We start from the raw sequence: 72,089 nt of genomic DNA on the forward strand, positions 1-72,089 counted from the left end.
GCTATGGCTAGGAAGCCTGTGAATGGCTAGCCGAAGCAACAGAAGCTGCAGGATGATTGCCCACATATTCTGGTATGTAGGGAGAGTGGCACGAAGCAGTGTTCAAGACCTGCTTCGGCTGATTCTGCCGAGCTTCGGCTTCTGCGATCTCCTTTTGCTTCTGAATGGTGAGTTGGCACATTCTTATAGTATGGCCCTTGTCCTCACCATAGAATAAGCAATAGATCTTCTTGGGTTGATCCCCATATCTTCCTCCGAAGCCCCTGGCGCCTCTGCCCCTTGGAGCTGGTGGCCTGAAAGAGCTTTGCTATTGCCCCGAAGATTGTGAGGTGTGTATTGTGACCTCTGAGGCTGGCTTCCTTTGTCGTCGTTCTGACTGGAGTTGTGGATCGACCTGACATGCCTCGGGTGGATTCTTCCTCCAAAGCCCCTGGTCATCTCAGAGAATCTGTAAGCTTCCTCCCTTCTTTGGCGGAAGTCGTTGTCAGCCCGGATGTACTCATCCATCTTCTGAAGCAGCTTCTCTAGAGTCTGTTGGGGCTTTCTAGCAAAGTATTGAGCCGTAGGTCCTGGCCGAAGACCCTTGATCATGGCCTCAATGACAATTTCATTAGGCACTTTGGGCGCTTGTGTCCTCAGTCGCAAGAACCTTCGAACATACGCCTGGAGGTATTCCTCATGGTCTTGCGTGCACTGGAATAGGGCTTGAGCTATGAATGGCTTCGTTTGAAAGCCTTGGAAACTGGTAACCAGCATGTCCTTGAGCTTCTGCCATGACATGATTGTCCCTGGTCGAAGAGAAGAATACCATGTCTAGGCTACGTTCCGGACTGCCATGACGAAAGACTTCGCCATGACTGCGGTATTGCCCCCGTACGAAGATATAGTTGCTTCGTAGCTCATCAGAAACTGCTTTGGATCTGAGTGCCCATCATACATGGGGAGCTGAGGTAGCTTGTATGATGGGGGCCATGGGGTAGCTTGCAGTTTTGCTGCCAAGGGAGAAGCATCATCAAAAGTAAAGGTATCATGACTAAAATCATCATACCATCCATCTTCGTTGAATATGCCCTCTTGACGAAGCTCCCTGTGTTGGGGCCTTCGGTCTTGGTCATCTTGAGCAAGTTGATGCACTTCCTCAGTAGCTTCATTGATCTTCCTTTGAAGATCGGCCAGTCGAGCCATCTTCTCCTTTTTCTTTTGCACTTGTTGATGAATGATTTCCATGTACCTGATCTCTTGGTCCAACTCCTCCTCCTGGAGTGTTGGACTGGTAGCCTTTCTCTTCTAGCTTCGAGCCTCTCGGAGAGAGAGAGTCTCCTAGTTTGTGTCTAGTGGCTGCAGTGCAGCAGCCCCTAGCGCTGTTATCTTCTTCGGCGGCATGACGAAGGTCAGTGCTTTGCCGAAGGTTGTGGAAGTGAGTACACCGGAGGCGGGCACCAATGTTGGGGACTTGTTCTCAAATGCTATGAGTTAAGAACAAGGCAACACAAATGTTAATAGTTAAAGGTCCTTCGTCCTTCGAAGCATTATTTCCCTTAGGACATAATGATCTTCGGACGAAGGTCATGAAGGACATACCTTCATCATCACAACATGTGTTAATGAAAGAAGAAGCATATGAAATATGAGAGATAACATAAATAATCATATGACATTATTAATATATTTTCTTTATATTAACATGGTTAAACAGAAACAATATTGAATTACATTTGTACCTTCAGCTTGACAGAAGGTAAAAAGTCCAAGTGTGACGCACAAATGTATACAAGTCAGTGTGAATAGTACGAGGGTACTGTTCATCTATTTATAGGCACAGGGCACAACCTGTGTAAATTTACATTCATGCCCTTCATATTTACTATTGACTTATGGACAACCCAATGGGGACTAGATAGCCTTTTCCCCTTTAAGTCGGTTCCTTTTTCCGCCATTGAGCCGAAGCTCCCTTGCGCGTAGCTTCGGAGCAACACCAGCCTTCGTCACGACCATGCTTTTCACATTGTATATGCTTTTAACCCGAGTCTGAAGGTACCTGCTCATACGTTACACTTGGAAAACATTGTTAAATCATGTTTTTGAAGACCTTCGGAAGACGAAGGCCCCCAACAAATAGATTTATTTTTCTCATCAACAACTTGACCATGAGCCTCTTCTTATGACTTCTTAAATATGTCATGAGTGAATATTTTACCCAATACTCCAATAGGAGAGGTCTTCAAATTGGATCTTACAAGCATAGTAACAATTGTGTCATATAGACTTAGAAGTGACATAAGAAACTTGTGAGAGAAATCTTCATCCGACACATTGAATTCAAGACCCTTGAGCTCATTGACTATTGTTTTTAACCGATTGAACATCTTGGACACACTTATATCTTTCTTTGTCACAAATTGATCAAACTTTCCCTTGTACACATAGAGTTTAGCACTCTTGACCATAGTGGAGCCCTCATGAATTTCTATAAGCTTGTTTCAAATTTCATGTTCGGTCTTGAGATTCTTGTTGCGATTGAACTCATTGATATCCAATGCATCATACAAGACATTCATGGCTTGATCATTGATAATAATGTTTTCTTCATCACTAGGAGTGGGTTTATCTTCATATAAAAGGAGTGGGTTCATCTTACTTGAGCACAACAAATCCATCTCATACTATTCTCCAAAACTTTCCTCCCATGGCTAAGATGAACCATCATTCTTATTTTTCAAGAATCATAATTGTTCCCATCAAAGTGTGGTGGCTTCTCCATATGAACATTGCTTCTACTAGCCATTTGCCTAACTCCAGGATGGTTAAATTCATATTAAAAGAGGAGTCCTTTTCTTTGATACCACTTGTAGGATCAAGGACACCCGCTAGAGAGGGTGTGAATAGATAATTTTCACTAAAATTAAATACACTAGGTAAATTTATATAGAAGCATAAGAGAATTAAATCTTCTTGCCTATGTTGAGCTAAACTAGGTTTGCAACCTAGGGTGAATAAGCAATCAAAGTAATAGCACTAATGAAAATTTGCTCAAAGTAAATACAAATAATAAACTTTGAAACCCTAAATCAATGCACCAGAGATTAGAATGTTTATTGTGGTCTTGGCGACTTGCTAGTCACCCCTAATCCATGTTGATGTGGATTAAAGGCACTCAACGACTCATCTATTAAATCTCCGCTTGATCTTTGAGCTAGACGATCAATGAACCTCTCAAACCTTGATTTCACTAGAGCTTTTCACCGCTCTAGTGAGGCAAGCACAAAGCCTCTCACAATCACAACCACAGATCCTTCACAATCTTAATTGAAGAGCTTGATGGGGAACCTCCACCAAGCCATCTAGCATGTGGCAACCTCCAAGATTAATAAGCCGATGACTCTTGCTTGATGAACTCCTCGTGTCTCAAAGCTCAACAACTTGATGCAATGCACTAGGTGGCTCTTAATCTCACTATAATGCAATCCCAAGCAATGTGTGTGAGTGAGAGAGGAAGGAAGACTTATGTATGCTCATAAGTAATCCCAATGGCCAAGAGAGATGCTTAAGCCTTGGACACCTTATATTTATACCTCCCTTCACACATACTAGCCATTATGAGAGAAACCTATGAATTAAAGGAATTCACAAATGATCCGCAGTACATATCCTGGATGGTCCGCACTTAAAAACCAATGACTAGTTTTTGCAATAAATGCACTATTAGAGCTGTCAGAAAAGTGACTCGTGGTGGTTTGCCCTTCAAGGACTGGACGGTCCATAGTACACAAAATGATGTAGATATCAAATCTGCAAACCTGGCTTTGATCAAGTAGTTAGTACCACATATAGTCCGCACCCTTGGGCTCGATGGTCTACAATTCACAAATAGATCCCATATCAAAACATAACACAATCTGTCAAACCATAGGCCATCTACCTGTGTATGGTCTGACAACTAGGAACGGACGACCCACCACCTGGACATGGACAGCTCGAGACATAGACTTGGACTATCCACAAACCAAGGTACCACAAACACACAATTCTTCTTCAAAATTCAAAAGAAGTACTATGTGTGAACACAAGGTTGACTTGTCCCTTATGGATCGGGTTGATGATGAGTGATTGTCAACATGTAGCGTCTTGGATCGAGGACTGACCAAGACGTCAGATTATGCTTGTGCAACCATGTCTGTCAGCTTGTGGTGTGCAGTTGTGGAGCATAGGGACGGTGGTCAATGGTTGAGGTGAAGGTCATGCGAGCTCGTGTTGATGGACCGGGAGTGGTGAAGGGCGAGTGTTGGGTCTTGGCTGATAGATCAAATGTTGGGAGGAGGCCGAACACAACCTCAATTGTAGAGCGAAGACCATGTTGAGTGGAGGCCGAGCTTGCCCCCATTTCTAAAATTGACAAGCCCTGCACTATCAATTATCTTTGCAGGATCACTAGTGTTGTGACTCTGACCGAAGAGGCCTCCAGTCGTGCGGGTCCCACATTGAGGGGACGCACGAGGCGACGACTGGATGACCAAGACTTTGCTACGCCCCAAAAGCAAGGTCCTCATCACCCCTCGTGACCCTCTAGAAGTAGAGCCCTCGTTCGCCTCTGTTCGACCTAGTTGGGCGAAGGGTAGCTGGAGACTTCGCTACGCTCCAGAAGCAGCTACCTTGTACAGCCGAGTGGGCCAGGAGGAAGTTGGCGCGAAGGCTTTTGAGGACACCGATGACAACCACACGCCGTTTGGCTCGAGACGGTCCACCGATGGACGCACTTGGAGGCCCACCCAGGATAACGCGCAGTTGTGTAATATAGTTTGTGCCGTCTGCTGTAAGAGTGATGTTGTAATTACTCTGTTACATGGAATATCCCTCGGACATAGTTGGTAGACAAGGATAGGTTCGTACTTTGGACCACCTACCCGCTGGACGGGACTATAAATACCCCCGTCCTATAGTAGGCTGGCGCATGCATAACGAGAAGCTACTGTTCCTACCATTTGTCTTGTCGTGCACATGTGATCTCACTTGCTTTTCGAGTGTTTGGGTCCACCTGACAACGTGTCCGCATGTGTCAGTGCCCAACACTAGAGCAACCGGGTGACCAGCTGTGGTGGCTGACACCTAGGACACACACTAGTGCGAGGACATGGTTGAGGACTGGCAGGACACGTGTCCATGACATGGGGAACGCGTACGTAGTGTGATACTCACGGTGGTTTTGGTGGTTGAGCCTCAAAACCACCCAGCGCTACGGATGATGGTTTTCGATTGGGTTTAGCCTCAAAACCTGGTGGTGGCAGTTTTGGTGGAAACTGGAGGCGGCACATGGTGTGATCACGGAGGGTGCATCAAAGCGAAGCAACTCCATATGAAGGGCGTGGCCGTTAGATGAAAATTTTAGGACTTGGTCCATTTCCCCCCCGGTGGAGTGGATAGGCTCTATGTAAATAGAGGTAGTTTAGGAAATGGATATAACCCTCTATAAAATAGAGGGGAGGGCTGGTTAGTTCAGTATCTTTTGGCTGCCATTTGTTTAGAGCACTTGTTTAGAACTCCTAGTTTTTCCTCTCTATGTAGTCACTAGTTAGTCGAGAGATTCACAGTGCTTTGAACCTTTGCGATTGTGTTCTGTAATCTGTAGCGATTAATCTGAGGAAGAGTGGCTGATTCCGCCCACAACTTTTGGTTGGCTTCAATCTCAATTTGTATCCCTTGATGAATTTTTGAGTCACTTTTCTCTTGTCTTCTTCCTTCATCCCATTTTGTGATCTTGTGAAGAACCATCAAGTTTTTGTGAGAGGATTTGGTTTGGGGATTTATTGGTGGGGATTTACACTTTTCTTGTCGCTGCATACACCCAGTTGTTGCAGTTTTTGGTCGTGGTTTGAGAAGAACTCAGTTTGAACTCGAAATAGAAAACCCCATCAAAACCCCAACCGAAATGGGATTTTCGATCTGCGCTTTGTTTTCTGTGTTGCTAGAGGTGATCTTTCACCAGTAGTCATATTTCTCCCTACGCAAACTTTCTACAAAGTTTGAGGTTTTTCTGGACATTTTTTGTTTCCCAGCTCTGCCTCTCTAGTGCCTGGCACTGTCGCAGCCTGACACTGCCGCTCTGTGGGTCGACACTGCCGCGCCCTCTGTTTGCGTTCTGACTCTGATTTTTGGCAGACAGTTGGGGTGTTCTGTTTCCAGGTTTTTGGTGTATTCAAACCGCATTGGTTTGAATTACACAGTGATTTGGTGCTTTGTGAGTCCCTAGAGGTTTTGGGTTAAATTTGGAAAAATCAAGTCACCGTGCTGATCTCGTAGGTCGATAATTTTTAGTGGCTCCCATTCACCCCTCTGTTCGCCTCACCGGTCCTTCACTATGACGGTTCGACACCTGGGCACTGATGGCTTATTGTAGACATGCAATCTACCAGGGACTTAGCAACTTCTAGTGGAAAATTTGGTCCTATTACGGATGCTCCGCCCGAAGACCCGATCAGTAAGCAATACAAAAATATTGCACAACACAGAAACCTTAAGTTTATGTCCACTACACAAGTTAGACCTGCGGACAGTCCACAATGATAGTCCATGTACTTAAATTCAGCCCAGTTTCAAAAATAACTTTTGAATAAGATTTTATTTCACAAACTGAACCGTTGTTAGCCCTCATGCAAATGACCAACTATATGAGCAATGAGCCACTAAATGATCGTGAAGAAATGTCATTGACCTCTTTTAATAGTATGATTATCTATCCTACTAATCTGATCAATTTGCATCTCTAATCAACTTTTGACTGATAAAATGAAAATCCTATCATATACCTTTGCCTTGAGCTATCCAACAATTTCTCCAAAGTCATGCAAGACTTAATTGTAGCTCACACTTCATGGACCAAACTACATTCTTGTTTTCTCAAAAAAAGTTAGTCCACACATGTTTTTTGTTAGGGACCTACATGCTCACGCTCTAGCCGACCAAAAAGAATGTATTGTTTTCCTCCAATCGATCTAGGCTATTGTTGGTCACTTGTTCTCAAATGCTGCTAATCAAGAACAAGGCAACACAATCGTTAAGCATTAAAGACCTTCGTCCTTCGAAGCATTATCTCTTCTCAGATATAATGATCTTCGGATGAAGGTCATGAAGAACGTGTCTTCCTCATTTCATAGATGAATAGGAAACATGAAGACAACAAATATAATTCAATGGTTCATTTATATTTGTATTCCATAAAACATACATGAATATTAACAAGATTAATATTGCATTGATACCTTCGGCTTGCTCGAAGGTACGGATGCGAGAGAGTGATTATGATCCAGCGTGAACAGTACGGTGCTACTGTTCATCTATTTATAGGCACTGGATGCAGCCCAGATGAAATTACATTCATGTCCCCGACATTCATTTATTATCATAACACAAAACATTGAGGACTGAATAGCCTTTGTTCCTTTTCAGTCACCATCATACTTGGTCTTCGTCATCACATCAAAACCGAAGCTCTTCGACTATAGCTTCATCATCCATTCTTATCACCTTCGGGCCACATCTTCGCTGAAGCCCCCTATAATAATCCATGTCATACTGAAAACATATGGTCAGTCACGTTTTTGAGGACATTCGGAGGAAGAAGGCCCCTAATAGCTCTCTAACTTCCATCACCCCATCACCGACTGCTAGGCTCTCCTCAGTGACTTCAATTTTGGTCAGATGTCCATTTGATAAAAACAACGGGAGGGTCAATCTCTGGCTCCGCAACCTTTTTAATGGCACATTAGAATTGATTGGCATCCTCACGATCCCTCTGCTTGATCAAAAATTCTCTTGGACCAATGGGAGAAAAAACCCAATTCTGGAACTCCCCGATCATGTGTTCTTCAACTTGGCCATGAGTATGACCATCAACTCCCATCTTTCTAGTTGTGCTCGCCCTACCTCCGATCACATACCCATCATTTTATCCCTTACGACTAGAGCACCAAAGCCAATGACCTTCCGCTTTGTGAATGCTTGGCTCAAACACAACAACTTCTTGCCCACAATCCTACCAGCCTAGAACATATCGTCTTGTGGTACCTAGTACCTACACGGATGGCATGCTTGCTTCAAGGAGGGGCTTAGCACCCAAGGAGAGCCTGCATTGGCTCTAGATGTTGATGACTTATATAGTGGGTGCCTAAATATCAACCCGAAACCTTTGCTACTCCTGTTTACAGGTACATAGGCATGGAACATGATCAAAGGCATGGGAAAAAATAGTGCATCAGGGCCAGACAGGTTCAGAGCTCACTTCTACACTGCTATCTAGCAACATGTGGCTAGCACTGTGATGTCTGTTGTCACTGACTTCCAAAATATAGTTGTCGACCTTGAAAAGATCAAATGCTCACACATCATCCTCCTCCCAAAGAAAAAATGCTACTACACCAATAGACCCCCATCCCATCTCTTTACAAATCTACAGTGTCAAAATCATCGGTAAAATGTTGCAACTCGCCTATAGAAGCATATAAGCATCAACATCAATCCAAACCTAACTAGTTTTATCCATGGCAGATCAATATATGAAAACTTCATCAATGCTCTAGATTTGGCGCTAACTTGACACAAGTAAAGGGTCACAACGCTGGTAATCAAACTGGATTTGGTCAAAGCATTGAACACTGTTAATTGGAAGGTCATGTCCTTAACCATGGAAATTAGAGGTTTCCCATGCAATGGAGCTCATGGATTGATCATCTGCTCTCCACATTATGATCTTCCATCCTCCTCCATGGTTGCCCTTGCCCATGGTTCTCCTAGAAGAAAGGGCTACCACAGGATGACCCAATCTCAACATACCTCTTACTTCTTATCTAAAAGTCGTCTAGAGGGGGGTGAATAGGCAGAATCTGAAATTTACAACTTAAAACACACACTACAAGCTGGGGTTAGCGTTAAAACTTAAATCAAGTCCGGGAGAGAGGGAAAAACAAATCAAATGGAAATCAAGCGAATGAACACGGTGATTTGTTTTACTGAGGTTCGGTTCCAAAGAACCTAGTCCCCGTTGAGGAGGTCACAAAGATCAGGTCTTTTCCAACCCTTTCCCTCTCTCAAACAGTCACTTAGACCGAGTGAGCCTTCTTCCTTAATCTCATGGATCACTTAGACCCCGCAAGGACCACCACACAATTGGTGTCTCTTGCGTTGCTTACAAAGCACTTGAGAGTAAGAATTGAAGAAAAAGAAGGCCAAGCCAAGCAAACAAGAGCAACAAAGGAACACAAGAGATCCTCTCACAAGTCCTAATGCACTAGAGTTGAAGTGGGGACTTTGAGTGGATCGATCGCTTTGATTGTGTCTTGGAGTGGAGTCTATTGCTCTTGTATTGAATGCAATGTTCAGAATGCTTGTTTTTTGGAGTTGTGGTGGTTGGGGGGTATTTATAGCCCTCAACCACCAAGTGTTCGGTGGGGAAGGCTGCTGTCGATGGGCGCACCAGACAGTCTGGTGCGCCACCTGACAGGCACTGTAGACTGTCCTGTACGCCACCACGTCACCCAACCATTAGGGTTCGGGAGCAGTCGACCGTTGGCGCCGTTGTCTCCTTGTGGCACCGAATAGTCCGGTGCCACACCGGACAGGTCCTGTTCATTGTCTGGTGCGCCTTTGACTCTGCGGCTCTGATTCTGCGCACTGTTCCTCTGTCATCCGCTTTTGTAGTCGACCGTTGAGGCAAATAGACATTGCTCCGCTAGCACACCGGACAGTCCGGTGAATTATAGCGAAGTGCGGCTCAGTTTTCCTGAGAGTGGCTGGTTCATTCTCGTATAGACATGGTGCACCGGACACTGTCTGGTGGCACACCAGACAGTCCAGTGCGCCAGTCCACAGCACACTCAAGTCTCTTTTGCTCCTTTGAATTTGATCCTTAACTTGAACTTTTTTATTGGTTTGTGTTGAACCTTTTTGCACCTGTAGAACATGTATTCTCGAGCAAACTAGTTAGTCCATATATTTGTGTTGGGCATTCAACCACCAAAATTAATTGTGAGAAAAGGTTAACCCTATTTCCCTTTCAATCTCCCCCTTTTTGGTGATTGATGCCAACACAAACCAAAGCAAATATATAAAGTGCAGAAATGAACTAGTTTGCATAAGGTAAGTGCAAAGGTTACTTGGAATTAAACCAATTGATAATCTTACTAGATATGAATGGATTGCTTCTTTTATTTAATATTTTGGACCATTTTTGCACCACATGTTTTGTTTTTGCAAATCTTTTCAAAGTCTTTTCAAAATTCTTTTGCAAATAGTCAAAGGCATATAAATAAGATTGCAATAAGCATTTTCAAGATTTGAAATTCGTCCCCCTGTTTCAAATGCTTTTCCTTTGACTAAGCAAAACTCCCCCTGAATGAAATTCTCCTCTTAGTTTTCAAGAGGGTTTTAATAGATACCAATTTTGAAAATATACCAATTGAAGAAATTGTTATTACAAGATACCAATTGAAAAACAAACCTTTGTGAATACCAACTAAATCTTTCATTTAGAAAATTTTGAAATGGTGGTGGTGCGGTCCTTTTGCTTTGAGCTTAATATTTTCTCCCCCTTTGCATTAATCGCCAAAAACGGAGAACGTTGGAGCCTTCGTAGTTTCTCTCCCATTGGTACAAGTAAATAAGAGTGACAGATTATACCAATTTGGAGTGAGCGGAGTAGCGACGAAGGATAAATGATATCGTTAGAGTGGAGTGGAAGCCTTGTCTTCATCACATACTCCATTTCCCTTTCAATCTACGACTTAGTATGGAAATACACTTGAAAACACATTAGTCGTAGCCTTGGTACATAAGAAATATGCATTTGTACCAAATGAAATAGATATGATTAAAGGTATATAACTGAGCTATGTGTGCAATGTTTCAATCAAAATTCCGAGAATCAAGAATATTTAGCTCATTCCTAAGTTTGCTAAAGGTTTTCTCATTTAATGGCTTGGTAAAGATATCGGCTAATTGTTCTTTGGTGCTAACATAAGCAATTTCGATATCCCCCCTTTGTTGGTGATCTCTCAGAAAGTGATACCGAATATCTATGTGCTTAGTGCGGTTGTGTTCAACGGGATTATCCGCCATGCGGATTGCACTCTCATTATCACATAGGAGAGGGACTTTGCTCAATTTGTAGCCATAGTCCCTGAGGGTTTGCCTCATCCAAAGTAATTGCACACAACAATGTCCTGCGGCAATGTACTCGGCTTCGGCGGTGGAAAGAGCTATGGAGTTTTGTTTCTTTGAAGCCCAAGACACCAGGGATCTCCCCAGAAACTGACAAGTTCCTGATGTGCTCTTCCTATCAATTTTACACCCTGCCCAATTGGCATCGGAATATCCTATTAAATCAAAGGTGGGTCCCTTGGAGTACCCAAGTCCAAATTTAGGAGTGTAAACTAAATACCTCATGATTCTCTTCACGGCCCTAAGGTGAACTTCCTTATGATCGACTTCGAACCTTGCACACATGCATACAGAAAGCATAATATCCGGTCGAGATGCACATAAGTAGAGTAAAGATCCTATCATCGACTGGTATACCTTTTGATCTACGGATTTACCTCCCATGTCGAGGTCGAGATGCCCATTGGTTCCCATGGGTGTCATGATGGGTTTGCCATCCTTCATCCGAAACTTCTTAAGTATGTCTTCAATGTACTTCGTTTGGCTGATGAAGGTGCCATCTTGGAGTTGCTTGATTTGAAATCCTAGGAAATACTTCAACTCCCCCATCATGGACATCTCGAATTTATGTATCATGATCCTACTAAACTCTTCACAAGTTCATTTGTTAGTAGACCCAAATATGATATCATCAACATAAATTTGGCATACAAACAAATCTTTTGAAACAGTTTTGGTAAAGAGTGTAGGATCGGCCTTTCCGACTTTGAAGCCATTAGTGATAAGAAAAATCTCGCAGGCATTCATACCATGCTCTTGGGGCTTGCTTGAGCCCATAAAGCGCCTTTGAGAGTTTATACACATGGTTATGGTACTCACTATCTTCAAAGCCAGGAGGTTGCTCAACATAGACGTCTTCCTTGATAGGTCCATTGAGGAAGGCACTTTTTACGTCCATTTGATAAAGCTTAAAGCCATGGTAAGTAGCATAGGCAAGTAATATACGAATTGGCTCAAGACTAGCTACGGGTGCATAAGTTTCATCGAAATCCAAACCTTCGACTTGTGAATAACCCTTGGTCACAAGTCGGGCTTTGTTTCTTGTCACCACACCATGCTCATCTTTCTTGTTGCGGAATACCCACTTGGTACCTACAACATTTTGATTAGGACGTGGAACTAAATGTCATACCTCATTTCTCGTGAAGTTGTTGAGCTCCTCTTGCATTGCCAGCACCCAATCCGGATCTCTTAGTGCATCCTCTATCATGTAAGGCTCAATAGAGGACACAAAGGAGTAATGTTCACAAAAATGTGCAACTCGGGATCTAGTGGTTACCCCCTTATTAATATCGCCAAGGATGGAGTTGATGGGGTGATCTCGTTGAATTGCTTGGTGGACTCTTGGGTGTGGCGGTCTTTGACCCTGAATTTCTTGCTCATCTTCCTTGTTTTATCATTATCATCTCCCCCTTGATCATTGTCTTCCTCTTGAGGTGGCTCATCCTCCTGATCTTCATCATCTTGAGCCCGTTCCTCATCTTGAGTTGGTGGAGATGCCTGGTTGGAAGATGACGGTTGATCTTGTGCTTGTGTGGGCTCTTTGGATTCTTTAGGGCACACATCCCCAATGGACATGTTCCTTAGCACGACGCATGGAGCCTCTTCATCATCTAGCTCATTAAGATCAACTTGCTCCACTTGGGAGCCATTAGTCTCATCAAACACAATGTCACAAGAAACCTCAACTAATCTAGTGGATTTGTTGAAGACTCTATATGCCCTTGTGTTTGAGTCATAACCAAGTAAAAAGCCTTCTACAGCCTTAGGAGCAAATTTAGATTTTCTACCTCTTTTAATAAGAATAAAGCATTTACTCCCAAAGACTCTAAAATATGAAACATTGGGCTTTTTACCGGTAAGGAGTTCGTATGATGTCTTCTTGAGGATTCGGTGAAGATATAACCGGTTGATGGAGTAACAGGCGGTGTTAATCGCCTCAGCCCAAAACCGGTCTGGTGTCTTGTACTCATCAAGCATGGTCCTTGCCATGTCTAGTAGAGTTCCATTCTCCCTCTCCACTACACCATTTTGTTGAGGTGTGTAGGGAGAAGAGAACTCATGCTTGATGCCTCATCCTCAAGAAAACCTTCAATTTGAGAATTTTTGAACTCCGTCCCATTATCGCTTCTTATCTTTTAGATCCTCAGTCCGAACTCATTTTGATCCCGTCTCAAGAATCCTTTTAAGGTCTCTTGGGTTTGTGATTTTCCTACAAAAAGAACATCCAAGTGAAGCGAGAATAATCATCCACAATAACTAGACAGTACTTACTCCCGCCGATGCTTATGTAAGCTATCAGGCCGAATAAATCCATGTGGAGTAGCTCAAGTGGCCTATTAGTCGTCATGATGTTCTTGTGTGGATGATGGGCCCCAACCTACTTTCCTGCTTGGCATGCGCTACAAACTCTGTCTTTCTCAAAATGAACATTTGTTAGTCCTAAAATATGTTCTCCCTTTAGAAGTTTGTGAAGATTCTTCATCCCAACATGGGCTAGTCGGCAATGCCAGAGCCAACCCATATTAGTCTTAGCAATTAAGCAAGTGTCAAGTTTAGCTTTGTTAAAATCAACTAAGTATAGCTGACCCTCTAATACTCCCTTAAATGGTACTGAATCATCACTCCTTCTAAAGACAGTAACACCTATATCTGTAAATAGACAGTTGTAGCCCATTTTGCATAATTGAGAAACGGAAAACAAATTGTAATCTAAAGAATCTATAAGAAAAACATTTGAAATGGAATGGTCAAGGGATATAGCAATTTTACCCAAATCTTTGACCAATCCTTGATTTCCATCCCCAAATGTGATAGCTCTTTGGGGATCTTCGTTTTTCTCATAGGAGGAGAACATTCTTTTCTCCCCTGTCATGTGGTTTGTGCATCCGCTATCAATTATCCAACTTGAACCCCAGATGCATAAACCTACAAAACAATTTAGGCCTTGTTCTTAGGTACCCAAACAATCTTGGGTCCTTTCACGTTAGAAACAAGTACCTTGGGTACCCAAACACAAGTCTTGGAGCTCTTGTGTTTGCCCCCAACATATTTGGCAACTACTTTGCCTGATTTGTTAGTGAGCACATAGGAAGCATCAAAAGTTTTAAATGAAATGTTATGTTCATTTGATGCAGCAGGAATTTTCTTTCTAGGCAATTTAACATGAGTGGTATGCCTAGAGCTAGAAGCCTCATTTTTATACATAAATGCATGATGTGAAACAGTATGAGGTTTCCTAGCACAAATGTTCCTAATTTTGTGCTCAGGATAATTAGCAGGATATAAAATGTAACCCTCATTATCCTGAATCATGGGAGCTTTGCCCTTAACAAAGTTAGACAATCTTTTAGGGGCATTAAGCTTGACATTGCTTCCATGTTGGATACCAATGCCATCCTTAATGCCAGGGCGTCTCCCATTATAGAGCATACTTCTAGCAAATTTAATTTTTTCATTCTCTAGTTCATGCTCGGCAATTTTAGCATCTAGTTTAGTTATATGATCATTTTATTGTTTTATCATAGCAAGGTGATCCTTAATAGCTTCAACATCTACATCTTTACATCTAGTGCAAATAGAAACATGATTAACAGTAGATGTAGAGGGTTTGCAAACATCTAATTCTTCTATCTTAGCGTGTAATATGGCATTCTCATTTCTAAGACACGAAATAGAATCATTGCAAGCATTTAACTTTTCAACCTTAGCAATTAAACTAGCATTCTTAGTTCTAAGGTTTGAAATAGAGTCATGACAAATGCTAAGCTCTTTGGTTAGGTTTTCACATTTCTCTACTTCCTGAGTATAAGCATTTTTCAATTTAAAATGTTTCTTGTTTTCTTTAATAAGGAATTCCTCTTGGCTATCCAAGAGTTCATCCTTCTCATGAATGGCTCCTATCAATTCATTTAATTTTTCCTTTTGTTCCATGTTGAGGTTGGCAAAAAGAGCAAGTAAATCATCTTCATCTTCACTAGAGCTACCCTCATCACTAGATGTAGTATATTTGGGGGTGGCTCTAGAGTGTACCTTCTTTTTCTTGATGTCCTTAGCCATGAAACACTTGTGGCCAACGTTGGGGAAGAGGAGGCCCTTGTTGATGATGATGTTGGCGGCCTCCTCGTCCAAGGAGGGGTCGGTGGAGCTCTCGTCGGAGTCCCATTCCCGATACACGTGGGCATTGCCACCCTTCTTCTTGTAGTACCTCTTCTTTTCCTTCTTCCCTTTCTTGTCTTCGCCCCTGTCACTATCACTAGACATTGAACATTTAGTGATAAAATAATCGGGCTTACCACATTTGTAGCACACCCTCTTGGAGCGGGGTTTGTAATCCTCCCCCCTTCTTTGCTTGAGGATTTGGTGGAAGCTCTTGATGATGAGCGCCATATCCTCGTTGTCGAGCTTGGAGGTGTCGATTGGAAACCTACTTGGTGTAGACTCCCTCTTCTCTTCTTCCGTCGCCTTGAATGCGACGGGTTGCACCTCGGGTGTTGAGGTGGCGCCTTACTCCAAGTTGACGATGTGTTTGGAGTCTTTGATCATTAGCTCAAAGCTCACAAACTTACCTATTACTTCCTCAGGAGACATCTGTTTATATCTAGGGTCTCCACAGATTAGTTGTACTTGAGTGGGATTACGAAAAACAAGTGATCTTAGAATAACCTTGACCATTTCATGGTCATCCCACTTGGTGCTCCCGAGGTTGCGCACTTGGTTCACCAAGGTCTTGAGCCAGTTGTACATTGCTTATGGCTCCTCTCCCTTGTTGAGGACGAATCGACCGAGTTCTCCCTCGATCGTTTCGCGCTTGGTGATCTTGGTCACCTCGTCCCCTTCGTGTGCCGTCTTGAGGACGTCCCAAATTTCTTTGGTACTCTTTAACCCTTGCACCTTATTATACTCCTCTCGACATAAGGAGGCGAGGAGTATAGTTGTGGCTTGGGAGTTAAAGTGCCTAATTTGGGAGACCTCATCCGAGTCGTAGTCGTCGTCCCCCACCTTTGGTACCTGCGCTCCAAACTCAACAATATCCCAATGCTTGCGTGGAGTGAGGTTAGGTGATGCCTCATTTTATCCCTCCACATACAATCATCTTCACCATCAAAATATGGTGGTTTGCCTAAGGGAATGGAAAGTAGAGGAGCGCGCTTCGAAATGCGAGGATAGTGAAGGGGCATCTTACTATATTTCTTGCGCTCATGGCGCTTAGAAGTAGTGGACGACGAGTCAGAGCCGGATGTGGAGGGCGACGATGAGTCGGTCTCGTAGTAGACCAATTTCTTCATTTTCTTCTTCTTGTCGCCTCTTCGATGGGATTTGATGGAGGAGGAGGATTCCTCCTTGTGCTTGTTGCCGGACTCCCTTGAGAGAGTCCTCCCCGAGCTTGCGGGCTTGTCGCCGATCACGATCTCCCTCTTGGCGTGATCTACCGACATCACTTCGAGTTGTTAGACTCTAATGAAGCACCAGGCTCTGATACCAATTGAAAGTCGCCTAGAGGGGGTGAATAGGCGGAATCTGAAATTTACAACTTAAAACACACACTACAAGCCGGGGGTTAGCGTTAGAACTTAAATCAAGTCCGGGAGAGAGGGAAAAACAAATCAAATGGAAATCAAGCGAATGAACACTATGATTTGTTTTACCGAGATTCGGTTCCAAAGAACCTAGTCCCCGTTGAGGAGGTCACAAAGACTGAGTCTTTTCCAACCCTTTCCCTCTCTCAAACGGTCACTTAGACCGAGTGAGCCTTCTTCCTTAATCTCACGGGTCACTTAGACCCCGCAAGGACCACCACACAATTGGTGTCTCTTGCCTTGCTTACAAAGCACTTGAGAGTAAGAATTGAAAAGAAAAAGAAGGCCAAGCCAATCAAACAAGAGCAATAAAGGAACACAAGAGATCCTCTCACAAGTCCTAATGCACTAGAGTTGAATTGGGGACTTTGAGTGGATCGATCGCTTTGATTGTGTCTTGGAGTGGAGTCAATTTCTCTTGTATTGAATGCAATGTTCAGAATGCTTGTTTTTTGGAGTTGTGGTGGTTGGGGGTATTTATAGCCCTCAACCACCAAGTGTCCGTTGGGGAAGGTTGCTATCGATGGGCGCACCGAACAGTTCGGTGCGCCACCGGACAGGCACTGTAGACTTTCCGGTGCGCCGCCACGTCACCCAACCGTTAGGGTTCGAGAACAGTCAACCATTGGCATCGTTGTCTTCTTGTGGCACTGGACAGTCCGGTGCCACACCGGACAGGTCCTATTCATTGTCTGGTGAGCCTTTGACTCTGCAGCTCTGACTCTGTGCGCACTGTTCCTCTATCATCCACTTTTGCAGTCGACCGTTGAGGCAAATAGCCGTTGCTCCGGTGGCACACCGAACAGTCCGGTGAATTATAGCAGAGCGCGGCTCAGTTTTCCCGAGAGTGGCTGGTTCATCCTCGTACGGACATGGGGCACCGGACCGGACAGTCCGGTGCGCCAGTCCATAACACACTCAAGTCTCTTTTGCTCCTTAACTTGAAATTTTATTGGTTTGTGTTGAACCTTTTTGCACCTATAGAACATGTATTCTAGAGCAAACTAGTTAGTCCATATATTTGTGTTGGGCATTCAACCACCAAAATTAATTGTGGGAAAATGTTAAACCTATTTCCCTTTCATTATCACACCGGGTTTCAGAAGTTAAACTGAATCGAACCATGTATATGTCAGGATTAGAACTCACGTACACAACGATTTCATAAATGATCCATCATCGCACAATGCTCGAATACATAATAACATAAAGAGTATTTAACTTAATACAAACTGATGTAGAAGACATCCACATAGTCATTGACTTCACATATATCAAAGTGCTTAAACGGAACATATCTAAGATAAAGACCTTCCATAGGCAACTAACTGGGGGATTATGCTAATCTAGCTCTAGAACTCATCGAAGTCCCGAAACTCCTGGAAATCCGCGTCGATAACTTCTTCTCCTAAGCAATGGTCGCGGTAGGGACAACCTTGTGTTTTGTGTGAAAGCATGGGTCAGTACACATCAATGTACTCAGCAAATGCCCTGTTTGGCTGAGGTGGACTAGCTTTATGTGAAGCTAGGCTGATAGCAATTGCTTTTACTTCATCAAGTTTTATCACTTACATAAGCCAAGTTTTATCATAAATATCAAATTATAAACCCATGAGATATCTCCTCACAAACGAAAATATCAGAATCTGCAATCATGTCCATCATATTTGAAGCCATCATCATAATTGTAACCAAAGTATCTATAATCAAAGGAGCTCCCAAAGCCACTCTTAACCGTGAGCACGGACTAATATACCAAATTCTAATCCTCTACATAGGTCGCACACTTTACCCTTGAGTCGTGATTCCTTTTCTGCCCAGGGTTCTCGACTCCCCATTGATCACTTCCTAGGTGGTCTGACAGGGGTATCACTACGTAGCCTTTACAAAGATTTCTCAAAGGTATAGCTGCCCATTAGGTTTCACCGATCATATTAAACACACTACCTCTCCTAAGGGGTGACTAACAAAAGCAAACGAAAGAACCCTAGTACCTAGCCTTAGTAGAGCAAGCACTATGCTTCGACCCCTATTGACAGCTCAACAGCGAAGCAAACTACACCTCAAGTTCCATACCACCCTCATGGTTGCACTATTTTCCTAAGTGGTCATCTAATAAACTAGTTTTAAGGAGAGGTACTCGGTACAAAGCCCGAGCCCCACTTGAAATCACAAATCCATGAACAAAATATTGGAAACACTGTATCATAAATATATATCATCATGTTCATTGATTAAGGAGAGCACTAGCATAAAAACTACCCATCACAGTTCAACCCAAAAAGATAACAATGATAGGGTAAATAGAAAGCTAGTCAATCCTTAGGTTTAATTATGTTGTGCAGGAATGTAAGTTCTCATGTGAATAGGACATACATAGTTCAGAGGACAACCTTCACCAAAGTGCTGCTTAGGGTCTTCTTCTACATCTCTTCTGGAACCCACAAATGCATTCAATACATTTGGGGAAATAAAAGAATAATACTGCATGCATATGCAATAAAACAACTCATATCTAGCAAAAGTTGTGACCTTAACTATTATAATAAATAGCTTTAACTACTATAATCAAACTACACTTAACAATTTATTTCCCATATGAGATTTGATGAAAATATCACTGTTAATACATATAAAATATATTTATGAGCCTAATGCAACTTTAACCACAAAATTTAGAGTTTATATGCAAAAGATATGAAATTTCTAAGTTTCTAGGCTTGAAACATATTTAAATATTGATTTCTAGGCCTAATTCAGAAGTCTCGGGACCTATCCGTAAGATTCCAGGGGCTTGGGTGAAATTTGGTGGATGGTGGGTTAATTCCCAAAAAGCTAAGGGTCTCTTTAACAATTTCGCCTGAGAGAAGTGGTATATGGAGCTCTCAACTATCGGATCGGGCTTAGACGCTCACGATTAGAAGGGGCGAGGGCACACACGTGCGCGACAGCACGAGCGGCTAGCAGGCGGGGCCTAGGGGCAGTGGTGTGGGTGTGGGCGCGATGTGGTGCCTCAACTGATTGGCGAGGCCCACAGGTCAGTGGTGCGATGCGGAGGTAGACGCGAGTCCTAGAGAGGCTGCGGGTGGGACGCAGTGCGATGGGGGCCCACTGGACAGTGACCCAAGGGGATAGGGGGTTTAAAGCATGGGACGGTGGTCCGCGTTGTTGGGATCGCCTTGAACCTCCCACCGTGCGCATGGCCGAGGCAATGGCCCTCGACAGTGACGTGCCATGTGTGGATGGCGGGTGTTTTCACTGGTGGCTCGTCGAAGAAAAGTGGCACGGCGGCCCGATTGTGGCTATGCAACAGAAGAAAAAAAAGAGGAAGGGGAGGGAGGTTCTCACCATAGGCAGAGCTCAACCGAGGAGGTGTTGTGGGCGATGGTTCTCCGAGCGTGACGATCGGTGTGGTAGGACGGGGGGTGCAGCACGGTGACACGGACGTGGTGTCATGGCACAGGCACAACGCAATGACACGGACTCGGCACAATGTAGAGCCACGAGCGAAGCTCCAGCGTGGGTAGTCCTCCGAGCATGACGCAACGTGGGCGTGAGAGAGCGGGGGCGTGAATGTCACACCCGGTTTCAAAAGGTAAACCGAATGCGAACCATGTATGTGCCAGGATCAGAACTTATGTACATAGCAATTACATAAATAACTCATCATATCATAATTCTTTGAATTATCATAAAGAGTAAGTAATATTATTAGATACATGAGTCATAAACATCTTTTATATCAAAGTGCACATAATAGAAACATAGCCAACGTAAATAAACCCACCACATGCAGCTGAATGGGGCAGATCACTAGCCTAATCCTCGAACTCGTCGAAGTCATAGAACTTTTGGAGATCTTTCTAGATGCCTTCTTCTTCTTTACCTGAGCATAGGTTGCACCAAAGGCAACCTGGTGTTTGTATGAAAGCAAGGGTGAGTACACATCAACGTACTCAGCAAATATCCCGTTTCGCTGAGGTGGACTAATTTTATGTGAGGTTAGGCTCAAGTGTTTGCTTTTAATACATGAAGTTTTATCATTAATATAAGCCAAGTTTTAACATTAATCCCAAGTTATTAGCCCATGGTATATCTTCTCATGGAGGAAATATCAGTACCTATATTCACGTTCATCCATCATAATATTTATAATTGTTGTATCTCTAATCAAAGAGGATCCCAATGCCTCTCTTAACCATGACTATGAATGATATATCAGTTTCTAACCCTCTACATAGGTTGCACACTTTACCCATGAGATGTGATCCCTTTCTGCTCAGGGTTCTAGCCTCCCCATTGATCACTTCTGGGGTGATCTGGTAGAGTTTTACTACGTAGCCTTTATGAAGATTACCTAAAGGTACAGGAGCCCGTTAGGTTTCTCCGAGTTTGATAAACATAGTACCTCTCCCCATAGGTGGTGACTAACAAAAGTGAAATGAAAGAACCTTGGCACCCAGCCTCGGCAGAGCAAGCACTGTGCCTCGAACCCCATTGACGGCACAACGACAAAGAAACTACACCTCCAGTTCCTCTAATTAATTATCTAAGAGCTTCCCATTCCATCCTTATGGTTGCACCGTTTTCTTGGGTGGTCTTCCAATGAACCGGTTCTTACGGAGAAGTACTTGGGAAACAATATGCGCCTCTTTTAGTGTCACAAGCTCATAATCTTACCCAGAATGTAAAGCATCATATCATAGTTGTATCTCATCATAGTTGTCAAATTTAATTATTCTAAAAATTTAACTGTATTTTTAAGGACGAATTAACTAATAAATCCACTATGGCATAACCTTTTTTTGGATATAGTATATCTTACTAGATGAGTGCTCGTGTGTTACAACGTAAACATATATCACAATAACTTATAATAGTATAACCCACATTTGTACATAACATATCATGATATATGTTCTCGTTGTAACGTACACGCACTCACCTAGTTATTATACATATGAAAGTACGTGTAGGGTCTACAACAAAACATATTTTTCTCAAAGAACTAAAAATAGGATACACATTATGGGTTAGCAATAACATTTGGTATATCTAATCATAGGTTCAGCAAAATATCTTCTACATCTCTATCCACAAATTTACATGTAGCCATGTAGGTATCCATTTCTATACATTTGCAAGCAGACTCTTATTGTATTGCATCCTTTAGAACTCCCACCAAAGATGCACATCATCATTGTGAAACTTTCACGCCTTATTTTCCAGCCATAGATGCCAATGGCGACAACACAAACCCCCACCATCGTGTTCCCTGAGCCCTATCAAGCATTTCCTTGTGTTTGAGTATTGTTAGGGTTTCAGGGCTAGTCCTTGTGTAATTACTTGCATACCCTCAGTGTATTGGGCTTGGCCCAATTACTCAATTTATATATATGCACTCTCAACCCAGTTAGGGTTAGGGTTTCCCACATGGTATCAGAGCTAGGTTCCACATCTACTTTCTTCTCCCTCCCTCATAGTCGTCGGCAACAGCTCCTTTGTCGGCCGCCACCAACCGTCGCTGCACTCCCACAGTCGCCGACCACCAGCGCCCCCACCATCAGCCCGTTCTCCCTAGCCATCGACGCCGCAGTCACGGCCCCCTTCTTCCTGCCACCGACTCCCCAAGACACGGCCACCAACCTCTTCGCCATTGGCCCCCATGCCGCGAACCTCTCCCTCCAGTCGTGACCACCTTCCCCAGCTGCCGGAACGTCGGCCGCGCCCCCTGACGGGCCACCGCCAGACTCCCCTATGTGCCGCTGGGCTCGCCATAGTCCGTCTATGCCCCTATTGCCTCTCTGCCACCGGCTTCCCCTGCTGCACCATGTCTCCAGCGCCGTCAGCCCCTCCCCTTTGTTGCCTGCCTTCCTGCGATGGACCCTCTGTAGGCAACCATAGCCATAGCCGCCAGCGCCACCGGCGCGGCCATCGTCCCCAGCGTCGTCGCGGTCAGCGCTGCTGCTGCGACCCACACCACTTTTGTGCTCGCACACAGCGTCACGACCGCAGTCGTGGCAGTTAGCGTGTGTGCTTCTGGCGTTATCCCCTCCGGTCTTGGCCTCCCGGTGTACCCGACGAGCACGAGCGCCCTTGCCACCATCGTGGCTTCAAACCCCATCTCACTGGCTTGCTTCTCCTAGCAGTCGCCCCCTAGCTTCCCCACCACTCGCTCGCTCATCGCCGATGCCACATGGACTTCCCCCGGAGCCCTCCACCGACTCCGCACTAGACTCCACCATTGCCACCATTCAGATCACCTTGTCCGCCTCTCAGGAGTGTGAGTGTGTTGCGTCCCTCTCCCTAGAGCAATAACGTGCCATGGGCGCCGCTCTGACTGCCCAAATGGCCACCGCGCAACGTCTCATCCACGACCCTCCTCTGATCGTCCATGAGGCCCCTCCGCTCATTGCCGAGGTCCCCACGTCTCTGGACTCGATGTCGACCACATCGCAGTGCTCCACGTTTGGGCCGCTGGACTCTAGAACACTTGGTCCCTCGTGTCCATCATATTGGACCTGACGTCCTCCTAATACGCTCGTTGGCGGGTTAGGTCCTCCTCACACTTCGGCGGTATGCTCTCACTGACCATGTTCTCGTCAACATCGTTGCCCCATCATCTCCAGTCTAGTGCCTGAAGGATAGTGTGGTGCTCTCGTGGCCACAACACCATCACCGTCGAGCTACAAGACATCATCTATGACTAGGCGGACACGGGCTGACAGGCGTGGCTCGCCCTCGAGGAACAGTTCTTCATGAACTGGGACGCTTGGGCCCTCCACCTCGACGCCCAGTTCCACCAGTTCTCTCAGGGGGACCTCTCCGTGGGGGAGTACTGTCGCCAGATGAAGGGCATGGCAGACTCCCTCTGCGACCTCCGTGAGCCGATCGCTGACCGCACCCTGGTGTTGAAACTTCTATGTGGGCTTAGCCCTCGCTACGGCCACCTGAAGGCTCTCATCAAGAGGACCGTGCCCTTTCACACCTTCCATGCAGTGAGGAACGAGCATCTCCTCGAGGAGCTCACATTAGCGACTGAGGCACTCGCTCCGCCCCTAGCTCTCTACAGCGCTCCTCCCAGTGGCTAGACGTCCTCCCAAGGGCAGGACCCTCGTTCTCCATCGACCGGTGGCCCTACCCGCCCTCCTCTCGTGCCCCCTATGGCTCCTCGTCTGGCTTCCACCGCCGAAAGAGGTTGTCGCACCCGCAAGGGCGGTCGCAAAGGTGGTGGATCTATATGTGGTGGTCCCTTTGGTCGGGGTGGCGGCTAGTCGTGTCCGTCCTTCTACAACCCCTAGACCGGGACCATTTCCATGTGGCCCGGGTCAGGCCCCGAGTGCCTCCCGTCCTACGAACCCCGCTCTCCTGACAATGCCACCATACAACGTGCCTTCGACACCCCTCTATGGCGTGACACCGACGTCACCAGCTCTACCCTAGCTTCCGCCCCCGGGGACCCCCACCTCGACACCTTGGCCCCTGCTGGCTGGAGGATGGGACCATGCATCCATCGCCACCGTTTTCAGCACCATGGCGATGGCCCCACCCTCATCTGACTGGGTCATTGACTATGGTGCTTCCTACCACACCAGCCCTACTGCAGGCGTGCTCTCTCGCTCGCATCCACCTCATCCCTCCCATCCACCATTGACCATCGTTGGAAATGGCTCCACTCTACCGATCACCTCAATAGGTGCCTCGGTTCTCCCTACACCTTTCTATCTCAACAATGTTCTTGTAGCCCCACACATCACCCATAATCTCCTTTCTGGTCGTTGGTTCACCACTGACAATTATTATTCCATTGAGTTTGATCCCTCTGGTTTTTCTATGAAAGATCTAGCCACCAGGACCCCCCTTGCTTGCTGTGACAATGCGGGGCCACTCTACACGCTCTGGCCTTCCACCATCGGCGCGTCTCCACCTCCCGTCCTAGTCTCCACCACCTCCTCCACCACTTGGCATCGTCGTCTCAGCCATGCAGGACTCGACGTCATGACCAAGCTTACAAGTAGTATAGATTCTTCATGTGGTAGGGGATATTTTGAGGGTCTATGTCATGCTTGTCAGTTAGGCCAACATACTTGTCTCCCATTTACTACTACTTCTTCTTGGTCCGAGCAGGCTTTTGACCTGGTTTAGTATGATCTCTAGACCTCCCCTGTACTCGGTCTATCTGGTTACAAATACTATTTGGTGATTTTGGATGATTTTCCCATTTTTTGGACTATTTCTCTTCGGTTGAAATCTGACACGTTCACCACCCTCACACACTTCTTCGCCTGGGTATCCACCCAGTTTCATCGCTCGGTTCGTGCCCTGTAGTGTGACAATGGCCGCGAGTTTGACAACCATGCCTCCCATTGTTTCTTTCTCACTAATGGGGTCTAGTTGCATCTCTCGTGCCCCTATACCTTTGCCCAAAACGACCGGGCCGAACGCATGATTTGCACAGCCACTAATATGATATGATACCTTCTCTTCCAGGAGTCTCTCACTTACACCTATTGGGCAAAGGCCCTGAACACTACCACATCCCTCCTCAACTGTCTTATCTCGAAGGCAGTGAGCCACCCTACTCCCCACTTTGCCCTGTATGGCACAGCCCCCTCCTACGGCCACCTTCGCGTGTTCGGTAGTGCCTGCTATCCTAACACGTCTGCCACCGCTCCCTATAAGCTATCTCCTCGCTCCACTCGCTGCCTCTTCCTTGGCTACTCCCCTAACCACAAGGGATATCGCTATCTTGACCTTGCCTACCGCATCATCATATATCGTCACGTCGTATTTGACAAATATATGTTTCCCCTTGCTGGCTCCTCCTCACCCACCGATCTCGACTCCCTCCTTGAGTCTGATCTGACTCCCCTTCCACCCAAGGTGCCCCGCCTTGCGTCTTTGCCTGCACCACGTGCGGCTTTGACGCCTTTGCAGGCACCTCTTCCTGTGCCACATGTGGCCCCATCGACCATGCTTGCACCACACGCGGCCCCGTCATCCCTGCCTGCGCCTTGCGCGGCGCCGTCGACCCGTCCCATGCCATAGGTGGCCCCATCAACGAGCGACGCTCGCTTCGCCGACCCCACCCTCGTCTACTACCGCCACGAGGCGCCACTACTTTGACGCCCACTGACCTAGGACCTTCGATGAGCACAGCTCGTTTCACCAACCCTGTCATCGACTATCACTGCCACGAGCCGGACTTGCCTGCGGTGCCCGACATCCCGACAGCCCGCTCCGATCCATCTGTGTACCACCCGGTCGCCATTCACCGTGACCCCGGGCATATCCACCTAATGGGGACTTGGAGCGACGCCGACGTTCTCTACCCCGTCGACCGACTGATGCTGGTCACTGACTGGACTACCACTCCTCCGGACGCCTCCTCGGTCCCTCCTCCATTCGCACTGCCCTCGCCGACCCACACTAGCGTCGCGCTATGGAGGAGGAGTACGCGGCCCTGCTGGCCAACCACACCTGGGAACTGGTGTCGTGTCCACCAGGCAACAACGTGGTCACCGACATGTGGTTCTTTTGCTACAAGCTGACCTCAAACTGCTCCCTCAACCGCTACAAGGCCCGTTGGGTCCTTCGGGGCTTCACCCAGCGCCCCGGCATGGACTACGACAAGACCTTAAGCCTCGTCATCAAGTTCGCCACCTTTCGCGGTATCATCTCCCTTGCCCACTCCCGGTATTGGGTGATCCGTCAACTCGACGTTAAGAATGCCTTCCTCCACGACACTCTGGTAGAGGTTGTCTACTGCAGCCAGCCCACCGGCTTCATCGATGCTGCTCATCTGGATCTGGTTTGATGGCTGAACTGCTCTCTGTATGGCCTCAAGCAGGCGCCATGAGCATGGTACAATCGCTTCACCTCCTACTTGGCCTCTATCGACTTTGTCGATGCCAAGTCGGACACCTCTCTCTTCATCTATCGGCGCGACGACGACACCGTCTACCTCCTGCTCTACGTCGACGACATTGTGCTCACCGCATCCACCGCTGACCTCCTCCAGCGCACGATCGTCTCCCTTCAGTGGGAGTTCGCGACGAAGGACCTAGGGCCCCTCCACCACTTTCTCGGCATCACCACCGAGCTCCAGTACACCATCGACAACCTAGAGCGGACTGGCATGTCTGACTACAACCCTGCTCCACGCCTGTTGACACTCAGGTGAAGCTCTTTGAGGACGACGGGCCCTCGGTTACCAATGCGACCCTCCAGTAATTGACCTTCTACAGGCCTAACATCACCAATGCTGCCCAATAGGTGTGCCTCAATATGCACACCCCGTGGGAGCCCCATCTCACCGCTCTCAAGCGGATATTGCGCTACCTGCGTGGCTCACTCAAATATCGCCTTCTACTCCGACCCTCCCCAATGTTAGAGCTCGTAGTCTACATCGACGTTGACTAGGCTGGTTGTCCCGATATGCACCGGTCTACTTCCGGTTATGTCGTGTTCTTGGTCGCCAACCTCGTCTCCTGGGCCGCCAAGCGGCAGCCCATCATCTCCCTCTCCAGCGCGGAGACCGAGTACTGTGTTGTGGCCAAAGACGTGGGTGAGGCCTCTTGGCTATGCCAGCTTCTCCATGAGATGCACAACCCTCTCCAGCGCACCAATCTCATCTACTGTGACAACGTCAACACGGTCTACCTCTCCACCAACCCTGTGCAGCATCAGCGCACGAAGCACGTGGAGATCGACCTGCACTTTGTCTGCGAGCGGGTCGCCGTCGGTGACGTTCAGGTTCTCAGCGTCCCCACCATGCTGCAGTTCGCCGACATCTTCAACAAAGGGTTGATGTCGAGTGTCTTCACCGACTTTCGATCCAGTCTCAACATCTCCACAAGATAGTTAAGACTGGGGGTGTTAGAGTACTGTTAGTGTTTTGGAGTAGTTCTTGTGTGATTACTTGCATACCCTTAGTGTAATGGGCTTGGCCCATTTACTTAGTGTATATCTCTACTACTCCTTAAGAATGTAACGAGGGCGTCCACCCCTGACCACGGCTCCGCCCTCTCCCCCCTCCCCGCTAATCACCACGCCGCACGCCGCGCGAGCCCCCGCTAATCTCGCCGCCACCACGCCGCGCGAGCCCTGTCTTCGCCCCCTCTAATCTCGTCGCTCCCTCGGCACACGCTCCCTCCCCCGCGGCAATCTCACCCGTGCCTCGATAAGCGCTCCGCGGCAAGCGCCCTCTCCCCCGCGACAATCTCCCTCGATCCGCGTCAATCTTGGCACCCCCTTATCGAGGATGTCGTGGCAAGCTCCCTCTGCGCCCTCGAGAAGCTTCCTCCCCCACGACAATCTCCCCTGAGGCCTCGACAAGCGCGTCCGCCCCGGATCCGCGTCCCAGCCATCTTCTGTCCCGGATCGTGATGCTCACGTCATCCCTAAACCCTGCTCGGTCTCCATGGAAGGGTCCTCCACCTCCGCCCCGGATCCGCGTCCTAGCCATCCTCCGCCCTGGATCCACGTCCGTGTCCACGCTCGGTCTCCATGGAAGGGTCCTCCACTCGTGAACCTCGCCCCCACCAACCAGGCTCTCTATACGGGGGAGAAGTTTCCAACCAAAGCAAAATCGTCGTCGTGCTGTTCGTAGCGGTCGCCGCGGAGAAGGAGCGGGCCCCGAGGAAGGACGTCCACGTCCACCGGCGCAGGTCCATGTCGCCCGTGCGTTGACTCAGGAAGCGTCCAGGAAGTTTCATGATACTCTTCGCTAGATTTTGTTATACGTTAGTGTACAATATTCACTATTGAGATGATTTCTGCTAAGAATGCCAATTGATTTTTCAGTACATGAATCGGTTCAGTTTTTTGAATCAGTTTGTTGTGGCGCCTAGGCAGGTGCAACCAGCAACGTCGCCCAAGGTGCTAGTGGAGGTTGTCGTAGAGGTGCCTGATATGGTGATTCATTTTATAGTGCTCATTGATTCCAAAAAACTGCAACCTCTAATGCCAAAAAAAACTGAATCAATTCTTACCATGACATGTAACCATGTAAACCAGCAACCTCTAATGCCAATTGATTTCTCTAAGTAAATGAATAATATAGTGCTCATCAATTTGAGCCTGTAATGTGTAGTGATTGTTCTACTGTAAGCATGGAAATTTTGTGTCTATGAAGACTGAGTAATGCTTTGTGGGTTTGTGGTAGGCAATGACGCTGATTCTAGAATTTTGTTCGATTGGTTGGTTGTTCAGATGGGATGGGAAGGGGATTGATTTCTTTTTTTCTTGTCCTTCCTGCCCCACCTTTTTAACAGTGCATGTTATCTTGGCCTTTTTCTAAATTTTTTATAATAATATTCATAATAGGATGAGAATTGCAATTTATCACTACCGCTAACCTGCTTGAGTTAGACACTTGTGTTGCATTCATTTTCTTCTTAAATATACATCAGGTACCACTGTACCTATCTTCAGCTTATTCTATCTAGCAAACATTAACTCTATACTTTACACTCATTCATTCACTTTTTTTAGTAGTGCAGTTCTGCATTTCATATTTCAAGTTAAAACAAGCATAGCAAGAAGCCATGGTAGAGTCCACACCATTGCTGGTTTGCTTGCTAGACACAAACACTAGTAAAAACTTTCACTGTTGCTGGCAAAGTTAAGTATTTTTAGAAATTAGATAACTCAAGAGTCAATTAAATTTGTGGTAAAAGTCACACCTCTAGAGAGGTCACACTTTTATTTGATATAATTCCCTGCTACAAATTTAAACTTCTTTTTATGGTTACTGCAATAACACAAGAATTTGAGCATTAAAAGGTTAATCTGGCTCCTAAACAGATGTTACGGTACATGTGGTTGAAAAAAAATGCATAATAAGTATTCAGAATATTTAGTAATTCTCAATAAGATAAATTCATTGAGCATGATAAAAGGGTCATGTGTTACCTTTGGTTGAGATGAAAATATTTAGAGGGAAAAAATGGGATATACAGATTTTTTCTGAACTGTTGGTTTGCAAAGAAAAATATTGAATAGACATTTTTTCGCCCACTGTGTTATCACCATAACGTTGTTACGCTATCATAAAACTGGTCCGTTCTGTTGTTAAGAGTGCAGAGAATGATGGCATCATCTGACGGCCTGACCCTTGTATTTGCTGCCTCTTTCTTTCTCGGAAGAGATAATAGTGATCACTTTGGCCTGTGAACATGTGATAAGCTCCTAAACACTGCTCTTGCGTGAAACTAACTCCACCCCAAGAAAGTTCTAGACTTGTTTAGAGCTCGACACCTCCAAATGGAAATGCACTTCCTAACAAATCTAACTATACTTATTTAGGCCTGTTCCAAACCTCTACAGTTAATTATTAGTCAACTAATAAGTTATTTGGCTGGTTTTAGCTGGGTTAGAGCAGCTAACAACTGTTATATAGCTATTTAAGAGATATAACTAACAATTATATGGTTTATTGGCTGGTCTGTTCTGAACCACTCAGCTAATTTTAGCTGCTAACCGTTAGTTTGAGGTTTGGAACACGGCCTTAGTATAAAAAAACACTAATAACTTTTCATATCTGTACTTGTTTCGACTAAATGATTTCTGTAACTGTTTTCAGAACTGGAGAAGCACATTGAAGACATGCATGTCCTGATTACCACCCCATTCCACCCAGCTTATGTCACTGCAGAGAGGATAAAGAAGGCGAAGAATCTTGAGCTTCTTCTCACGGCAGGAATCGGCTCCGATCATATTGATCTTCCAGCAGCTGCTGCTGCGGGCTTAACTGTGGCTGAGGTCACTGGAAGCAACACTGTCTCTGTGGCAGAAGATGAGCTCTTGCGCATTCTGATTCTGCTCAGGAACTTCTTGCCTGGGTACCAACAGGTAGTTCAAGGCGAATGGAACGTAGCAGGCATTGCCCACAGAGCTTATGATCTTGAAGGAAAAACTGTTGGGACTGTTGGAGCTGGTCGTATTGGCAGGCTCTTGCTTCAGCGTCTTAAGCCCTTTAACTGCAACCTACTTTACCATGACAGACTTCAGATTGACCCAGAGCTTGAGAAAGAAATTGGGGCCAAATTTGAGGAGGACCTGGATGCTATGCTTCCAAAGTTTGATGTGATTGTGATCAACACACCTCTTACGGAGAAAACAAGGTTTGTATTCATCATGTACCTGACATTTCCAAAATAGTTTGACAGTATTTTCTGAGTTTTGTTTGCTGTTTTTTTTCAGAGGCATGTTTAACAAAGAGAGGATTGCAAAGATGAAGAAAGGTGTAATTGTTGTGAATAATGCTCGAGGAGCAATCATGGATGCTCGAGCAGTCGTAGATGCATGTTCTAGCGGTCACATTGCTGGTACTTACTACGTTAATATGTTTTCTTTGTCTCTTTACACAACAGTATTACTACATAAGTTAGTCTGATTCTACTGAAGGGGTCCATGAATTAATATTATTTTCCTTAAGCTTGGCATGCTTTGTATTTCGTGGCTTCAGCACGAAAACTTCAAATGAGCCGTTTTGCTTTCCTGAAAAGACACCCTGCCTACATTTTATCTGAAGAATAGGGAAATAATGCGACTATATTCCTACATTGACCGGTACTTTGTGTAACATGGAGCATCTCATTCCCATTTCTCAGGATATGGTGGTGATGTGTGGTTCCCACAGCCAGCACCAAAGGATCACCCCTGGCGCTACATGCCTAACCATGCCATGACCCCTCACATCTCTAGGACTACAATTGATGCGCAGGTCAGGTTCTGAGTTTTGTTACCTGAGTTTGAAAATCTATCTAATTCTAATACCTCATAGGACACTAGGTCTCTGCTTCATGCATTAGCAGAACTCAATAGAATGGCAATCACCTTAAGGCTTTACTGGATTAAAATCGTACTGAGAACTGGAACAATTAGCTAATAGTGTGTCTGTGTACCTTGAGTCCTTGACGACATGTACACTGATAGCGCATTTTTCATGATGAGTATTTGCTATTCGTTCTCGTGCATGCTGCTGACTATTGCGGGCAAACAAACAATTCATATAGGTGCGGTATGCGGATGGTGTGAGGGACATGCTGGATAGGTATTTCAAGGGCGAGGACTTCCCGGTGCAGAACTACATCGTCAAGGAAGGCCAGCTCGCCAGTCAGTACAAGTGACCGCGCGAGATGTTGCTGTGCTGTGTAGGCTTTTCTGGTGAGAAGCTGCGAGGAAGAAACTCATGTTGCGTACTTGCGTTATTGTATGAGTAGCTCTGAGAAATCTGTCAGTGGCCACCTGTAATAAAAGAATGCCTTGCTGGTATCTCAGCGTGGATATCAATAAGTCCCTTTTTTTCCTTCTTTGTCATTGAACTGCATGCACTGTCTTTTTTCGGCTGTGACAACGCAAATGGTAACGAACTGCATGCGCTATGCCATTTGTCACATGTTTGGTTCAACACGCACATGGTAATGAAATCAGGTTGCACTGTAACCAGAGATGGGATCAGAGTGCCTCCAGCGGGGTAACCCATTTTCAAAGAGAAAAAAAACCTAATGCGACACAGAAATGGCCTAGCAAGGATTCTAATGCTTAGCTTCTGTTTCCATATCAAGTTTATGTCATAATTACTTTTTTAAACTGTTGGATTTATTTTGGAAATTAGGGTGTGTTCATTTCTGTGTCGCATTCATGGTTCCAAATTGATTTGGGTTTGGTGTTCATTTATCTTTGCATGTGTTGCAGTGAAGGAGGAATGGGTGGAGGGACGAGCAAGATGGCAACGTGATTATTAGGCTATCACTACTGAAACAAACTACCTCTATCGTCAACCTACTAACTTCCATATTCTTCACATTCAGTTTGCAAAATTTACTTGACTGGATTTTTTAGCTTAACATATAACTCAGGGAGACATGCAATTTTGGGACGATCAAACTGTTGGTAAGTAAATACTTGTTGGCCTGTTGCTCTTCAAAGAATTATACAACAAAGAAATCAGCTCAGAAATGGGATCTTTGCATTTTTAGTCTTGCTCATTAAGACAATAGTGTTAATAAGGTGTTAACTTAGGATTGCTCATTTTTTAGTATTCCTGTATGACTCATGGTTTTCTAGAGAAAAATATTGGACCGTTACAATAATGCTAATATGGTGTTAATCTAGGATTGCTCATTTTGAGTATTCTTGTACGACTCATGGTTTTATAGAGAAAAGATCTTGGACTGTTGCACTACCTCCACTTGTAAGATCTGGACTTCTGTAGTTATCTGCCATAGCTATTGGAAGAGAAGATTGCCTCTGTCCAGGAGACCAGACATGCCTTTGGGAGGACAGCGCTGCTCTTGAGTGGGGGTGCTTCACTGGGTCTTTCCATGTAGGTGTAGTGAAAACATTGGTCGAGCATAAGCTTCTGCCTCGGATTATAGCAGGATCAAATGTTGGTTCTATTATATGTTCGATTGTTGCTACTCAAACATGGCCTGAGATTGAGAGCTTCTTCACAGACTCATTACAGAATGTTTGACTTACTTGGCTCCTCAGCTCCTTGCCGACGAAGGAAGAAGATGTCGCTCCTCAGCTCCTCGCTGACCCTCTGCTCTTCGGTAAAATTTTTATGTACAACATGTTTGACTTACTCGGCCCATAATTTGTTCATGTGATGATGGATTGCATGTTCTTTTGCTCATGTGGCATTGGATTTAATCGAACTCACTTGGGTTTGTTACCGTATTTTGAGCAGCCTGCAACAACCTAGGGAAGAGATACCAAGATTGAGGACCTGAACTGAAGATGCTATGCGCCTGTTTAGTTTGGGCCTATTGCATATCTATCGATATATTTGTCTATTATTCAAAATTCTATATTGATTTTTAGAAATAATTTATATGATATTATAATGTTCGTTTGACATCAGTTCATTCAATTTAAGTTGGCGTATCTATAATAATATTACATATTTGTATCGTCAATATTGTCGGCGTTTCGAGACCGGGGGGTCCCTAAGCCGACGAGTGAGTGTGCTGCGTGCCCCAGTCCAGATGGGTCGAGCGCGTGGGCGAGCGCGAAGGGGGGAAAGGAGCGAGGAGGCCGGAGTCCGGCGAGAGAGAGGTGGGAATCCTGCGGCCTTCGTGTTCGTCCCGCGCCCAGGTCGGGTGCGCTTGCAGTAGGGGGTTACAAGCATCCACGCGGGTGAGGGAAGCGAGCGGCCCCAAGAGAGCGCCTGTCCCCGTCCTCGTCCCCGCGCGGCCAACCTTTTCTAAGAAGGCCCTGGTCCTTCCTTTTATAGGCGTAAGGAGAGGATCCAGGCGTACAATGGGGTGTAGCGGAGTGCTACGTGTCTAGCGGGGTGAGAGCTAGTGCCCTAAGTACATGCCAATGTGGCAGCCGGAGAGATCTTGGCACCCTGCTGGCGTGATGTCGTGGCTGTCGGAGGAGCAACGGAGCCTGGCGGAGGGACAGCTGTTGGAACGGTTGTGTCCTTGCTGACGTCGCCCTGCTTCCGTAAGAGAGCTGAGAGCCGCCGTCGTCACGGGGCTAGCGGGGCGCCATCATTGCCTATCTGGCGGAGCTAGCCAGATGGGACACAGGTCATGTTCTCTGCGACCCGAGTCGGCTCGGGGTAGGGTGATGATGGCGCTTCCTGTCGACGTGGCTGGCCTGTGCCCTAGGTTGGGCGACGTGGAGGCCCCTCCGAAGCCGGGGTCGAGTCTGTCTTCCATGGCCGAGGCCGAGTCCGAGCCCCTGGGTCGGGCGAGGCGGAGGTCGTCAGCAGAGGCCGAGTCCGAGCCCCTGGGTCGGGCGAGGCGGAGGTCGTCAGCAGAGGCCGAGTCCGAGCCCCTGGGTCGGGCGAGGCGGAGTTCGTCGTCTTCCGGGGCTTAGCCCGAGTCCGAGCGCTTGGTCGGGCAGAGCGGAGTTCGCCGTCTTCCGGGGCTTAGCCCGAGTCCGAGCCCTTGGTCGGGCGGAGCGGAGTTCGCCGTCTTCCGGGGCTTAGCCCGAGTCCGAGCCCTTGGTCGGGCGGAGCGGAGTTCGCCGTCTTCCGGGGCTTAGCCCGAGTCCGAGCCCTGGGTCGGGCGGAGCGGAGTTCGCCGTCTTCCGGGGCTTAGCCCGAGTCCGAGCCCTGGGTCGGGCGGAGCGGAGTTCGCCGTCTTCTGGGGCTTAGCCCGAGTCCGAGCCCTTGGTCGGGCGGAGCGGAGTTCGCCGTCTTCCGGGGCTTAGCCCGAGTCCGAGCCCTGGGTCGGGCAGAGCGGAGTTCGCCGTCTTCCGGGGCTTAGCCCGAGTCCGAGCCCTGGGTCGGGTGGAGCAGAGTTCGCCGTCTTCCGGGGCTTAGCCCGAGTCTGAGCCCTGGGTCGGGCGGAGCGGAGTTTCCTATGGTGCCTTTGGCAGGGCCTGGTTTCCTTTGCGTTAAATGCTCCTGCGACTTGGCCGGTCGGTGCGGCGATTCAGTCAGGGTCGCTTCTCAGCGAAGGCAAGGCCTCGGGCGAGCCGGAGATGTGTCCGCCGTTGAAGGGGGGCCTCGGGCGAGACGGAAACCCCTTCGGGGTCGGCTGCCCTTGCCCGAGGCTAGGCTCGGGCGAGGCGTGATCGAGTCACTCGTATGGACTGATCCCTGACTTAATCGCACCCATTAGGCCTCTGCAGCTTTATGCTGATGGGGGTTACCAGATGAGAATTAGGCGTCTTGAGGGTACCCCTAATTATGGTCCCCGACAGTAGCCCCCGAGCCTCGAAGGGAGTGTTAGCACTCGCTTGGAGGCTTTCGTCGCACTTTTTTGCAAGGGGACCAGCCTTTCTCGGTTGCTTTTGGTTCTGGTGGGTGCGCGCGAGCGCACCCGCCGGGTGTAGCCCCCGAGGCCTCGGAGGAGTGATTTCACTCCTTCGAGGTCTTAATGCCTTGCGTAATGCTTCGGCTGGTCTGGTTGTTCCCTCATGCGAGCTGGCCGTAGCCCGGGTGTACGGTCGGGGCCCAAGTTCTCGGGCTGGTATGTTGACGCTGTCAACGGTTCGGCCGGAGCCGGGTTTGCGAGAGCAGCCCCCGAGCCTCTGCACAGAGCGAGAGGGCGATCAGGGACAGACCCGGCTTTTTTACATACGCCCCTACGTCGCCTTTCCGCAAGGAGGAGGGGGGAGTGCGCCATGTTACCCTCGATGGGCGCCGAACATGGTGTCTCCGGTGAGCTGCGAGCGGGTAATCCGAGTGGACGTCCGTGCCCCGTTCGTTAGGGATCGGCTAGGGGCCCAGAGGCACGCCCAAAAGTACCTGCGGGTGATCTGCCGGACCCGGTCCCCTGGCGACGGGGTCCAAGGGCTCGATGCCTCCCTCTGATGGGATTCCGTTACAAGATCGCTCCCGCTGGTCTCGGAAATGTCCTAGGGTACCTCGGGAGCGCAGCCCGAGCCTCGGTTATGTATCGAACGTACCCCTGGTCATCCCTCGCTCGGCGTCTGAGGCGACTGTGAACCCTTCGGGGGCCAGCCTTCGAACCCCTGATCAGTAATGGGCACGGAGCCCGAGTAGCCTGAGGCGGCCGTGGAACCCTTCGGGGGCCGGCCTTCGAACCTCTGACCAGTAGTGGGTGTAGGGCCCACGCGATCTGAGGCGGCTGTTGAACCCTTCGGGGGCCAGCCTTCGAACCCCTGATCAGTAAGGAGGCTCGGAGCCTGGTTCCTTCACGGGGAAGGATCCCTTTCGGGGGATCCCCCTTTCCCGGTCCCTGTTGCAAGAGATAGAGAAAGAGGAAAAAAGGGAAAAAGGATACGAAACCGAACGACGCGGCGTACCTTTTTTGGTGCGGTTGTTTCGGCGAGGGCAAAGCGTCGCCCGTTGCTCCTGCCAGAAGCGCCACCTGTCCAGCCGCGGAGTTAATACGACGGGGCGAGTGGTTGGCGGGGCAGCCGTCGCGCGTGTGCGAGACGTTCGAGGAACGGATCACGGGCGCGTTGTCTTCACCCCGTGAGAGGGAGCTCTCTCGCTGCCCCCGGATGGGACGTGAGCTTGGCTGTCGACGTGCCCGCTGCTCCCGCGCGTCTGCCACCGTCATTACTGTCGGCCCACTTTTCGAAGTAGTCAAAAAGCATGGAAGATATTCTGGTGAAAGAGATCTTTTTTCGAGGAAAATTTCGACGCAGAGGGGGTTTCTCCCCTTTTTAGCCCCCGAGGGAGGGTCGGGCTTTGCCAAGGCGAGGCCGACCCTTCCTCGTTGACTAAACTTTGCGTGGGTGCGAGGTATATGCACAACTTGAAAACATCTTAAGGGTAAAAGCAACGTAGCTGTTGGATGTTCCAAGCGTTGTCGTAGACCTCGCCTTGGCTGTTGGCCAGCTTGTACGTTCCGGGCTTCAGAACTTTGGCGATGATGAATGGCCCCTCCCAGGGGGGCGTGAGCTTGTGTCTCCCTCGGGCGTCTTGCCGCAGCCGAAGCACCAGGTCGCCCACCTGGAGGTCTCGGGGCCGGACCCCTCGGGCGTGGTAGCGTCGCAGGGACTGCTAGTACCGCGCCGAGTGTAGTAAGGCCTTGTTCCGAGCCTCTTCCAGCTGGTCCAGCGAGTCTTCTCGGCTAGCTTGGTTGCTTTGACCGTCGTAGGCCCTCGTCCTCGGGGAGCCATACTCCAGGTCAGTGGGCAAGACGGCCTCGGCCCCATAGACCAGGAAGAACAGCGTGAAACCCGTGGCTCGGCTCGGCGTTGTCCTCAGGCTCCAAACTACCGAGGGGAGTTCCTTCATCCATCGCTTGCCGAACTTGTTGAGGTCGTTGTAAATCCGAGGCTTGAGCCCCTGTAGAATCATGCCGTTGGCACGCTCTACTTGCCCATTCGACTTGGGATGAGCTACGGCGGCCCAGTCCACCCGGATGTGGTGATCCTCGCAAAAATCCAAGAATTTTTTGCCGGTGAACTGGGTGCCGTTGTCGGTGATGATGGAGTTTGGGACCCCGAAGCGATGGATGATGTTGGTGAAGAACGCCACCGCCTGCTCGGACCTGATGCTGTTCAGGGGCCGGATCTCGATCCACTTGGAGAATTTGTCGACGGCGACCAGCAGGTGCGTGTAGCCCCCGGGCGTCTTCTTCGGCGATGGAGATGCATCGCTGGAGGATGCCCGAGGGGCTGCGGTGGTAGAGCTCCTTCTCATCGCCCAGCAAGACGAACGACTTGGCGCGTCGCGCTACCCGCCGAGCCTCGGCTTGGTCGAGGGGTAGCTCTCCTTGGCGGAGATATTGCAGGTACGGGGTTTGCCAGTCTCTGTCGGGTGTGGCCCCGCTCCGCTCCTCCTCGATGCGCAGCGCCTCGCCCTCGGGGGCCGAGGGTACCTCGGGTTGGACCGAGGACGCCTCGGGATGGGCCGAGGGTACCTCAGGCTGGGCCGAGGGTACCTCGAGATGGGCCGAGGGTACCTCAGGCTGGGCCGAGGTTACCTCGGGCTCGGGCACGTCGTTGATCCTGACGGAGGGTTGGTGTAGATCCCGGGAGAAGACGTCCGGGGGAACCGTCGTTCGCCCCGAGGCTATTTTTGCCAGCTCGTCCGCAGTCTCGTTGTAGCGCCGAGCGATGTGGTTAAGTTCGAGCCCGTAGAACTTGTCTTCCAGGCGCCGAACCTCATCGCAGTAGGCCTCCATCTTCGGGTCGCGGCAGTGGGAGTTCTTCATGACTTGGTCGATGACGAGCTGCGAGTCGCCGCGAGCGTCGAGGCGTCGGACCCCTAGCTCGATGGCGATTCGCAATCCGTTGATCAGAGCTTCGTACTCAGCCACATTGTTGGACGCCGAGAAATGGAGGCGTAGCACGTAGCGTAGGTGTTTCCCGAGGGGTGAGATGAAGAGCAGGCCCGCGTCGGCTCCCGTCTTCATCAGCGACCCGTCGAAAAACATGGTCCAGAGCTCCGGTTGGATCGGAGCCGTCGGTAGTTGGGTGTCGACCCATTCAGCTACGAAGTCCGCCAATACCTAGGACTTGATGGCCTTCCGAGGCGCGAACGAGATGGTCTCGCCCATGATTTCCACCGCCCACTTCGCAATTCTGCCCGAGGCTTCTCGGCACTGGATGATCTCCCCCAGGGGGAAGGATGACACCACAGTTACCGGGTGAGACTCAAAGTAGTGTCGCAACTTCCGCCTCGTCAGGATCACTGCATACAGTAGCTTCTGAACTTGTGGGTAGCGGATCTTGGTTTCGGACAGTACCTCGCTGACGAAGTAAACTGGCCTCTGAACGGGCAATGCATGCCCCTCTTCTTGCCTCTCGACCACAATCGCGGCGCTAACCACCTGAGTGGTCGCGGCGACGTAGACCAAGAGGGCTTCTCCTTCAGCTGGCGGTACCAAGATAGGCGCCTTTGTAAGGAGCGCCTTCAGGTTCCCGAGAGCTTCCTCGGCCTCGGGTGTCCAAGTGAAGCTCTCGGCCTTCCTTAAGAGGCGATACAGAGGCAGGCCCCTTTCGCCGAGGCGTGAGATGAACCGGCTCAGGGCCGCGAGACATCCCATGACCCTCTGTACGCCTTTTAAGTCCTTGATGGGCCCCATGTTAGTGATGGCTGCGATCTTCTCCGGGTTGGCTTTGATGCCCCGCTCGGAGACGATGAACCCCAAGAGCATGCCTCGGGGCACCCCGAAGACACACTTCTCGGGATTGAGCTTGACGCCTTTTGCCTTGAGACACCGGAATGTCACTTCAAGGTCGGGGAGGAGGTTGGAAACCTTCCTCGTCTTGACTACGATGTCATCAACGTAGGCCTCGACTGTGCGACCAATGTGTTCGCCGAACACGTGGTTCATGCACCGCTGGTACGTCGCGCCCGCATTTCTCAAACCGAACGGCATGGTGACATAGCAGTACATGCCGAAGGGTGTGATGAAAGAAGTCGCGAGCTGGTCGGACTCTTTCATCTGGATTTGGTGATACCCTGAGTAGGCATCGAGGAACGACAGGGTTTCGCACCCAGCAGTGGAATCCACGATTTGATCGATGCGAGGCAGAGGGTAGGGAACCTTCGGACATGCTTTGTTGAGACCAGTGTAGTCTACACACATCCGCCATTTCCCCCCTTTCTTTCTCAAAAGCACAGGGTTGGCAAGCCATTCGGGATGGAATACCTCTTTGATAAACCCTGCCGCCATCAGCTTGTGAATCTCCTCGCCTATCACTCTGCGCTTCTCCTCGTCGAATCAGTGCAGAGGCTGCCTGACGGGTCGGGCCCCGGCCTGAATATCCAGCGAGTGCTCGGCGACTTCTCTCGGTATGCCGGGCATGTCCGAGGGACTCCACGCAAAAACGTCGGCGTTTGCGTGGAGAAAGTCGACGAGCACTGCTTCCTATTTGGGGTCGAGCCCGGAACCGATCCGGATCTGCTTGGAGGCGTCGCCGCTGGGGTCGAGAGGGACGACCTTAACCGTCTCCGCTGGCTCGAAGTTGCCAGCATGTCGCTTCACGTCTGGCACCTCTTTGGAGAGGTTCTCCATGTCGGCGATGAGGGCCTCGGCGTACTCCACGCACTCCACGTCGCATTCGAACGCGTGTTTGTACGTGGGGCCGACGGTGATGACCCTGTTGGGGCCCGACATTTTGAGCTTCAGGTAGGTGTAGTTGGGGACGGCCATGAACTTCGCGTAGCATGGCCTCCCCAATATCGCGTGGTAGGTTCCTCGGAACCCGACCACCTCGAACGTCAGAGTCTCTCTTCAGAAATTGGAGGGCGTTCCGAAGCAGACGGGTAGGTCGAGCCGTCCGAGGGGCTGGACGCGCTTCCCAGGAATGATCCCGTGGAAAGGTGCAGCGCCTGCTCGGACGGAGGACAGATCGACGCGCAGGAGCCTGAGGGTCTCGGCATAGATGATGTTGAGGCAGCTGCCCCCATCCATCAGGACCTTGGTGAGCCTGACGTCGCCGATGATGGGGTCGACGACGAGCGGGTATTTCCCCGGGCTCGGCACGTGGTCGGGGTGGTCAGCTTGGTCGAAAGTGATGGGCTTGTCGGACCAGTCTAGGTAGACTGGCGCCGCCACCTTCACCGAGCAGACCTCCCGGCGCTCTTGCTTGCGATGCCGAGCTGAGGCATTCGCCGCATGCCCTCCGTAGATCATGAAGCAGTCGCGAACCTCGGGGAACTCTCCTGCTTGGTGATCTTCCTTTTTGTCGTCGTCGCGGGCCCTGCCACCCTCCGCGGGTGGCTCGGCCTTGTGGAAGTGGCGCCGAAGCATGACGCACTCCTCGAGGGTGTGCTTGACGGGCCCCTGATGATAGGGGCACGGCTCCTTGAGCATCTTGTCGAAGAGGTTGGCACCTCCGGGGGGCTTCCGAGGGTTCTTGTACTCGGCGGCGGCGACAAGGTCTGCGTCGGCAGCGTCGTGTTTCGCTTGCGACTTCTTCTTGCCTTTCTTCTTGGCGCCGCGCGGGGTAGACGCCTCGGGAGCCTCTTCCGACGGGCAGCCCTGGGGCTGCTTGTCCTTTCGGAAGATGGCCTCGACCGCCTCCTGGCCAGAGGCGAACTTGGTGGCGATGTCCATCAGCTCGCTCGCCCTGGTGGGGGTCTTGCGACCCAACTTGCTCACCAGGTCGAGGCAGGTGGTGCCGGCAAGGAACGCGCCGATGACATCTGAGTCGGTGATGTTGGGCAGCTCGGTGCGCTGCTTCGAGAATCGCCGGATGTAATCCCGAAGAGACTCTCCCGGCTGTTGCCGGCAGCTTCGGAGGTCCCAGGAATTCCCGGGGCGCACGTACGTGCCCTGGAAATTGTCGGCAAAGGCTTGGACCAAATCATCCCAGTTGGAGATCTGCCCCGGAGGCAGGTGCTCCAACCAGGCGCGAGCAGTGTCGGAGAGGAACAGGGGGAGGTTGCGGATGATGAGGTTGTCGTCGTCCGTTCCACCCAGTTGGCAGGCCAGGCGGTAGTCCGCAAGCCACAGTTCCGGCCTCGTTTCCCCCGAGTACTTTGTGATAGTAGCCGGGGGTCGGAAACGGGTCGGGAACGGTGCCCGCCGGATGGCCCGGCTGAAGGCCTGCGGACCGGGTGGTTCGGGCGAGGGACTCTGATCCTCCCCGCTGTCGTAGCGTCCCCCACGCCTGGGGTGGTAGCCTCGGCGCACCCTTTCGTCGAGGTGGGCTCGACGGTCGCGACGATGGTGCTCGTTGCCGAGGTGGCCCGGGGCCGCAGGCGCGGTGTTGCGCGTGCGCCCGGTGTAGACCGAGGCTTCCCGCATGAATCGGGAAGTCGCGGCATAAGGTTCCAAGGGGTATCCCTGCCTCCGGGAGGCAGAGCTTTCGGCCCGTCGGGCCGCAGCGCCTTCCAGGAGATTTTTGAGCTCTCCCTGGATTCGCCGTCCCTCGGTGGTCGATGGCTCCGGCATCGCGCGGATAAGCATTGCTGCGGCTGCCAGGTTCTGACCGACCCCGCTGGACGCGGGTAGCGGCCTGACCCTGACGTCGTTGGCGACGCGGTGCTGGAAACCCTGGGGCAGGTGACGTATATCTCCGGCCGGGGGCGGCCCGCCCATACCTGCCCGACGTCCCGGCGGATCGACTCAAGTGCTCCTGCTCCCTCGTCGAGCCTGGCCTGCGCCCCGCGGACTTGCTCGAGCTGTGGGTCGTGACCCCCCGCCGGAACGGGGACCACAGCTAGCTCCCGCGGGATGTCGGCGCGAGGCGCCGGCCTAGGGAGATCACCGTCCTCCGGCATGCCGAGGTGGTTGCCTTCAGCGGGATCCCCTAGCTCGACGTGGAAACATTCGCGGCTTGGGCCGCAGTCCTTGTCGTCAAGGCTGCGGCTACCGTCGGAACAGTCGGAGAGGCAGTAGTCACATGCGGTCATAAAGTCCCGCATGGCACTGGGGTTGCCAAATCCAAAGAAATCCCAACAGATGCTGGGATCGTCATCTTCCTCAGACCCAGAGGGCCCGTAGGTCGAGACGTCCGTCAACCGGTCCCAAGGCGACCGCGTACGAAACCCCAGAGGGGTTGCACTCGCCTCAACGAGAACGCCCGCCAAAGCGAGGTCGCTAGGCGGGTTGAGGCCGAGTCGACATAATGTAGGATGGGAATCAGTCAGTACCTTTTGGTCGACGAGGGGCGATGTAGTCACGTCGGGGGCTGATCGCGCCATCGTCCTAGGTACGAGGGCGATGTCCTGCAGGCCCTCCGCGAGCTCGCTGGCGTCGTCCACTTGCTCGGGATTGGCGTGTCGCGGGGGGACGGCTCTCGCCTTCGTCTCGAATGCGAGGTCGACGCCCGACGCGCCCTCCGTTGGGGCGCTGGGGACGTCAATTCGCTCGACAGCCGACGAAGCGCGGCCTCCCGCCCGGCCTTGGTTGCCCCGCCTCCTCCTCCGTTGGCGGGGGAGAGGACGGGGCGAGCTCGAATGTCATTCTTCCACCACGCGGGGAAGACGTCGTCGATTCCACCACCGGAGGGCGGGTTGTCGGCCGCCATTGTCGTTGTCGTGCGGCGGTGGAAGAAGTATCATGTCGTAGCTGCCGTCGAGGGACATGAACTCAAGACTCCCGAAACGGAGCACCGTCCCGGGTTGGAGAGGTTGTTGGAGACTGCCCATCTGGAGCTTGACGAGAAGCTGCTCGTCAACACGTAGCGGGCCCCTACCTGGCGTGCCAACTGTCGGCGTTTCGAGACCGGGGGGTCCCTAAGCCGACGAGTGAGTGTGCTGCGTGCCCCAGCCCAGATGGGTCGAGCGCGTGGGCGAGCGCGAAGGGGGGAAAGGAGCGAGGAGGCCGGAGTCCGGCGAGAGAGAGGTGGGAATCCCGCGGCCTTCGTGTTCGTCCCGCGCCTAGGTCGGGTGTGCTTGCAGTAGGGGGTTACAAGCGTCCACGCGGGTGAGGGAAGCGAGCGGCCCCAAGAGAGCGCCTGTCCACGTCCTCGTCCCCGCGCGGCCAACCTTTTCTAAGAAGGCCCTGGTCCTTCCTTTTATAGGCGTAAGGAGAGGATCCAGGCGTACAATGGGGTGTAGCGGAGTGCTACGTGTCTAGCGGGGGGAGAGCTAGTGCCCTAAGTACATGCCAATGTGGCAGCCGGAGAGATCTTGGCACCCTGCTGGCGTGATGTCGTGGCTGTCGGAGGAGCAACGGAGCCTGGCGGAGGGACAGCTGTTGGAACGGTTGTGTCCTTGCTGACGTCGCCCTGCTTCCGTAAGAGAGCTGAGAGCCGCCGTCGTCACGGGGCTAGCGGGGCGCCATCATTGCCTATCTGGCGGAGCTAGCCAGATGGGACACAGGTCGTGTTCTCTGCGACCCGAGTCGGCTCGGGGTAGGGTGATGATGGCGCTTCCTGTCGACGTGGCTGGCCTGTGCCCTAGGTTGGGCGACGTGGAGGCCCCTCCGAAGCCGGGGTCGAGTCTGTCTTCCATGGCCGAGGCCGAGTCCGAGCCCCTGGGTCGGGCGAGGCGGAGGTCGTCAGCAGAGGCCGAGTCCGAGCCCCTGGGTCGGGCGAGGCGGAGGTCGTCAGCAGAGGCCGAGTCCTAGCCCCTGGGTCGGGCGAGGCGGAGGTCGTCAGCAGAGGCCGAGTCCGAGCCCCTGGGTCGGGCGAGGCGGAGGTCGTCAGCAGAGGCCGAGTCCGAGCCCCTGGGTCGGGCGAGGCGGAGTTCGTCGTCTTCCGGGGCTTAGCCCGAGTCCGAGCCCTTGGTCGGGCAGAGCGGAGTTCGCCGTCTTCCGGGGCTTAGCCCGAGTCCGAGCCCTTGGTCGGGCAGAGCGGAGTTCGCCGTCTTCCGGGGCTTAGCCCGAGTCCGAGCCCTTGGTCGGGCGGAGCGGAGTTCGCCGTCTTCCGGGGCTTAGCCCGAGTCCGAGCCCTGGGTCGGGCGGAGCGGAGTTCGCCATCTTCCGGGGCTTAGCCCGAGTCCGAGCCCTGGGTCGGGCGGAGCGGAGTTCGCCGTCTTCCGGGGCTTAGCCCGAGTCCGAGCCCTTGGTCGGGCGGAGCGGAGTTCGCCGTCTTCCGGGGCTTAGCCCGAGTCCGAGCCCTGGGTCGGGCGGAGCGGAGTTCGCCGTCTTCCGGGGCTTAGCCCGAGTCCGAGCCCTGGGTCGGGCGGAGCAGAGTTCGCCGTCTTCCGGGGCTTAGCCCGAGTCCGATCCCTGGGTCGGGCGGAGCGGAGTTTCCTATGGTGCCTTTGGCAGGGCCTGGTTTCCTTTGCGTTAAATGCTCCTGCGACTTGGCCGGTCGGTGCGGCGATTCAGTCAGGGTCGCTTCTCAGCGAAGGCAAGGCCTCGGGCGAGCCGGAGATGTGTCCGCCGTTGAAGGGGGGCCTCGGGCGAGACGGAAACCCCTTCGGGGTCGGCTGCCCTTGCCCGAGGCTAGGCTCGGGCGAGGCGTGAACGAGTCGCTCGTATGGACTGATCCCTGACTTAATCGCACCCACCAGGCCTCTGCAGCTTTATGCTGATGGGGGTTACCAGCTGAGAATTAGGCGTCTTGAGGGTACCCCTAATTATGGTCCCCGACAAATATAATATTAAAGTTATGATAATATTTGTCATACAGATTTTATATATTATAGTGATGTTTATCGTTCCGTATCTATGTTTTATATTAATTTTTAACTCTCGTGGCAACGCACGGGCACATACTTATTATAGTGATGTTTGTCGTTCCGTATCAATGTTTCATATAAATTTTTTACTTCCGTTGCAATACATGGACACATACCTCTAACAATATAACACACATATACATAAGGTATCGTGTTATTATACGGTTCCGTTGCAACGCACGGGCACTCAACTAGTATATATATATATATATATATATATACTTCCAACCAAGTTAGGGTTTCCCACATCTTGGACGACCTTGTAGCACTTGAGGCGCTACAGAGGGGGAGGTTCAGCTTGGAGTGCCTGTACTTGTAATTGTTCGTACACGATGGCCCATCGCATTTCTCCCATGGAGTCACTTGTAGCACTTTAGGGTTTAGGATAGCTGCTCGCCAAAAAAAGTGGTAGATGAAATCATGACTTTAGCACGATTTTGACGGACAAGCAAAGCATGCAAAGGATGTGAGGGTGACATGTGCGTCTTGGAGTTGAAGATGCCGGGGAGCCCTGCTGCATGTTGAAACGAAATAACTGTTCCGGTGGGCCCCATGACCCAGCGGATCGAGTTTGCTGCCATGTGTTGTGCTCTAGTAGCTTGCTCCTGTATTAAGAAAAAAATATTTGCTGAGTAAGGGGACACTGCTGGTATTAATGAAACACCAATGGGGGCATGACATAGCAAATTCCAAATGATGCATCAAACCTTCTCTCCTCGCTCCTTACGCTTCCTCTCTTCTTTATGAGAAATTTGTGATTTTGCCGCTCTCAATTTTGGTTATCTATTATTATGTCATCCCGTGTCTATGACTGGTGAAACCATCTGTCTCTATGATTTGTAGGCCCGATGACATACTAGTGAAGCACATAGATGATAATGGCAAAATTGCCAATGACTCCTTTCTTCTTCTCCGAGTCCATGCCCAGTATCTTCCTTATAGCTTCCGCATGTAGAGATCAAACATAGTTGACTGACTCCTAGAAAACGAAACATGTCAAATACTGATTGAAAACGAGAGAAAAAGATTTCTCTCCTACCTCACTTTCTTTAGTGTCCTTCTCCACTTGCATCCTCCGGCGCTGTGCAGCTTCAGCCTTCTTCGCAAGCATTTCCTCTTCAGAAAGCTTGTCCTTCTTGCCTGGTCCAACAGAAACATGTCTCAACGCATTTAGCAGGAGAACAAAGTTTGACGTTTTAATCGAATTGAACTGCACAGAATGAACGACAAAGGATGGTGCATACTTCTTGAAGGAGCTGGAGGTAGCCCATCAGGGAACTCAACAGTACTGCTGCTGCTGCTGCTGCCATCCATCCAAGATTGAAGGGCGTGGCGACGTGTCGTGAGAGGTTCACTTCTAATATTGACAGGTGATTCAGTCGTCGTTGTTTTCTGTTTGGTGTCTTCAACGTCGGGTTCGCTGTCTGAGGTTGGTTCTTCACTATTCTCATCATCAGCTGATTCTCTAGATCTTTTCTTGCCCGATTGGGAAGTAACAAAATCATTGTCGTCCTCATACACCTTGCTCGTGTTTTTCCCTTTCTTTGAGAGCATCTCCAAGAGTGTGCCTTAAAATAGTGCCTTAAAAATTAAAAAGAGACTTGATTTAAAGTATTTGAGACACACAAAACAAATTAAGCTCCAGCAGTGAAACCCTATATCGAAATATAGTTGATATATTCCTGCCATGTTTTTCTACTTGTTTATCTCCATTTCGCACGTCATATTTTTCCTCCCTCTTTGCTATTTCGCGGCCCATAACTTTGTTTCCCAGGTTCATCATCACCAGACGCAGTCGCCGCCCTCTACACCTGACGCAGCCGCCACCCTAAGCACCTGACGCGACTTGGTTCATCTGGAGGTGAGACCACTCTCGTCCATCCGTTGTTTTGATATTTGCTAGATCATAGAGCCATACGTTCTTAGGATGCATTACTTTAATAGAATGATGGGGCTTGAGATGCATGTGACTTGTGCTATTCATTGGTGCAACTAAATTTAATATAATTTGTATGCTATTAATTAACATATTACTTGGGATTATTTTGATGCATCACAGAAGGATGACCGAAATAAGAAGAGGTGTCATCCATCGTGAGGATGAGGATTTAGAGGACGAGCTTGACGACTTCATGCTTATTGTAATGGTTGAATATTGGAAGAGAAAGCATAAGCAACGTAAAAGATATCGAGGTTCAATTTTTGGACATCAGGTCTTTCATCGAAATAGAGAAGGACATATCAAATTGTATCGTGATTATTTTGATGAAAATCCGATATATCCTGAAAAGATTTTTCGTCGTCGCTTTCGGATGAGTTCTCGTCTTTTGAAACAGATACTTAAAGCTGTTGAAACTCATGACAACTATTTTGTTCAAAAACATAATGCTGCTGGTGTTCTTGGTTTTTCCGGTCTACAAAAGGTAACAACAGCATTACGACAATTAGCTTATGGTGTTCCAGTAGATTATGTTAATGAGTATGTGCGGATTGGTGAAAGCACTGCTATTGAGAGTCTAAGAAAATTTGTTAGGGATATATGTGAGGTGTTCGATAAAGAATACCTAAGAGCTCCAAATGAAGATGATACATCTAGGCTGCTTAATATTGCTGAACAATGTGGATTTCCTAGTATGCTTGGTAGTATTGATTGTATGCATTGGAAGTGGAAAAATTGTCCTACAAATCATCAAGGTATACATTGCGGTCATGTCAAAGAACCAACTATTATACTTGAGGCGGTTGCATCTACAGATTTATGGATATGGCATGCATTTTTTGGTCTTCCTGGATCACTCAATGATATTAATGTTTTGCATAGATCTCCCCTTTTTGATAGAATTGCTAATGGTGAAGCTCCAACAGTTAACTATACAATTAACGAACACAACTATGATATGGGATATTACCTAGCAGATGGGATCTATCCCACTTGGTCAACATTTGTGAAAATAAGATAGAAAAGTAGTGAACCCACATATTATTAGAACAAATAAGATAGAAAAGTTGCAGCTTATTAGAACAAATAAGATAGAAAAGTTGTTGGTATGCGAACTATGAAAATAGAGTACTCAAGGATCTAAAGCAACATTTAGCCTAGTTGTTGCCTTGTTGGTATGTGGACTATGATGAAGTATGCCCAAAACGGCGAGCTAAGATCTCCTGTTTTCTCGCTCGTACATTTTCCTTCTCAGCTTTCCTTCCTGGTGGTCTTTCAATATTGAGGTGACCCTGCTCATTAGTATTTTGTGACTCTAGATTTGTGTTAGCCATCTTGGATTCTCTGTAAGATGACCACTTTGGCTCGTGTCTAAGAATGATCCACGCATGGAACACAGAAAAAACCTTTTTTGCAATTTATGAAACATTTCTTTCGCTTCGCCAATCTACAAAACAGATACAGTAAACACTTGTGAAACTTTGACATTATGTGAACAAGTCGAACTTAGAATTTACCTTATCATTCATTGCCTTTCCATTTTCATTCTTCCTTTCTATGGCATTGTAGTAACTCGGGAAAAGACCAACTTCCTTCTGAATTATACCCCATCTGTGCCGCAAGGATGACCAATTGCGATCTGACTCAAATTCTCTATTAGCGTGAAAGTAGTTCTCAACTCTTTCCCAAAATTTGCCATCTTTTTTATCCCTTCTAGTAATAGGATCTTTACTAATGTTAAGATAGGCTGAAACTAATAATTTATCTTCTTCCTCAACAAAATTCTTTGATCTGCCCTTTTTTGGTTGTGAGTTCACAATAGGTGACTCTGATAGATTATGATTAACTTCCACATTATCCTCCGAGTCAAAAACATCTACCACTTCCTGGTTAAGCAGATTTGTGAAGTATTGTGAACTAATTGCCCTGGGAGGGCATTGTACTGCCAAAAAATAAGTAAATTAGAGAAAACCATAACACCAATGTTCTGTGCATATATAAACTAGAAATGCTCCCGCTGATGGAACAAACTAAAAACAAAACTGCAAGTCACAATTTGTTATAATTGATTTAATTGATAGGAATCAATGGTGAAACAAATTTATTTGATCAAATCCAAAATGAAATGAAAAATTGTTGCTCAGGTGAAATGATAAAATAATTTGCTAATACTCTCCATATGTCATGATTACATTTTGGAGGGAGTGCTATAGGAGCAGGTGGAGAGGTTTCTTGGGCATATGCTTCGTCCCAACTATGGTATGTAGACCTTTTTTGCAGGATCTCCTCTATGTACATCAGATAGTACACGGGGTAGCCAAGAGATGCATACCTATAATTGGACACCATCCGGTTGCGAGCACCCATGCCAGGCATCGATTGATAAGATGCAGGAGTTACAGATGATTTTGGCTGTGCAGCGGCGTCCATGGACATGAGACTAGCACAAGAAACTTGGCGAGAAGCATATCAGGCTCCTTGAATCACACCTATGGCTGCTTCCAGCGAAGACCTATGGCCCGTCGGTGCTGTCCTTCCATCCATCGGCAGCTGCGACGGTGACTAGGGCGCGGGCGGCAAGAACTGGGCGGCGGCGGCGGTGGGGAAAAAGACTTTTCCTGGGAACGATCGGATCGTCGGGATGATGAGGATTGCCCTATTTAATTTGACAAAAAATATAAAATAGGGCAATTGTTGGATCTATTTTCTGAGAAATGTGCCCTATAATGTAAGATACTACACCTATTTAGGGCACTGTTGGAGATGCTCTGAGGCACTCTTCTTAGAGCTACTTTCTTTGCTCTTACCATCCCAATCTTCAGGAGTTCCAAGATTGATTGTACCATAGTCCTCATCAAATTCATTGTCCATAGATTTGTTAGCAAGCCTCCTACTCTTCCGGATAGGATCTGAAGTAGGTTCTCTCTTAAATTTGTCTGCTTGCTCCTGTGCCATTATTTCTTGAATTTTTTAAACGAGTTTATTACTCTACTTTTAAGAAAGCTGATTAAGGTTCACAAACCAAAGACACGCTAGCCAATGATACTGGGGATACCAGTTTATAGCGAAAAACAACCACCTCCTACCTAGACAGGGTTTCTAGGGAATGAAACAGACCTTTTCTAGCTTTAGGAAGGCAGTAAACGCTGGACCTTTTACGAAACTCTAGGATGATAACAGAATTTATGAACTTAATGTTCCATATAGATTTATGAATTTAGTTCCGTACCCTCCCCGTCCATTATGAATCTATACAACAAGTTTGTAGTAAATGCTAGGGATTTGTCTAAGGCCCACCTTATCTCATCTCTCCCTTGAGTTAGATTGAAACTTTGGAGGTCTTCATGAAGATCCTCCCATAAGACGAGCTCGCTGCTGCTAAGGGGACACACTAACTTAATGTTCCGGTACCCTTCTTCAAAGGAGTCCCCCACTAGAACATCCTTGTTCTTACAATCCAGACGTCATGCCAGAAACGAGTCCCATTCTTGTTATTGATTTTATTCACCGCTCCCCATTGAAAAAGGTGCTTAGTTTTATGGATTCCTTTCCAAAACTGAGAGGTCCCTTTGACTTTACACAGGAAAAAATTGTTGTTTGGCATATATTTTGCTTTGATAAGGTTATATCAAATCCCTCCTAATCCTTGAGTTGTTTTCCAAATCCATTTGGTGAGTAGACACTCATTCATCAGGCTAGTGTTAATAATACCCAAACCTCCTTGGTCCTTTGGTCTGATCAGCATTTCCCACCTAGCCATATGATAACACTTTCTTTTCTCTGCTCCTTGCCAGGAAAAATTGCCTCTAACAGAATCCATTCTCTAATGGCACCCTTTTTGTAAAAGATAAAAGCCCATGATGTACATTGGTAAACTGCTAAGGCATGTGTTAGTCAATATTAGTCTTCCACTAGAGGAGATATAGTTACTTTTCTGGGGATCAAGCCTTTTTTTCATCTTTTCTAGGACATGGTTGAAAATGGAAGACTTAAGATGAGTATCTGAGACGGGTATCCCCAAGAACTTCATAGGCAGGGATCCTAACGTCCAATTAAGCATATTGGCCATCCTCTCTTTCTTTGGTTGGTCTACACCAAAAACATGAACTTCACTCTTATGGAAGTTAATTTTTAGGCTCGATAACCATTTGAAGCAATAAAGAATTAACTTTAGATTCACAATCTGTTGGAGACTTGTTCTCAAATGCTAAGAGTTAAGAACAAGGCAACATAAAAAGTGTTAAATATTAAAGTCCTTCGTCCTTCAAGACATTATGTCCCTTCGGGTATAATGAATTCCGGACGAAGGTTGTGAAGGAAAAAAAACCTTCGTGATCACAATAAATGATAAGAAAGAATTCATATATGAAATACGAAGAATAATATAAACATTATCATCAACTTATTTTTATTTGCATTACCATATTCAAAATAACAAATTATAAGTGTACCTTCGGTTTGACGGAAAGTAAAGGTACAGGCGTGATGCAAAAGCGAATGCCAAGTCAGCGTGAACAGTACGGGAGTACTGTTCATCTATTTATAGGCAAGGGACACAACCCATGTACAATTACACCCATGCCCTTTATATTTGCTAATAACTCTATAGTAACTCTTCGAGGTCTAATTTGCCTTTTCATCTTTAAGTCGGTTCCCCTTTTCTGCTATCATGCCGAAGCTTTTCTGCGCACAGCTTCGTGATCATCTAGACCTTCGTCATAATCATCTTTCGTCTCGTTCAGGCTTCGTCCTGACTGTGTTCTTGTATACTCATGATCCGATTCCGAAGATACCTGCTCACATATTTCACTTAGAAAACATTGTCAAATCATGTTTTTGAGGACCTTCGGAAGCCGAAGACCCCCAACACAATCGATTTTTCTGACCCATCTATCATGATGATTGTACATCAGCACATTGGATGTGCGAAATGCCCCACGGTAGCATATCAGACAAAACTCTTAATAAGTGGCCTTTGGCTACCCCAGCCTCTAACATTTTGCTTAGAGCATCGACTACTAAGTTGAAAAGAAGAGGCTATAACGGGGTCGCCTTGCCTCAACCCTTAAAGGTTTTGAAGAATTTACTCCTTTCCCCATTGATGTTCACACGAACTTTGCCATTTTCAATAGTGCTCATCACCATCTCATTCCACCTAACTCGGAAGTTTTTTTACTTTAATACATCAGCCAAGAAATTCCACCTAACATTATCATATGCTTTTTCAAAGTTGATCTTCATGATTAGACCTTTCTTCTTCTTGGACCTTAATTCATGTAACACCTCATGAAGATTGACCACCCCTTCCAAAATATTTCTGTCTTTAACAAAACTTGACTGGTTATCCCTAATGACCACCTTGGTTATCAAAGACATTCTGTTAGTGAGCACTTTAGTGAAGATCTTGAAGTTAACATTAAGAAGACAAATGGGTCGATATTGCTTGTGAAATTCAATCTCTTGATGTCCAAGTTCCCTTCATGGAAGTCCTTAAACATTTTCATAAGATCATCTTTGATGAGGAACCACCATTTTTTTAAAGAAAGAGGCCCCAAACCCATTAGATCTAGGTGCAAACTCATTATTCATCTGATCAATGGCCTTTTAACCTCCTCTTCCATAAATGGTTTGGTGAGAATTGCCTTTTCCTCCTCACAACGATACGACCTCCCTGCTCATCAAAAACCTTCCTAAGATTCATATTGCAAGGCTTGCTAGGGCCAAAGAGACTTTTGTAGAAATCTACAATATGGACCATGAGCTCTTTCTGCTCTCTAATGATCCGCGAAGCTGTCTCCAAAGCGGGGATGCTACTTTTTCTTCTACGCCCATTAGCTTATAAATGGAAAAAAAGAGAGTTGGAGTCCCCATTGGTAATCCAATTTTTCCCAGCCCGTTGGCTCCAAAAAACCAATTTAAGATGGCAAATATGATCTAAATCTTTTTCAATCTTGTATCTCTAATTCCAACCTTGACAAGGTTGATCTTTCAACTCTAATTCCTCATCTGGGACCTTCAATTGCATCGATAGATCATTCTTTTCTCTTTTTTGGTCCCTCATCGTTCTTCTATGCCAGCCCTTGAGAAAGATTCTCAAAGAGGATAGGCTCCCATGCCATCCATCCATAGAGTAAAGCCCCTCGGGCCTCCGAGCAGATTTTTCGTTCCATCACTTATTGATTAATTCCATAAAGTCATTATGCATAAACCATTTATTTTCAAAGGAGAAAACCTAGGTCTAGCCTTATCTAGCTCTCCCGTATTTAAAGTTATAGGGCAATGGTCCTACCCTACCCTTGTGAGCCCTTTAGTGTAGCACAAAGGGAACATCTCTTCCCACTCAATCGAGAATTGATCTCTCCTTTCTGACTTTCTTGTCTCGTGAAGTGGTTGACCTGTCAGAATCTTTTGCGCCTTTGTTCTACAAGCAGTTGATCCTTTCGAATCAGTTGCCAATTGTGTATAGCATATCATGAAGTAAACAAAAGAAGATATTTGCTAAGGACACATATTCATGCTAAATCTAGAACGTTAGGAAAATCTCAGCAAGTTCGTCTCTATGTTAGCAACCCAACTAGTTTTCCATTTGATTTCAAAAGGTGGGTTGGGTAATTTTCTCCCATAACTAGAATTGGTGTAAACACAACCACAATACATGATGAAAACATAATCCAAATCACTCACTAGATGTCCATGCTTTTGTTGGTGCCATCGAGATTTGCGGGCTTGGCGAGATCCGTAGGTGTGGGGCAAGAGGGGCAGGGGCATGATGGGGGCAGGGGCACGGCGGCGGACAAACGACGTGTGCTGGGCAAGATTTGTGAGTTTAGCGAGATCCGCGGGCGTGGGGGTGAGAGGGGCAGGGGCACGACAGTGGACAGAGGAGGGGGCACTGGGTGTGGACGTTTCGTTGTAGTCTTAATAGATAGATAGATAGATAGATAGATAGATAGATAGATAGATAGATAGAAACTAATTAATTAGTATAAGAATTAAAGTTCTACTAACCAGTTACCCGTGCTTTTGCTACAGTGTTTATATATCATATAAATAGGTACTGAGATATTTATTTAAATATAATTATTGTTTATTTTTAAACATATGGTACGTGTGGTCTAGTGGTTAGCCCAAATTTCTAGAGCGGGGGGACATGGGTTCAAATGGTGGTAGCTGCACGGGCTAGGTTGGGTCCTGGGCAGGCGCAGTAGCTGGCTACGTGGGCGCTGGGGTCCACAGGGTAGTAGTTGATAGTGCGTTGGGCATGGGGCCCACAAGGCATGACCTCGAAGTGGGCCCAGAGTGTCAGCACGAGCGTGGTAGCACCAGGTGCCCATATTATGTTCTTAATAGAGTAGTATAGATATCAAAGACATTGTCAATCAATGTCTTCAGAAATTATTTGTTAGGCTATTCCTAGTGGAAGTTTTATTGCACGGTTTGCAAAAGTGACACATCAACTTTTTTCTATGATACCGTGTATCCTGAGCTTCATCTAGATGAAACACTATCTCATCTTATGAAACTCTCTCATCTCTCTCATTATAATTACCGTGACATGTCATTAAATATGGTGATGTGTCATCTCATTTAATAAAAAAATTATGATGAAACTTTCATTGAAAATGATCTTAGAGCAATCCCAAGTTCCCAACCCAGAGTTTCAATAACCAATTTCTATATTAAAACATCACAAAGACATCACTTATAGACCTAACCTTCCTCAATGCAAATGGTTTAAAGTAGTTTCTATATACGAGCCAAGGAGGCAGCAGATCAGCACATGAGGGAAGCGTTGGTGCCTAGGAAATTGAAGAATACGTGGATGGAAACTACCCGATTTTTTTTCATTTTAGCCCCTTCTACGAAGAAATTTCACAGTTAGATCCTTCTAGGAACAATTCTCAAATTTAGACCCATGAGCCATGACGCCGAGGTAACACGTCTCGGCGGCGCTGAGGTGCTGGCCCCCGTGGCGTAGATTGATCGAGCTGGCGGCTCATGTGGCAGACCTCAGCGCCATAGATCTTGACGTCGAGGTCTGTGGTATAGATCTTCGTAAATAGTGCGCTTGCTGGTGACGCTATTGTCGCTTGCGGAAACTACGTCCCTCAAACCACCGAGTAGCAATAGCATCAACAAGCAACAGTCATAAAGGCCAAGGGCAGCCACCACCACCAGTAGCCGGAGGAGGCTAGCAGCGACGGCGGGGGCGATAATCCTGGCGTCCCAGCTACTGCCACCCGTGGCGAGCAGCGCCGCCGGCACGTTCGACCTGCGGCTCATGCTGCCGGAGAAGTCTAGCCAGGAGATAAGGACGAGCTCCAGGTGCAGGAGCAATACGACAACATTGTCTCCGCTCTCGATGAGTTTTTCTCCAAGATCACGTAGGATACTATTTCCAGTTCCTGGATACAAAGGCGGAGCACGGATAAGAGAGAACTAGGATCACGTTCGCATGAAGGAAGAACTAGCAGAAAATGACGACAGGCAAAAAGGATCCTTCTTGTTATGTAGCGACATTTTCCCTTCTAGAGAGAACTATTTAGCTAGTTCTTGTGAGCTTCCTCCGCTACATCTATTTACCCTACTGTCTGAAGGGGAAACCAGAAAGAATCACAGTTTTTTTCATCTATTTACCCTTCTTGTGAGCTTCCTCTGCTACATCTATTTACCCTACTGTCTGAAGGGGAAACCAAGATAAAATGCAGCCGTATGTGGGAAAAAGGTGCTAATTAGCGAACATCACTTCAAATTCTTACCATTGTAATGCCATGAAGCACGAAGCTAGCAAGATTTTTCATCTATTGCCACAGTAAGTGGAGGCATCTTGGTCCTCAGCCCAGACAGTTGGGTCGTATTGTTTACATAAGCATTATCATCAGTGAGAGAAGCAGTTGTATCACAAAACCAAACCCTTACAGGCATAACTCTAGTATTCGTGCAAAACAAACCGAAAACAGGTTTCATTAGATGATGCTTACATCTGTACAAGATCATTAATGTTCCTTCTTGCACAGTGGAAAATATCGATGTTATTATGAGGCTGTAAGATGCCAAAAATAAAAGGAAATAAAAGCGAGAGTCGATCACATGCATGCACTATGTAGCCTGTAAGGTCCAGCGTGCAGGGCAGGGGACGGGCAGGGCAGCCTGCGACCACTATGATAGCCTATATCATAGACCTCGGCGCCATAATCTATGGCGCCAAGGTCTGCCACGTGAGCCGCCAGTACCTCGACGCCAAGATCTATGACGATGAGACGTGTTATCTAGGTGTCACGGCTTGTGACACCGAGCAAAGGGTCCCAATTTGAGAATTATTCCTATAAGGCTCTAAATGTGAAATCTCTTCATACAAGGGGCTAAAATGAAAAAAAATCGATGGAAACTACCGGTAGGCTCCGTTTCTCAGGAGAGAAACCATTTCATTCTCTTCTTCATTAAAACTGTTGTCACATTATCAAAATGCTGATATGGCAGTATAATTAATTCTTTGGAAACTGGATGACACGTAGCCTTGGGCCGGCCTTAGTAGTGTAGTTCGAAGGTACCCAAAGATCACGCCTTCCCAAGTAGAGATGGCCAAATGGGCGGCACGGCCCGACCCGGGCACGGCCAGGCACGGCCCGACCCGGGCACGGCCAGGCACGGCCCGTTTGGCCCGTTTAATAGCTGTGCCGTGCCGGCACGGCACTAGTGCCTGAGGCCAGGCCCAAGCACGGCACTAAGCCTGCTTAGCCGTGTCGTGCCGGCCCGTTTAGCCCGTTTAGTCCATATAGTCCGTTTAGCCCATATAGCCCGTTTAGCACTACACCACAGAATTTTAGTCAAATATTCACAAACACAGTTAAAACATACTAAAATAGCTAATATTGAACTGTTTAGTGCAATTGCTGACTCATTAAAAACCTATTTAGGTAAAAACTCACCCTTACGAGAAAACCCTAGATAAGAAAAAAGATTACATCACACAACTAACTAGTCGTGTTTAGATCTAATCATACATAATTGTGGCTAACCGTGCCTAGGGTCTAATCGTGCCGTGCCCGTGCCGGCTCAGCGTTCCTGATGCTCGGCCCAGCCACGGCACTACCTATCGGGCCATACCGGCACGGGCCCGACACCAGCCGTACCGTGCCGTGCCCAGGCACTACAGGCCGTGCCATGCTCCGGGCCGGCCCGATTAGCCCGGCACGGCTGGCCATCTATATTCCCAAGGAAGCTACCCGAATAGCCGGCCGGCGCCTCGTCTTCTTCCGGAATCCGGACGACGGGGCGGTACGCGCAAGACCCTACAAGAACCTCTCACTGATCGACGTGCTCCAGAGTGCCAAATTGCCAAGATTGGAAAATAGAAGATACAGAGATACAAACAGAGATTGCCCGATAAAACAGGTCCGCCGAGCCATCAGCCATGTCGTCCACCTCGGTGAGCGGCGGCGGCGGCCGGAAGAGGTCGCGATCGGCCTCCGCCATCATCGCCGACACGGCCTGCGGGCACCACATCCTCAGGATTGACGGCTATTCCCGCACCAAGGTGGTTCCAACCGGAGCGTACCTCAAGTCCCGACCTTTTACCATCGGCGGTCACCGCTGGCACATCGACTATCACCCCAACGGCCACGACCCCGACACCAAAGACTACATCTCCCTCTTCCTCGTCCTCGAGGAGCCCGCCTCCGGCTCAACAGCGAAGGGGGTGAAGGCTCAGCAGCGTTTTCGTTTCGTCGGTGAGGTGCCGGAAGAGGAGGAGCTGCCGGCGGTGTTGTTAGCGGCGGAGGAGGTGAGCAACTATGGGAGCCACCGTGGATGGGGGGATGCGAGGTTCGTCAGGAGGGAGGATTTTGAGAAGTCAGAGCACCTAAAGAACGATTCTTTCGCCGTCCGGTGTGACATCGTCGTCGCAATCAACGAGTTCCGCGGCGAGGACGAGACGGCCGCCTTCGTGTCCGTGCCTCCGCCCGACCTACACCGACACCTCGGCGAACTCCTGCAGACCGGGCAGGGCGCCGATGTGGTGTTTGAGGCCGGCGGTGAGACATTCCCCGCGCATAGGTGCGTGCTCGCGGCTCGGTCGCCGGTCTTCGCTGCAGAGTTCTTTGGCGCGATGGAGGAGAGTAAAAGCGGCAGTGCGGTCCACATTCACGACATGGAGGCTCGGGTCTTCAAGGCTTTGCTTCATTTCACATATACTGACTTGTTTTGGAAAACGAATGAAGTTGAAGAGGAAGAGGAAGACGATGTCATGGCTCAGCACCTGCTTGTTGCAGCAGACAGGTATAACTTGCCAAGATTGAAGCTCATATGTGAAGATAAATTATGCAAGTACATTAATGTGGGAACGGTGGCAACCATATTGGCACTAGCCGAGCAGCACCATTGCCATGGATTGAAGAAGGCATGCTTTCGTTTCCTTAGCTCCCCGGAGAATTTGAAGGTAGCCGTGGCAAGTGAAAGCTTCGATCATTTGAGCAAGAATTGCCCCTCTGTTATGAAGGAGTTGGTTGCCATGCTCGGCACCTTACTTGAGTAAGGCTGGGTTTTGTGTGTTCTTGTGTTGGTGTGTGCTAATGTGATGTGATGAATCAAATGCTCCTTATTTTGTCTGGGTTTCTGCTACCTGGTTTCTGTATGTGTTGTTTGATACGGATGAATCCAGGTATTCAAATCAAGAAAACTCTGTTCAGTTTGCACTTTCAGTATTTCCGGAACTGACTACCAAATATTGGTTGGAGTGAGCATGTTTTTTTTTGACAAACGCACTAACAGTCCTCGAATTTGGCACATTATGTTACTTAGGTTTCCAGAGTCAAAACTAGCAAACTACGTCCTCTAATTTAGCTGGTTCATACAAAACCGTTCAAAACCGAATTTGCTCAAATCAGATACCGATATGGCATACCACGTTGAAACACAATAATCAAAGTTTTGAGACCCAAGTAACACAAAATGTCAGGATCGGAAACCCAAGTGACGAAGCATGTCAAGTTTGGGAACCCAAGGAACTTCAACATGGCACGTCACGTCAACATCCGGTTTGAGCAAAGACGGTTTTAGATAGTTTTGTATAGACCAACTAAGTTAGAGAACACATTTTACTAGTTTTTTGAGTTTCAGACCCAAGTGACACAGTGTGCCAAGTTTGAGGACAATTGATGCATTTTACTCTATATTTTTTGTTGGATAGAGAATGGTACGGTTAGGCTGGGTTCAATAGGAGTCAAAATCGTCTGGTGACGTGGCGGCGCACACGGTCGACATTTACAACACCGGTCGGTTCGGTCAGCCGGTCAATAGAGTTATCGGCCGGCTTGGTCGGTATCAACCACATTGAAATTGAATCTGTCGGTACCGACCTACGCACTAGAGCACTTAGAGATCCGATCTCGATGGGTTGGTATTGAATGCACTAGTGTATGGCGCGCGCCCATGCGCGCGTGCCGAACCATGGTGTAAATTTTTATTATAAGAATATATAACTTTATATTGTGTGATGAACATGTATATATTTAGAGTACTCTTTGTTAAGGACATAAGAATATCAGTATCAGATCAAATTTAACAAACTATGTTTTTTTTGGCAGCGGTTGCCAACGGAATTGTAGCGTTTATGTCAACTAGAGATTGAACTGAGATCATTACAATGCTTATGGAGCTGCAGCAATCAAAACTCCACATACATCAAGACATGCATTTTGATACATATGACTGTCCAAATAACAGTTGATACAATTCAACAACCACAAGCAACAAAGAAATAACACACTTCTTTAGTGGATTAACATGAGACTAACATTTACACTGTCATGCACTCGAAAACTCAATGTCTAGGAAAAGAATTAAAAAATATGTGGTCCTAGATTTAAGATTTCATTAAAAGAGACTGCAATATCAAACTATATATTCTCTTATCACCTAGTACATAAGATGTAAATTAGTACAATTTTTTTTGCACCTCTATAAGATCATTTTCAAATGATGACTCCCTCTGTAGTCTCTGTCTCATTAAGTCATATATGTACAGCTGACAGTGTACATCATGTCTACTTGTCTAGCATACCTGATGGCAAGTAAGCAATAAATAAAAGGGGCAAACAAAAAACAAAACTTATCAAATACAAAACACAATGTAAAAAATTCAAAATTGGGGTTTATATGCGCAATAGCTAATCATTTCATCAGTAAGTGGCCTCGACTTCCAATCTGCACAATAAAGAAAAGGAGCGAAAAAAATCATATGTAAAAACAAACATAACATAAAAGAAATTTTGTAGGGTTTATGTGCGCAATATTTGATCATTTCATCAGGAAGTAGCATGGACCTCCAGTCTATATTTTGATATATTCTCTCCATCTGTCGAACCTTGAAGCCTGGTATTATTGACCCTAATTAAAAAAACTTGTCCTGTGTCAAAAAAGATAAAGTGCGTAGATGTGCAAACGAAAGATAAAAAACAACATTTCATTTAAAACATTTTCTAAGCTTCGAGAAAGATGAAGGAAGGAAAGGCGCACAGTTTCAGAAATATTACACAAAGGGCAAGAATGTTATTTTAGGACATTGAAATAAACATCTACTTTATTGCTAAAAGTTTTTCTCCTAGAGTGAATATGGTGCCAAAGCATCAGGGACGTTCAGATGGATGAAGGTTTATAAACTTTCTTACCCCTTGAAAGCATAAGGTAGTTTGTTTGGCCCCTGTTGCATTGTAGCTTGGCAACACTTCAGTATGAACCCATAGTGCGCATCTTATTCATTTTATTATTTAATCTACCTCCTTATTGCTACATTAGTATATCGATGAATGTGCGATGTTATTTTCAACACTGGACAACATCCAGCAAGCAAGTAATTTTAGAACTGGACATGAATTTCAATAAACAATATATGCACCTATGTGTGTTTTGGATTCTTCATAGATTTGTATGAGCTCTAAATCTAACAGAAACATTAATCAATCGCCTGGATTAGAGAAGGAAATGTTGAGATTCAATGGCTTACCTCAGTATATTATGAAATTAAGGCCAATGTTCTTCCAGAACCTATTTTCTTCACTTATCAGGTTTGTTCCTCTTGGTCGCCTTCTTGAAACTGATGTTCGAATCAGAACACAAGCCTTATATCAGATTATTTTTTTAAAATAAATTGAAGCTTATCAAAAAAATAGTGCTAGAATACTACCAGGCAAACACTTTAGATTGTTTTGACAAAGCTTCTTGCGCCTGCAAAGGCAACAAAGAAAAGATGTTTAGCGATGTCAAGAACCAAATTTAGATTATACACCAGAAACAACATAAGCAGTTTGAAAAAAATACATTCAGATAGTTTTATTGGCCATACACTCTAAATTAATTTAGCACTGAATTATTTCAATAGTGGATTAAGCATACTAAAATTACTTTAGGCACTGTAGTGCAACCCAATTTAAAATGGTTGCGACTACTCGTACCTTTCTCCAAAAGAGGAACCTTCAACGTGGACTCTCAGTTTTAACGTGTAAACATGGTAGTTATAAGTGTAAAACATCCTAAAGTACATGCCATGGTCTGACATCTTTTTAATAATTTTAGCTTCATTTGTGTTCTCATTAATTTGATTTTTTAAGTTCATGATGAACTCATAACTGATAGAGGTGGTCAAACACACATGTAATAAGCGCCAAAGGACATTTGACATACGCCACTGCACAAAAATTCAGAATATCACTTCTTATGACCTGAAAGACAGTGATGAAAGTAAGTATACCTTATGGACAGTAATTGTTACAGAACAGTAAATATGTACATGAATAAGTTAGAAATTGACTACGCCTTCTGAATAAATGTCAGGTGGTGATAGTAGTGGAAACTGAAGGAGTCTTATCTCTTATATATTCCTATTCTTTAAAGCCGGTTCAAAACGGCTTTTGTCCGGCGTTAAGTATTGCTACCACATATATCACAAATACTTTCAACACCGGACATAAATAGTGTATTATGCGCGTCTTGCGCGCGTGAGAATCATATTTTGTAATGTAAGTGACTAAAATATTATATCTTGTTGCCGATGTACTCTTTCTTTTTAGCAGTGTCCCAAGAGAATATGTGCCACAATATAAAGTCATGGAAAGGAATGAGCCATGCTTCTTGAAGACATACTTCTCTTGGGATAACACAAAATCTTTGGTATAATCTTGGTTCTCTTATCCTTTTTTATTATGCCTTTGTTATTCTATCTGATATATGTCATAAAAAATATTAGTCGATTTTTGCTGCAAGGTTATTTTATTGTTACAATCTGCATCATGTTTACTAATAAGTTTCATACTTTACATAGGTCCATAGAAATTCGTAATAGGTCTCTATTGTATAAAATTGTACATAGTCTTGTAATTTGGAAAAAAATTGATGAAAAAATAAAGCAAATTGGTGAAAAAATTAGGTAAAGTGTTGGATCCCAGGCTACAGATTTGGCAGTATGTGTTAAAGAAAAGAGCAATTTAAAGAAGCGTGTTGTAAGTAAAAATTGTGATACATACAGTGGTCTTCACAATTTTTTAACACAGTTAAATAAGAATTCATAGCTGAAGCTATTTGAAGCATAACAGCTCCTCTCAGAAGTACTCTTACTACTAATACAGGATGCCATACACAACAGGCTTTGAAGATCTCTGAATGTGCCAACTTGCTTATCTGTTGAGGACCGGTGCTGTAGACGGAGCCAAAGCTAGTGTGGATGCCGGTGGCGAGGTAGCGCTGGCGTTTGCTAGAGAGCGTGTCGTGGACTCGCCGCAGAAGAGCGCCCTGTTCTCAATGCAGGAGACGAAGGGTTGCCACGATGCTGCTCAGACGGGCGAACAGCGAAACGAATGGACGTGGGGGATGGAGCTGGAGGCTCTGCGGCACCACGACGATATGGGGGTAGGCGAGGTGTGGGGGCACAGAAGGGTGCCCAGGCGCAAGGAAGCTTCGCGGCACTGCGACAATGGCGGGCGTCGGTGGCTTAGCTTCCCGATGTGTTGCTGAATGGAGAGCTGGGTCGCGTTGGCAACAGCTGGGGGAAAAGCGGCGGTGCGCGTCCCGCCGTTCGCGTCCATCGGGGAAGAAGCCGCCACTGGTTGGGTCCAAACACGAGCTCGCGTCTGAAGAAGCGGCGGCTATGTTCCTCCTCCTCATCGCGGGAGCGTGAGCCGCGCAAGGCCGTGACGCCCGGCGGCCCGAGTCCGCGTCGTACTACCGGACGCACAAGGAAGCCGCCGCCGCCGACGTGCCCTAAACCCTAGCAATGGGAAACCGGAGTGGGATGGAGGGGATGGGGTGGAGGAGGGCGAGGGAGGGAGCGCGATTACCTGAAACTCTGGAGCGCCGGTGGAGAGTACCGATGGCCAGACGAGCGGGGAAGGTGAGGTTTTTGGGGGAAGAGAGAGCACGAGATTGGAGACGCTGGGGAGGAGGGAGTGTGAGATTCGGAGGCAGAGAGAACTAGAAGAATCTGCAAACGACGGACACAGGGGAGAATGCCACCACTGGATAACGATCCAACGGCCAAGGATTTTTTGGCGACGTGGACGATTCTGGGAGCTGGATTCCTTGCTGGTTTAATAATAAGGAAATGTTGTCACATGGCAGTTTCAAATTGGTTCATGCCATTTTCAATTTCAAAAGTTCCAAAAAATCTATTTTAAAAAAATCATGGAATTTGGCCTATAAGGCTATGACCAAACAACTTACGCATCATCACCATCTCCTATTTCAAACTTCACTTTATGAACAGTACAATCTACAATGCAAAATAGTGCTTTGTACGACCATATGCACAATCTGTTGGCCATAGGGGGTGTTTGGTTGCTCCTGCTAAAGTTTAGCCCGGGTCACATCAAGCGTTTGACTTTTAAATAGGAGTATGAAATATAGACCCAACCAACTGGACTAGATTCGTCTCGTCTTTTAATCTTCGGCTGACAAATTAGTTTTATAATCCGACTACATTTAATACCCGGAACGGAGGTTCAAACATTCGATGGGACATGGGCTAAATTTTAGCGGGGTGTAACCAAACACCCCCATAGTCTAAATAAAGTGAGAGTGTTTAAGTTCATTCATAGCCCTCATTCTCTAAATTACTCTTACCACTTTGTATTGCACTTCTCTCGCTCTCGTTTCACTCCACTAAATTATTGTCATCATGTCTTTCTAGAGCTTGGATGTTAAGATATCTATATACAACATCAAACTATGATGGATATAATGATAAAACTTGCCTTCAGGTCTTTAATGAGTAGGAGGCGAAGGACACATCATTGAAGGTACATCGATCAGGATCTTGAAGCCGACCATGACAAGTTGATGCAAGACTACTTCAACGACCTGTGTATCTATCCCTCACTTTACTTTCGTTGAAGGTGCCACATACGAAGGTGTCTATTCCTTCAAATATTGGAGACTTTGGGTTAGCACCGGGGCCCCTACTTCACTATTAGAACCGACGCACTCAACCATAACAACTTCTCCCCACCAAAAATACACCGCTACTTAGGCCCTGTTTGGATCCACCTAGCTTCTTAGAGACTGATTTTTAAAAGCTGAAAGGTCTCCAAGCAGGTTAGTTTTTTTATTTAGTTTCTTAAAAACCAAGAGGTTGGTCTCCCCTAGCTAAAACCAGTTTCTAAGAAACTAGGTACATCCAAACATCTTCTACTGTTTTTTTAAAAGTCAGTTTCTAGAAACCAAATCGTGAAACCAGTTTTTAAAAAATTGGGGTGGATCCAAACACAACCTTACACATGTTCACCTACAATAGTGTTGTTGACTTTATTGATGAGTATATTAAAATAGGAAAACAAAACTCGGTCTTAGATTCTCTAGAACATTATTGTAGGGGTGTTATTTCATGTTTTAACAAGGAGTATAGTCATCGTTCCACTGTTGATGATGTTAATTGACTTTTAGCTAAAACAGAGGAGAGAGAACTTTTAGATATGATAGGAAGTATAGATTGAATGTATACAATAGATGAATTGTCCCATTGGTTAGGCACCGATGTGCCACACACGTGAGCACAACTGTGCAACGAGCATATATATGCATATGCACGTTGCACGCGAAGGCGGAGTTGCTGACTAGGCCTCTTCCCCTTAGCATAGGCAACCAACATAACAAAGGTAGCCTTCAATTTTCTTCCGGAATTTCAATTCTTGTACATACTTGCTCTAATTTTTAATTGCACAAATGTATGATTATAATTTTTAATTGCACAAATGTATGATTATAATCCGATTTTAGATTCATGCTAATTTTTAAGCATTAGAATTACATTAGTGAGATACGAGAGAATGTTTGGGAGAAACTAATTGAGGAGATAAATATTTTTTGTCGGCAACATAACATTATTATATCAAACATGGAGAATACCATTACTGTTAGATCGATGTCACTTAAGGAGACATGGATGATAGTTAGTGACTTACTGTCATCATTTTAAACATGAGATATTTAGGGTATGTTTGGTTTAGTTGTAAATTCCAAAAAATCTAGTTATAGATGTGGGCTGTGAGAAAACTGGCATGAGTTGATAATTGTGAAAATTTGAAATTTGATTGATTGAAACCAACCGCTAACTATAGATTTTATAAGAACATGACAGCTTGTATCATGGATGATCAGAATCTAGAAAATCTAGGGTAGAAGGTGATTCTGAATTGAACAAGAGAAATCTACAGATTTTCAGGAATTTATTCTACTATTGTACCTGCTTGGTTGAGATTTCAGATTTTTGGCTGCGAATCTTGTTTTGGCAGTCGAACCAAACACATCCTTAATATGGTACATAACCAAATTATTGTGGAACTAAAAATCACTTCATGAAAAGTCAACTAAACTATTGAGATGCATTGCTTTCTAGATCAAAAGAATTCTTTTGCTAGCTTTAATAGAGATCAAGTAATAGAATTAACAAAGATGTATGTTGTTGACTTTTATGACTATGAACTTATGAGGCTTACAAAACAACTTAGACCATTCATTACTGATGTGAGATCTAACCCTAAATTTGATAATTGTCATGAGCTTGGTGATATTGCTATTAAGTTGATTCAAATTGAGATGGACAAAATTTTTGGATTGGTTTATTGCCTTGTTGAGCTAGCCTTAATTTTTTCGATTGCAACTACCACTATTGAAAGAGCCTTGTCAGCAACGAAAATTATCAAGAAAAGTTGGTGAATAAGATGGGAAATGATTGATTATATAATGCAATGGTGTCGGTTTTTTGAACTAGCACTAACAAGTAAATTTGTATATGTGTGTTTTGGGTTTAGATGGTGTGCTCAGTAAGCGAAAGATTCATATTGTTTCGGGTTGAACATCCCTACTTTCAGTCTTCAATGGCTCACGCTCGGCACCTGACTGCTCGTAGTGGGGGTTACAAGCGGGCGAGAGAGGGAAGGATCCCAAGTCTCTGTGTTGTTCAGCTAGAGGGTCTACGTATTGTGTATTTGTTTTTAGTTTGGGTCCTTTCTCTCTTCGTGCTGACCCTCCTTTTATAGGCCAAGGAGGGGGCCGATTATAGATGGCTTCTCTCGAAAGATATTGTTATGCTGGGGTAAAATGGAGCGATTCACCACCGACAAAATCCTTGTCATGCATCAATTTTTATCCTCATGTAAATCTCCGACCGTGCTTCTTTAAGACTTCTAGGGGAGCATGCTAGCGACGAGAGTACGAACATCATTATTATTCCTATTATCCACCTCTTCCCACGTCGACCCTTAGTCTTCATATCTTGACCTCTGGCTTCCCTTCGTTGTCTTACATGCTTTGTAGGGCATCAGAGTACTCAGGTCTAGGACCCCTGGTTCTTGAATGGTGCTCAGGCCTAAGGCTCGTAGGTCATGAGTGAGAGGAGGACCGACTCCTTCTCGTGTCGTGGCTCGGTGCCAGGCGCAGTTAAGGCGGCATGCGTGATATTGATGGCAAGAGCAGTCCTTCAGCCACATGTGGAATCCACTCGAGTGGTTTCGTGGCGGTTCGTCTGACACCCTTGCCTGGCTCTGCCTCACCCGACCCCTAGGCTCGACGTAGGGCTCATCCGAGGGTTGATTTATCTAGGCAAGCCTCTCTTCATCCTCTGTCTGACTCATGGCCCCCTGTGGGCCCGAGGATCCAATCCCCAACAGTTGCCCCTGAGCCCCAGAGGATATATCTCCCCTTGGTGGCTTCTTTTACGGTGGGTCGTGTAGCTTTTAATTCCTCGCTTTGCCTCCCAATTATCGTGCCTCGGGGGTGAGCAAGATACGTGGGGGCCTGCCTCTGATCTGCTAGTCCCATCTGTCCTAGGCCCATGTTCTCAATGACAGGATTATCCCTGGCTTGGTTAGCATAAGCTTTCGTGGTTTGTGTAATAGGAGCTAAATCATTGCGTCGTATTTATATCCGTTAGCAATGGTTGGGCGACACACCACTCTGACTTCTCGGGTTCCTTTTTATAAATGGGCTTTCTCCACTTCCACCTTCTTTTATGTCATTCTATCATTCAAGAGAGGAGTGATCCTGATGAGGACATCACTCGTATACATATAATGCACGGACCGATAACACGATCACGTGCATGATAGCTCAATCTCCAGGTTTGTTCTAACCTAGTTAATTGTGTTTTAGAGCATACACTTGGGGGCATGGGTGTTTTGATGATTAGGAACCTTGGAGAGGACCAGCAAGGAAATGTGAAAGGCCATTATGTCATGGAGGATAAGCAAGGGCGACCACAATAGGAAGGAGATCAAGGTTGACCAAAGTGTGATTCCATCTCGGGTTCTAGGACTAGTCTGCACTACAATGGACACCCAAGACGCATCTGAACTCTGATTGGGTCAGACTTTATATGGATGGAAAGCTAAGGAGATAAGCTTTTGAACCCAACTGGAGCTGACTTAAAATGCATTCGGAGTCAATGAAAATCATTGAAATAAGTCATCGTTCAAATTCTATTTTGGTGCTACGACATCATTTGTTGGGCTGTTGGGCTGTTGGCCTGTGTACCGCTTTGGAGCCAATTAGGGGTGCATCCACGGGTCTTGCATGCCCTAATACTCTATTTAATCAGTAGTTGTCGCCACCATTAGGGTTGGTTTTGCTTAGATTCATTCTGTCATCCAAAAGTGTTGTTGTTCATCTGTTTGTGAGACCCTACCTTGCGATCAATACAATTTTGATTGCATTCTTCCTGTTATTGCTTGTGTTCTTAATTGTGCTTGTAGGGATAAGCCTTCTTGGTTTCGTCACTTGTTTGTCATAGGTGATAACCAACGAAGCAGCGTTATAGTGATTGTGAGGATCTGTTCGCTCAGAGCCTTGGATCATCAAAGTCGAGATTACCACCCAACCAAGTTATCCTACCTCATAGAAGATCGAGCCTCACCCTCTATCAAGTGGTATCAAGATTCAAGTTGTCCATGAGGTATAATTGTATTCCTTTACATTTGTTTTGTTTCATCCCATAGTCTACAAAAAGCCAAAACAATCAATTTAACCCGACCTAAAACCATCACCTTAGCCTTTGCACAATTTAGTTTTAGAGTCCGCATTTCTGAGTTCGTGTCCTTGGTTGAGTCGGTTGCTGGTTTAGATTTGTTTTGGTTTAGTTTGATCTTTTCCATCCACTGCCATCTGAAAGGGAATTAGGCTTACACCTAGTCCCTAATTAATTTTGGTGGTTGAATTGCCCAACACAAATAATAGGACTAACTAAGTTTGCCCAAGTGCATAGATTATACAGGTATAAAAGGTTCACACTCAGCCAATAAAAAGATCAAGTTTTGGATTCAACAAAGGAGCAAACAGGCCACCGAAGGCACCTCTGGTCTGGTGCACCGGACATGTCCGGTGCACCAGAGGACTCCAACGCAAACTCGCCACCTTCGGGAATTTCCAGAGGCGACTCCGCTATAATTCACCGGACTGTCCGGTGTACACCGGACAGTGTCCGGTGCGCCAAGGAGGAGCGGCCTCAGGAACTCGCCAGCTTCGGGAAACTCCAACGGCTAGTCCACTATAATTCACCGGACATGTCCGGTGTGCGGACTGTGTCACACCCGGTTTTAGAAGGCAAACCGAATGCGAACTATGTACGTGTCAGGATCAGAACTCACGTACACAGTGATTACATAAATGAACATCATCACACAATGCTCGAATAATAACATAAAAGAGTACTTATTACATCATAGAGTCATAGACATCCACATAGTCATTGTCTTAACAAATAAATCAAAGTGCTAAACGAAACGCAGTAAAGATAAGGCCTTCACAGGCAGCTGACTGGGGGTTGCCGCCAACCCACACCTAGAATTCATCGTAGTCTTGAAACTCCTGGAAGTCTCCTTCCACGGCTTCGCCTTCTCCTGAGCAGTGATTACAATGCGGACAACCTGGTGTTTTGTGGTAAAGCAAGGATGAGTACACATCAACGTACTCAGCAAATGTCCCGTTTGGCTGAGGTGGACTAGCTTTATGTGGGGTTAGGCTCAAGCAGTTGCTTTTAGTTGGTCAAGTATTTATCATTAGTAGAAGCCAGATTTTAGCATTAACCAATCCCGTAAACCATTTCCTCATCGAGGAACATCATCATAGTCGAACCAAAACCATAACATAATCCTTGCATCTCGAACCATCTGTATCTCTAATCAAAGAGGATCCCAAGGCTGCTCTTAACCGTGAGCACGGCTGATATACCAGTTTCACTACCCTCTGCAGAGGTCGCACACTTTACCCATGAGTCATGATTCCCTTTCTACCCAGGGAGAGCTAATCCCCATTGACCACTACCTAGGTGGTCCGGCAGGGCATCACTACGTAGCCTTTACAAAGATTCCCTAGAGATCGTAGCTGCCCGTTAGGTTTCTCCAGTTTGATAAACACAGTACCCCTCCCCGCAGGAGAGTGACTAACAAAGAGCAAAACGAAAGAACCTCGGCACTCAGCCTCGGCAGAGCAAGCACTGTGCCTGGACCCCATTGACGGCACGACGGCTAAGCAACTACACCTCTAATTCATCTAATTAATCAGCTAAGGGCATCCCATTTCACCCTCATGGTTGCACTGTTATCCCGGGTGGTCTCTCAACGAACCAGTCCTTACGGAGAGGTACTCAGGAAACAGCCTGAGCCCCCTAGAATATCACAAGATCATCAACATCAACAGGATAACAGTATCATAAATAGCCACATCATGTTCATTGATTATGTTAAAGCAGTAGCAAAGTGCTAACCATAACAACCCAATAGGTCATCAAGGATAAAGTAAAGTGTAAAGCTAGTCAATCCTTAGGTTTCAAGTAAGTAATGCGGGGTAGTAAATTATAAATGAATAGGACATAATGGGACAGAGGACACTTGCCTTCACCAAACTGCTGATCCGGGACTTCCTCTGCAACTGCCTCGGGAAACACAGACTGCTCGGTGTCTACGCAAAGCAATCATTCACACTATGCACTTGGGAAAATAACAGACAAAAACAATATACCAAACATATGCAGCAGAGAGGGGTCACAAGTTCATAACAGAAAAGGGATAGGCACTCTAAAGTTCCCTAGGTCTGGGGGTAGAGGATTACACAAAGTGATTCACTATCCACTAATCAGGTCTAAGTTGGTGGTGGGATTAAATAATTATCTGGTTTGAGTTTCTAAACTTAAGTGTTTAAGTCCACAAACTTAAGTAATCCAACTTTTATTAAAGTCTACTTATTTCCAATTATCCTAAATGAGGTTTCAATAGTCTTAATCCTATCCTAGTGATTAGCTATTAATTAATACATGGAAACAGCAGGGAAACATTGCATAAACAGATAGATAATAATATTATGAACATTTTGCAATTTGAAGCACCTAATTTGGAGTTCATATGACAAAGTTATGAATTTTACAAGTTTAGGGGTTAAAATTATACCCTAAGGACTTATTTTTAATTAAATAAAAGGGCCAGGGACTTAACTGCGAGAAACCAGGGACGGCGGGTTCAAATTCCAGAAAACCGGGGGTCTCTTTAAGAAAAAGCGCGGGCGAAGGGGTATCGAGCGCCTACAGCCGTCAGATCTAAAGCGAACGGCCAGGATTAGATCCTGCGGGCGGGCGCGCGAGCGCGCGGCGGCGGGAGCGGCTGACAGGCGGGGCCGGGCGGACAGCGCGGGCGCGCGGGCGACTGGCAAGCGGGGCCGGGCGGGCAGAGCGCGCGGGCGGACTGACGGGCGGGGCCGGGCGGACAGAGCGAGCGCGCGGGCGGGCTGACAGGCTGGGCCCAAACGGCAGAGAGACGGGGTGAGGGGGAAGCGGGCCTGGGCCGCTGGATCTCCGGCGGACGGCCAGGATTGGGCTTGGCCAAATTAAAACGAGGCCGCCCGATCTGGGATGGACGGTGGGGATCGGGTGGCCGGCCTGGGCTTCCCCTACGGCTAGCTGGGGCGGCGGCGCTCGTCCCCGCGGCGGAGGGCTCGCCGGAGACGAGGGGCGCGGGCGACTGGCGGGGCTCTGGGGCCATCCGAGTGGTCGGGGAGGTCGGGGAGGGCGCGGGGAGTTCTCCGGTAGGGTTTGGGTCGGGGCAGAGGCACCGGAGGGGGGCGGTTCACGGCGGGGCGGCTCGGCGGCGGGGTTAATCTACTCCGGCGAGCAATCAAGCGCAACAGAGAGCAAAACAAGGGGCGATAGGGGCTGGAGGGGTCCGTTACCTCAAGGCGGGCTCCGGGGACTCCTCGGCGGCGACGGGGACGCGACGGAGACTCGGGTCGACGGTGGCGGCTGCACGGCGAACGACGGGTGAGCGCGGGCAGAGAGAAATAGGGAGGGGGAGAGGGAATTGGGGCGCGTTCCGGGTTGCGGACGCCAGAGCGGAGCTCACCGGGGCTAAGGGCGCGGCGGAGCTCC

The 72,089-nt window shown here is 47.5% G+C and overlaps 2 protein-coding genes and 1 pseudogene across 2 annotated transcripts; 2 read left to right on the forward strand and 1 right to left on the reverse strand.

Annotated features, from left to right (window-relative positions):
* The first annotated feature begins 27,221 nt into the window (after positions 1-27,221).
* On the forward strand, positions 27,222-32,221 carry LOC103628127 (formate dehydrogenase 1, mitochondrial). Its single transcript, XM_035958881.1, has 6 exons — positions 27,222-27,440; positions 28,590-28,700; positions 30,363-30,910; positions 30,990-31,114; positions 31,400-31,512; positions 31,805-32,221. The coding sequence occupies exons 1-6, from the start codon at positions 27,222-27,224 to the stop codon at positions 31,916-31,918; spliced, it is 1,230 nt and encodes a 409-aa protein (XP_035814774.1). The 3' UTR covers positions 31,919-32,221.
* LOC103628128 (INO80 complex subunit B-like) lies at positions 32,026-53,965 on the reverse strand (annotated as a pseudogene).
* A 3,478-nt stretch (positions 53,966-57,443) lies between these two features.
* Positions 57,444-58,888, forward strand: LOC103626216 (BTB/POZ and MATH domain-containing protein 1). Its single transcript, XM_008646620.4, has one exon. It carries the CDS (start codon positions 57,612-57,614, stop codon positions 58,728-58,730), a length of 1,119 nt encoding a protein of 372 aa, XP_008644842.1. The 5' UTR covers positions 57,444-57,611; the 3' UTR covers positions 58,731-58,888.
* The last annotated feature ends 13,201 nt before the right edge of the window (positions 58,889-72,089 follow it).

This window comes from Zea mays, chromosome 5 (genome assembly GCF_902167145.1).
Source record: "Zea mays cultivar B73 chromosome 5, Zm-B73-REFERENCE-NAM-5.0, whole genome shotgun sequence".
NCBI classification, from domain to species: Eukaryota; Viridiplantae; Streptophyta; class Magnoliopsida; order Poales; family Poaceae; genus Zea; species Zea mays.

What these genes read in the sequence shown, in the direction of transcription:
- LOC103628127 (XM_035958881.1), top strand. Translation starts at nt 27,222, where the DNA reads ATGCACCGGTCTACTTCCGGTTATGTCGTGTTCTTGGTCGCCAACCTC. An exon ending in CCTCTTACGGAGAAAACAAG is followed by an intron (nt 30,911 to 30,989) that starts GTTTGTATTCAT and finishes GTTTTTTTTCAG; the next exon opens with AGGCATGTTTAACAAAGAGA. An exon ending in GGACTACAATTGATGCGCAG is followed by an intron (nt 31,513 to 31,804) that starts GTCAGGTTCTGA and finishes CAATTCATATAG; the next exon opens with GTGCGGTATGCGGATGGTGT.
- LOC103626216 (XM_008646620.4), top strand. Translation starts at nt 57,612, where the DNA reads ATGTCGTCCACCTCGGTGAGCGGCGGCGGCGGCCGGAAGAGGTCGCGA.